The following is a 72,089-nucleotide window of genomic DNA, read 5'->3' as shown; positions in this document are numbered from 1 at the left end:
ACACCTGGAAGTTCAAGATGAGTGAAATTATGTGGTAGTTTTAGCATTCTTTGGCATTGTCTTTCTTTGGGATTGGAATGAAAACTGATCTTTTGCAGTCCTGTGGCCACTGGTGAGTTTTCCAAATTTGCTGGCATATTGAATGCAGCACTTTCACAGCATCATCTTTTAGGATTTGAAAGAGGTCAACTGGAATTCCATCAGCTCCATTAGCTTTGTTTGTAGTGATGCTTCATAAGGTCCACTTGACTTCACATTCCAGGATGTCTGGTTCTAGGTTAGTGATCACACCATCGTGGTTATCTGGGTACAGATCTTTTTTGTATAGTTCTTTTGTGTATTTTAGCCATCTCTTCTTAGTATCTTCTGCTTCTGTTAGATCCACACCATTTCTGTCCTTTATTGAGTCCGTCTTTGCATGAAATGTTCCCTTGGTATCTCTAATTTTCTTGAAGTGATCTCTAGTCTTTCACAGTCTATTGTTTTCCTCTATTTCTTTGCATTGATCGCTGAGGAATGCTTTCTTATCTCTCCTGGCTATTCTTTAGAATTCTGCATTCAAATGGGTATATCTTTCATTTTCTCCTTTGAGTTTCGCTTCTCTTCTTTTCATAGCTATTTGTAAGGCCTCCTCAGACAGCTTTTTTGCTTTTTTGCATGTTTTCCCCTTGGGGATGGTCTTGATCCCTGTCTCCTATACAATGTTACGAACCTCCGACCATCTATCACTGCAATCTATCACTGTGCCAGCCAAAATATTTAATTTAGCAGAAGCAATGGATGCAAAGCCTGGCACTGGCACTTCAGAGTTTATAAGAGATGCATTTTTTTTAATTGGGAGAAATATGCTTAAATTGGGCTTCCCATGTGGCACTGGGGCTTCCCTGGTAGTTTAGCTGGTAAAGAATCTGCCTGCAATGCAGGAGACATAAGAAACCTGATTAAATCCCTGGGTTGGGAAGATCCCCTGCAGGAAAGCACAGCAACCCGCTCCAGTATTCTTGCTTGGAGAATCCCATGGACAGAGGAACCTGTTGGGCTACAGTCCACAGGGTTGCAAACAGTCAGACATGACTGAAGCAGACATGCAAGCATGCTTATATTGATAGTTCTAGGCTGCCCTATGGAGAGAATCAGGGGATAAGTGTTCATAAGCATTTCTTACATGTATATATTTTGAGTTACATAAGCATTCTTAAAGATCTTTGTTTATAACTGTCACCATTATTTAATATTTATAATAAAAACACTAGTATTCTTTTGAAGTAGAGTCCCTCCTGTTTTATGGCATCAATTTTTGGCATAAGACATACAAATTGCTGTTTGAATATAAACAAACCTCTTCCAAAATCTAAAATGGATTGTCAAAAGTAGATTTTTTTTTCCCTAGCAGTCAAGCAAATATTATCACATCACAATGCTCATAATAAACCTAATGGTATAATTGTATGTAATATTATTCTAACCCAAGAAATGGGAGGTAACTGAATCCAGACTTTACAAAATATTTGATGTCCTCCAGTGGGAAAATAAATTATAACATAGGAGATACAGTTCCTTTGGCAGAGCATCCTATTTAGGATTTTTTTTTAATGGCATACTATTTTTCTTGGGTCTGATGGAGTTCTGATGATAGAATGTAGAAAAAGGTTAAATTCTTCACAATACTTGTCTGGTTGCTTGACGATTTCAAACACTGTGAGTATTGTAAAGTGCAGAGAATGGCATTGAGCTGAGTGTACAGTAGACTGAAATAAAATTAAGGCTCTCCTTTTATCACAAATGAGAATAATTCATGTAGCTATATTGAATGCTAAGTATGGATAAGTTTAATTTAACTTGATAAATATTCCTTTCTATAGATGAGAGAATATATACTTTGATGTGTGCTAACATAAGCTAGAGTAGGTTTTTAGACAGCTATTATTACTATTATTTCTTTTTTCAAACTCATATGTCATTCAAAGCAAAAGACTTAACATTTTCATTTCTCAGATTCTCCAGGCAAAAAAGTATTTTTCCTTTTAAAGGTATGTATTTGGATTGTCTTCTATAATCAGTTTACCTGTCTTTCTCCTTTCCCTCAATTAATTCTTGTCCCTTTAGAGGAAAAATAAAAGACAGCAAAAACAAGGCTTGGGCCTTTATTTAGCTTGTTGGCAGGTACTTATTGATCATAAAGTTTAAAGCAGTTTTTTAGCAGTTGTACTTTTAATTAGAATACTACGTGTTTGGTCTTAGTATAAATTGGGGGCAATTCTCCCCAGTTATTGAGAAAGTAGTTTTTTCTTATATATAAGAATGTGTTAGGGACTTGAGGTAAAGAAGATATGTGTGTGTGTGTGTGTGTGTGTGTATATATATATATATATATATATATATATGAATATATAGCATGAATATATTATATATGTGAATAATACTATATGTGACTATTATATATGAATATATATATATATATAAAGAATGATCATTAAGTCATAATTTGATTTCTGGGAAAAATATTTATGAAAATACAATACAAAGGATATAATATCTTAGCAATAAGGAAAAAAGTGATGAAATGATTTGACAGAATTTTGTTAAAGAAACTTTTAGACTAATATATATTATCTCTCTGAAAAGTGAAAGTTGCTTACTCTTATCTACCTCTTTGTGACCCCATGGAATATACAATCCATGGAATTCTCCAGGCCAGAATACTGGAGTGGGTAACCTTTCCCTTCTCCAGGAAATCTTCCCAACCCAGGGATCAAATCCAGTTCCCCTGCATTGCAGGCAGATTCTTCACCAGCTGAGGGAAGTCCATATATCTCCTTGCTGCTAAGTCGCTTCACTTGTGTCCGACTCTGTGCGACCCCATAGACAGCAGCCCACTAGGCTCCTCTGTCCCTGGGATTCTCCAGGCAAGAATACTGGAGTAGGTTGCCAATTCCTCCTCCAATGCATGAAAGTGAAAAGTGAAAGTGAATCGTTCAGTCGTGCCCAATTCTTAGTGACCCCATGGACTGGAGCCTACCAGGCTCCTCTGTCCATGGAATTTTCCAGGCAAGAGTAGTGGAGTGGGGTGCCATTGCCTTCTCCAATATATCTCCTTAGTGACTACAAAATGGAATCCAGCCTCAAAATATGTTAATATGTCTTTTACTTATTAAAAGTAAAATTAGAGTGCATTTATATTTCTAACACATGGCTTTATTTTTCTTAATTTTTTAAAATTAATTAATTAATTTATTTTACTTTACAATATTGTATCAGTTTTGCCATACATTGACTTGAATCCTCCATGAGTGTATATGTGTTTCCCATCCTTAACCTCTCCCCCCCACCTCCCGCCACATCCCATCCCTCTGGGTCATTCAGTGCACCAGCCCCGGGCACCCTGTATCATGCATCAAACCTGCACTGGTGATTCATTTCACATATGATATTTTACATGTTTCAGTGCTATTCTCCCATATTATCCCACCCTCACCCTCTCCCACAGAGCCCAAAAGACTGTTCAATACATCTGTGTCTCTTTTTCTGTCTCTCATACAGGGTTATAGTTACCTTTTTCTAAATTCCATATATATGCGTTGGTATACTGTATTGGTGTTTTTCTTTCTGGCTTACTTCACTCTGTATAAAAGGCTCCAGTTTCATCCACCTCATTAGAACTGATTCAATTGTATTCTTTTTAATCACTGAGTAAAGGCAATGCAAAAGAATGTTCAAACTACCGCACATTTGCACTCATCTCACATGCTAATAAAGTAATGCTCAAAGTTCTCCAAGCCACACTTCAGCAATACGTGAACCATGAACTTCCAGATGTTCAAGCTGGTTTTAGAAAAGGCAGAGGAACCAGAGATCAACTTGCCAACATCTGCTGGATCATCAAAAAAGCAAGAGAGTTCCAGAAAAACATCTATTTCTTCTTCATTGATTATGCCAAAGCCTTTGACCGTGTGGATCACAATAAACTGTGGAGCGTTCTGAAAGAGATGGGACCAGACCACCTGACCTGCCTCTTGAGAAACCTATATGCAGGTCAGGAAGCAACAGTTAGAACTGGACATGGAACACCAGACTGGTTCCAAATAGGAAAAGGAGTACATCAAGGCTGTATATTGTCACCCTGCTTATGTAACTTCTATGCAGAGTACATCATGAGAAATGCTGGGCTGGAAGAAGCACAAGCTGGAATCAAGATAGCTGGGAGAAATATCAATAACTTCAGAGATGCAGATGACACCACCCTTATGGCAGAAAGTGAAGAGGAACTCAAAAGCCTCTTGATGAAAGTGAAAGAAGTGAGTGAAAAAGTTGGCTTAGCTCAACATTCAGAAACTAAGATCATGGCATCTTGTCCCATCACTTCATGGGAAATAGATAGGTAAACAGTGGAAACAGTGTCAGACTTTATTTTTGGGGGCTCCAAAATCACTGCAGATGGTGACTTCAGTCATGAAATTAAAAGATGCTTACTGCTTGAAAGAAAGTTATGACCAACCTAGATAGCATATTGAAAAGCAGAGACATTACTTTGCCAACAAAGGTCCATTTAGTCAAGGCTATGGTTTTTCCTGTGGTCATGTATGGATGTGAGAGTTGGGCTGTGAAGAAAGCTGAGCACTGAAGAATTGATGCTTTTGAACTGTGGTGTTGGAGAAGACTCTCGAGAGTCCCTTGGACTGCAAGGAGATCCAACCAGTCCATTCTGAAGGAGATCAGCCCTGGGATTGCTTTGGAAGGAATGATGCTAAAGCTGAAACTCCAGTACTTTGGCCACCTCATGCGAATAGTTGACTCATTGGAAAAGACTCTGATGCTGGGAGGGATTGGGGGCAGGAGGAGAAGGGGACGACAGAGGATGAGATGGCTGGATGGCATCACTGACTCGATGGACATGAGTCTGAGTGAACTCCGGGAGTTGCTGATGGACAGGGAGGCCTGGCATGGAGTGATTCATAGGGTCGCGAAGAGTCAGACACGACTGAGCGACTGAACTGAACTGAATATTCCATTATGTATATGTACCACAGATTTCTTATCCATTCATCTGCTGATGGACATCTAGGTTGCTTCCGTGTCCTGGCTATTATAAACAGTGCTACGATGAACATTGGGGTACATGTGTCTCTTTCAATTCTGGTTTGTGTGTATGCCCAGCAGTTGGATTGCTGAGTCATAAGGCAGTTCTATTTCCAGTTTTTTAAAGAATCTCCACACTGTTCTCCATAGAGGCTATACTAGTTTGCATTCCCACCAAAGTGTAAGAGGGTTCCCTTTTCTCCACACCCTCTTAAGCATTTATTGCTTGTAGACTTTTGGATAGCAGCCATTCTGAGGCGTGAAATGGTACCTCATTGTGGTTTTGATTTGCATTTCTCTGATAATGACACCAACTCCGGGAGTTGGTGATGGACAGGGAGGCCTGGCATGCTGTGATTCATGGGGTCGCAAAGAGTTGGACATGACTGAGCGATTGATCTGATCTGATCTGATCTGATAATGAGAGATGCTGAGCATCTTTTCAAGTGTTTGTTAGCCATCTGTATGTCTTCTTTGGAGAAATGTCTGTTTAATTCTTTGGCCCACTTTTTGATTGGGTCTTTTATTTTTCTGGAGTTGAGCTGCAGGAGTTACTTATATATTTCTGAGATTAATTATTTGTCCATTGCTTCATTTGCTATTATTTTCTCCCATTCTGAAGGCTGTCTTTTCACCTTGCTTTTAGTTTCCTTTGTTGTGAGAAGCTTTTAATTTTAATTAGGTCCCATTTGTTTATTTTTGCTTTTATTTCCAATATTCTGGGAGGTGGGTCATAGAGGATCCTGCTGTGGTTTATGTTGGAGAGTGTTTTGCCTATGTTTTCCTCTAGGAGCTTAATAGTTTCTGGTCTTACATTTAGATCTTTAATCCATTTTGAGTTTATTTTTGTGTATGATGTTAGACAGTGTTCTAGTTTCATCCTTTACAAGTGGTTGACCAGTTTTCCCAGCAACACTTGTTAAAGAGATTGTCTTTTCTCCATTGTATATTCTTGCCTCCTTTGTCAAAGATAAGGTGTCCATAGGTGTGTGGGTTTATCTCTGGGCTTTCTATTTTGTTCCATTGATCTATATTTCTGTCTTTGTGTCAGTACCATACTGTCTTGATGATTATGGCTTTGTAATAGAGACTGCGGTCAGGCAGGTTGACTCTTCCACTTTCATTCTTCTTTCTCAAGATTTCTTTGGCTATTCAAGGTTTTTTGTATTTCCATACAAATTGTGAAATTATTTGTTCTAGTTCTCTGAAAAATATCATTGGTAGCTTGATAGGGATTGTATTGAATTTATAGATTGCTTTGGGTAGTATACTCATTTTCACTATATTGATTCTTCCGATCCATGAACATGATATATTTCTCCATTTGTGTCCTCTTTGATTTCTTTCACCAGTGTTTTATAGTTTTCTATATATAGGTCTTTTGTTTCTTTGGGCTTTAAATCACTTAAAAATAATTTGGGCGAATGGCATTGAAACATGTGTATTATCATATGTGAAATGAATCACCAGTCCAGGTTCAACGCATGATACAGGATGCTCGGGGTTGGTGCACTGGGATGACCCAGAGCGATGGTATAGGGAGGGAGGTGGGAGGGGAGCATGTGTACACCTGTGGCAGATTCATGTTGATGTATGGCAAAACCAATACAATATTGTAAAGTAAAAATAAATAAATAAATAAAAATAATAAATCACTTAAAAATAAAATCCAATTTCTTCACAAATTACCAAAGGCCAGTAAATATCTGTCTTACCTCCAGACATTTCCCTTGGACATATCATGTAATCTAGACAAACTGGACTATCTGCCTTTTCCTGGTGGTGGCCCAGACTGACTCTTTGCGACCCCATGGACTGTAGTCTACCAGGCTCCTCTCTACATGGAATTCTCCAGGCAAGAATACTGGAGTGGATAACCATTCCCTTCTGCAGGGGATCTTCCTAACCCAGGGGTTGAACCCATATCTCCTGTACTGCAGTCAGATTCTTTATTGCCTGAACCAACAGGGAAGCCTGAATAAATATATGAAAATCTCTAGAAATTTTCCTTGGACATATCCTGTCATTTAGACAAATTGGACTATCTGCTATTTCCTGCTATTTCCAGACTTTCACTACACTATTTCTTGACCAGTTTTCTCACCTTTAATAGGAATACTCCTTCTCTAACTTCTCCCATCAAAATTTAGTAAATTCAAGAACTTCTTCAGCATTTGGATCAAATATTACATCTTCTATAATACCTTTTTAAGTTCTTTCTATTAGAACTAATCTCTCCTCTCTGGAATCTCACAGCACTTTTATGTATATGTGTGTGTGTGTGTGTGTGTGTATTATATATATATATATATATATATATATTTATATAATTACATATATAAATATATATATGTAATATATATAATTATACCAGTAATACCAGGCATGGCCTATATAGGGGAGATATGAAAAGTCTGAACAAACTCAGGATGCTCTTAGGCAAAAGCTATGTGATATAAGGCTGGCTGCTGCTGCTGCTGCTAAGTCGCTTCAGTCATGTCCGACTCTGTGCGACCCCATAGATGGCAGCCTATGAAGCTCCTCTGTCCCTGGGATTCTCCAGCAAGAATACCAGAGTGGGTTGCCGTTTCCTTCTCCCAAAATAAGGCTGGAAAGGATGCCAAAAATGGCTATATAACCTAATTAAGCAATAGTCCTTTGAGAAACTTCTCAATAAGCAGTAGGATACTGCTTGTAGCTTCAGAATATACATTGCAACAACAGAAAAATGACATTAGCTTATTATATTAAACTGATGCTTTCTTTTTTCCAGTTCAATGGCAATATGTACTTGTTACTTGCCTCAGAATTTTTTGGTCACCTGTGAGAATATTTGTGTCCATATGATTTTTTGTAAGTGTTCATTTGTGCTTTTTAATTCAAGCATTACTGATGATTCCCATGATTCTTTATTCTCTTCCTGGAATACCAAGAAGAAGGGTAAACACTATAGATACTTAGGTGACTCTTAGAAAATAAAAGAAAATAGGATTTCCTTTGGCCCAATGACTGAGAGAAGTGTACATTTTAATGGAAAAATTATAGCCAGAAAATTCTCTAATCAATTGTGAACTTGAATTCTGAGCAGAGTAGGAAAATCACACTTATATAGTTAAATATAACTGAAACATAAAGAGAAAATCAATTAAATAAACATAACCTTTAAAATCATACAGATACTAATATTTTATTTTGATCTTTTAATTTAAAAACTAATCAATATTTTGCCTATCACATTTCTTTGTTGTTAAATTAAAGCAATATATATTCATTATGATCTCTTAAAATGTAAATTTAAGAGATTTTATTCTTATGCCCTTTTCTTTGCTTGATAAGATATTGAACAAAGAGTAACAACAGAATCAGATCAGATCAGATCAGATCAGTCGCTCAGTTGTGTCTGACTCTTTACGACCCCATGAATTGCAGCACGCCAGGCCTCCCTGTCCATTACCAACTCCCAGAGTTCACTCAGACTCACGTCCATCGAGTCAGTGATGCCATCCAGCCATCTCATCCTCTGTCGTCCCCTTCTCCTCCTGCCCCCAATCCCTCCCAGCATCAGAGTCTTTTCCAATGAGTCAACTCTTCACATGAGGTGGCCAAAGTACTGGAGTTTCAGCTTTAGCATCATTCCTTCCAAAGCAATCCCAGGGCTGATCTCCTTCAGAATGGACTGGTTGAATCTCCTTGCAGTCCAAGGGACTCTCAAGAGTCTTCTCCAACACCACAGTTCAAAAGCATCAATTCTGAATACATATATATTATTTGCATGCTATTAAATGATATGTTTGAAGAAGATTAATTTAGTTCTATGTTTTAGTTATAGCATTCCTTCAGGTGGCATTTGCAGAATTAGTGCTAAAACAGTAAGAAAAACAATAAGGACAGTTAGCTCTATGTTCATAAAACAAGTACCTCATCTGGAAAAGAATACGTGCCTAAAGATAAAACTGTGGGCAAAGAATCAAGACAAAATGAAATAACTGGAGAATTTCATTGACTTAAGCATTTAAATAAATTATCTTAATGCTCATGTAAATGAAGTGATTATCATAAATGAATGCTTGATAATATATAAAAATCCACAAAATGTACCATAAAAGAACTATGCACTTAAGACTGATGAATTATGCTTGATAACTTACTGTATAGCCTTCAAATTCAGCCTCCAAACAAGTTAGAATTTACTTGCTCTAATGTGGTCCACTGGAGAAGGGAATGGCAAACCACTTCAGTATTCTTGCCTTGAGAAACCCATGAACAGCATGAAAAGGCAAAATGATAGGATACTGAAAGAGGAACTCCCCAGGTCAGTAGGTGCCCAATGTGTTACTGGAGATCAGTGGAGAAATAACTCCAGAAAGAATGAAGGGATGGAGCCAAAGCAAAAAGGATACCCAGCTGTGGATGTGACTGGTGATAGAAGCAAGGTCTGATGCTGTAAAGAGCAATATTGCATAGGAACCTGGAATGTCAGGTCCATGAATCACGGCAAATTGGAAGTGGTCAAACAAGAGATGGCAAGAGTGAATGTCGACATTCCAGGAATCAACCAACTAAAATGGACTGGAATGGGTGAATTTAACTCAGATGACCATTGTATCTACTACTTTGGGCAGGTATCCCTCAGAAGAAATGGAGTAGCCATCATGGTCAACAAAAGAGTTCGAAATGCAGTACTTGGATGCAATCTCAAAACGACAGAATGATCTCTGTTCATTTCCAAGGCAAACCATTCAATATCACAGCAATCCAAGTCTATGCCCAAACCAGTAATGCTGAAGAAGCTGAAGTTGAATGGTTCTATGAAGACCTACAAGACCTTTTAAAACTAACACCCAAAAAAGATGTCCTTTTCATTATAGGGGACTGCAATGAAAAAGTAGGAAGTGAAGAAACACCTGGAGTAACAGGCAAATTTGGCCTTGGAATATGGAATGAGGCAGGGCAAAGACTAATAGAGTTTTGCCAAGAAAATGCACTGGTCATAACAAACACCCTCTTCCAAAAACACAAGAGAAGACTCTACACATGAACATCACCAGATGGTCAACACCAAAATCAGACTGATTATATTCTTTGCAGCCAAAGATGGAGAAGCTCTATACAGTCAGCAAAAACAAGACTAGGAGCTGACTGCGGCTCAGATCATGAACACCTTATTGCCAAATTCATACTGAAATTGAACAAAGTAGGAAAAACCACTAGACCATTCAGGTATGACCTAAATCAAATCCCTTATGATTATACAGTGGAAGTGAGAAATAGATTTAAGGGCCTAGATCTGATAGATAGAGTGCCTGATGAACTATGGACTGAGGTTCATGACATTGTACAGGAGACAGAGATCAAGACCATCTCCATGGAAAAGAAATGCAAAAAAAGCAAAATGGCTGCCTGGGGAAGCCTTACATATAGCTGTGAAAAGAAGAGAAGCAAAAAGTAAAGGAGAAAAGGAAAGATAAAAGCATCTGAATGCAGAGTTCCAAAGAATAGCAAGAAGAGATAAGAAAGACTTCCTCAGCGATCAATGCAAAGAAATAGAGGAAACAACAGAATGGGAAAGACTAGAGATCTCTTCAGGAAAATTAGAGATACCAAGGGAACATTTCATGCAAAGATGGGCTCGATAAAGGATAGAAATGGTATGGACCTAACAGACGCAGAAGATATTAAGAAGAAGTGGCAAGAATACACAGAAGAACTGTACAACAAAGATCTTCATGACCCAGATAATCACGATGGTGTGATCACTCACCTAGAGCCAGACATCCTGGAATGTGAAGTCAAGTGGGCCTTAGAAAGCATCACTATGAACAAAGCTAGTGAAGGTGATGGAATTCCATTTGAGCTATTTCAAATCCTGAAAGATGATGCTGTGAAAGTGCTGCACTTAATATGCCAGCAAATTTGGAAAACTCAGCAGTGGCCACAGGACTGGAAAAGGTCAGTTTTCATTCCTATCCCAAAGAAAGACAATGCCAAAGAATGCTCAAACTACTGCAAATTGCCCTCATCTCACATGCTAGTAAAGGAATGCTCAAAATTCTCCAAGCCATGCTTCAGCAATATGTGAACCGTGAACTTCTTGATGTTCAAGCTAGTTTTAGAAAAGGCAGAGGAACCAGAGATCAAATTGCCAACATCCGCTGGATCATGGAAAAAGCAATAGAGTTCCAGAAAAACATCTATTTCTGCTTTATTGAAAAGGCCAAAGCCTTTGACTGTGTGGACCACAATAAACTGTGGAAAATTCTGAAAGAGATGGGAATACCAGACCACCTGCCCTGCCTCTTGAGAAATTTGTATGCAGGTCAGGAAGCAAGAGTTAGAACTGGACATGGAACAACTGACTGGTTCCAAATAGGAAAAGGAGTACATCAAGGCTGGATATTGTCACCCTGCTTGTTTAACTTATATGCAGAGTACATTATGAGAAACGCTGCACTGGAGGAAACACAAGCTGGAATCAAGATTGCTGGGAGAAATATCAATAACCTCAGATATGCAGATGACATCACCCTTATGGCAGAAAGTGAAAAGGAACTAAAAAGCCTCTCGGTGAAAGTGAAAGTGGAGAGTGAAAAAGTTGGCTTAAAGCTCAACATTCAAAAAACGAAGATCATGGCATCCAGTCCCTTCACTTCATGGGAAATAGATGGGGAAACAGAGGAAACATTGTCAGACTTTATTTTTCTGGGCTCCAAAATCACTGCAGATGGTGACTGCAGCCATGAAATTAAAAGACACTTACTCCTTGGAAGGAAAGTTATAACCAACCTAGATAGCATATTCAAAAGCAGAGACATTACTTTGCCAACAAAGGTCCGTCTAGTCAAGGCTATGGTTTTTCCAGTGGTCATGTACGGATGTGAGAGTTGAACTGTGAAGAAGGCTGAGTGCTGAAGAACTGATGCTTTTGAACTGTGGTATTGGAGAAGACTCTTGAGAGTCCCTTGGACTGCAAGGGAATCCAACCAGTCCATTCTGAAGGAGATCAGCCCTGGGATTTCTTTGGAAGGAATGATGCTAAAGCTGAAACTCCAGTACTTTGGCCATCTCATGCAAAGAGTTGACTCATTGGAAAAGACTCTGATGCTGGGAGGGATTGGGGGCAGGAGAAGAAGGGGACGACAGAGGATGAGATGGCTGGATGGCATCACTGACCTGACGGATTGAGTCAGGGTGAACTCTGGGAGTTGGTGTTGGACAGGGAGGCCTGGCGTGCTGCGATTCATGGGTTGCAGAGAGTCGGACACAACTGAGCGACTGAACTGACTGACTGAACTGATTCCTCAATCTTCATGAAGAACTAAAAATCTATTATTAGTCAATTAATGAATCTTATTCTGATGACATTTAGTTCTCATGCACATCAATAACATCTCATATTTGTTTTTCAGTTGCTCAGTCATGTTCGACTCTTTGTGACTCCATGGACTGCAGCATGCCAGGCTCCCCAGTCCTTCACCATCTCCCAGAGCTTACTCAAACGCTGTCTGTAACTGGCACCTAGTAATTTTAGTTTTATAAACAATGTTTCACTCTGTTTTATATATATATATATATATACATACACACATATATCAGATCAGATCAGTTGCTCAGTCATGTCGGACTCTTTGCGACCCCATTAATCGCAACCAGACCACCTGATCTGCCTCTTGAGAAATTTGTATGCAGGTCAGGAAGTGAGAGTTAGAACTGGACATGGAACAACAGACTGGTTCCAAATAGACAAAGGAGTATGTCAAGGCTGTATATTGTCACCCTGCTTATTAAACTTATATGCAGAGTACATCATGAGAAACGCTGGACTGGAAGAAGCACACGCTGCAATCAAGATTGCTGGGAGAAATATCAATAAACTCAGATATGCAGATGACATCACCCTTATGGCAGAAAGTGAAGAGGAACTAAAAAGCCTCTGGATGAAGGTGAAAGTGGAGAGTGAAAAAGTTGGCTTAAAGCTCAACATTCAGAAAATGAAGATCATGGGATCTGGTCCCATCACTTCATGGGAAATAGATGGGGAAACAGTGTAAACAGTGTCAGACTTTATTTTTCTGGGCTCCAAAAATCACTGCAGATGGTGACTGCAGCCATGAAATTAAAAGATACATATATATATTTAATTATATATATATATATAGATAGATAATTTGATCAGTATAGCTAAGTATATATTACAGGTTTGCTGCTGCTGCTGCTAAGTCGCTTCAGTTGTGTCCGACTCTGTGCGACCCCACAGACGGCAGCCCACCAGGCCCCGCCATCCCTGGGATTCTCCAGGCAAGAATACTGGAGTGGGTTGCCATTTCCTCCTCCAGTGCATGAAAGTGAAAAGTGAAAGAGAAGTAGCTCAGTCATTTCCGACTCTTAGCGACCCCATGGACTGCCGCCTACCAAGCTCCTCCATCCATGGGATTTTCCAGGCAAGAGTACTGGAGTGGGTTGCCATTGCCTTCTCTGATTACAGGGTTACTTTTTTCATTTTTTCTTTTTTCTGACTCTAATGCTATTGAGAGCAATTTGAATAGCAATACTAGGAAATCAACTTGAATAACAATTGAAATATGAAATATGAAATTTAAAACACATCAATAGATTGTTTAGAGGAAATAACTCCTGATGATCCTACTGGTGATGATTCAAATTTTTTTTAAATTACATCGTGAAGAATGAGTAATATATCACCACCCCAAAGTAGTTTATTGATGAATATAGTTTCATATATTTTAATAAATATTCCTTATTTATGCTTCTATATTCAGCTAGCTGATGAGAATGCTTTTTTTTCCCCTAGGCTTAATATGATGAGGTCTATTTCATATTTCCTATGTTATCAATCAAGTCTAGAGAGAGAAAGAACTCATTAGGCATCCTAGGAGAAATCCTCTATATATAAATATTATAACCATAAAACTGGCATTAAATGATGGTATTAAGATTTTTTGATCCTCTCAATTTAGATATATAAACAATTGAGTTTCAAAGAAAAAATCAGATGAGCAAGAGACTTTGAGAATGAAAATCATGAAGCATTACAGTGACTACAGCTCAAACAAAAAGCATTATTCAGCTCAATTATTTCTTCATACATTGTACTGTGCTCACCCTGAAAAAAAGAGGTTGAAGTAGGTTGCATTCAAAGACAGAAAGTAAAGTTTAAAGTCCAGAAACAAAATGAAGAAACAGGAGAGATAAGTTTTGCCTCAATATTTACGCCCTGACTTAAAAGATCCTTATAAATTCAAACTTTTAGGTGAAATACAATCCTAAATTCAGTGTCTCTAATGCTTCACAGCATACTCATTCCTCTGTCCATTATAATCTACCTTCACTCTACTACTACACTGAATCTGCCCTTTCTGGGGTTATCTAATGCTTCCTTGTTGGAAATCCAGGAGCATTCTTCAGTATACACATACTTGACTTCCTTTTAACATCCCATGCCCCTCAGATATAAGCATCCCTTTACCTTTCAAATTAGGTTTTTTTCCCTTGCTGGATTTTCCTTTTCCTTTTATAGCAGTACTGGTCAAAGACAGCATGCTTTTCTCTGCTCTGGAAGCTAAGCACATGACTTTTATATAAAGGGAATGAAAAGATTATACCAATTTTGTTCTTATAAACGAGCCACCTAGCTTGTTAGACAATATATGAAGCAAGAAACATCTAAAGCAAGAAAAGTTCACACTTATTGCTAAATTACATTGGTACCTGCTTTGCAGTGAGATTGGCTGAGACATTGAAGTATGGTCATCAGGTTCAACTCTGAGATGAAGAAAGACATTGAATCAAGCACTGAAGAAAAGAATGTGGTGGATAGTTACAGGGGATGTCTGTACTTGTGCCCAGGTTGGGGAAAGTCTAAAAATCAAATTTCTGCCAAGCTACTTGAGAAAAAAAAAGTATGCTATACGATAATGTGAAGTGCATAGGCACTAAAATTATGTTTAGTAGGTCCCAGCATTGTTGGCTGTTTAACCACATGTAAAGCAATGATGGCAGAAACCCTAAATTAATAGAGAGACATTTTGAAGATTTATTCTCACTGATTTATTTTAAAAGTTCTAGGAAGCTCTCCCACCTGACTTGGAATAGTGATGTTTATGTCCCTAGTTTCTCTTAAGGCTTCACCAAACCCAGTGCAGAAGAGAATAAAGAGACTTGTGCCAAGTACCTTTTTCTGCACAGAGAGAATGATTTTTAACATTTAAGGCTTTTTCTCGGGTTTGAGGGTTTACAAAGCAAGATGACTGCACACATGGGGTGATCCCTGGTATCGTAAAGGGGACCTCTGTATCTTCTTGGTATGGTCCTTCTGGGGTGAGGAGAAGTTGAGGACTCTCAGAGGTCAACATTTGTACAGATAACTACTTTAAACGTGAATGGTATGAAAACACAAACGAAAGACAGAGACTAGCAGAGAAGATAAAACAACAAAATCCAAATATAAGTTGATGATAAGTAGCCCACTTTAAATGCATAAGGACACAGGCATGTTACCAATAAAGGAGAAAGTATATACCATGCTAACACTCATCAGAAGACAGCTAGTATCATATTAATTTCAGACAAAGCCAACATCGAACAAAGACATTTATCAAGCTAAATAGGCTAAGCAGGGTCATTTTCTAAAGTTTTATCTCTGTCCTACATCAGTAACAACTGTCATAAATCATTTTGATAAATATGGATGCTTGATATGATGTTATGAACATGACACTACAACCTTGTTATCCTCCTCCCCAAAACATATAACCTCAGTCTAATACTGGACACATTTCAATAGAGGGGCTCTATGATATACATGATTAGAACCCCCTCTCCTAAAGCTATCAAGGTCATCAAAAACAAGGAAAGATTGAGAACCTGTCACAGTTAAAAGGAGCCTAAGAACACAAGAATGTTAAATACAATGTGGTATCTTTATCATAGGGCTTCCCTGGTGGCTCAGCAGTAAAGAATCTGCTTGTAATGCAGAAGATGCCAGTCTGCAAGCTCAATCCCAGTGTCAGTAAGATGCCCTGGAAAAAGAAATGGCAACCCACTCCATTTTACTGCCTGGCAAATCCCATGAATAGAGGCGCCTGGCTAGTTGGTTGTAATCCTGGAACAGAAAAGGGAAATTTGGAAAAGCTAAGGCAATTTGAATAAAATATGGACCTTAGTTTAAAAATAATGGTTCCTTAGTGTAACATGTTCTGTACTAATGTAAGATGTTAGTAACAGAGGAAATTGGGTACAGGTGATATATAGGTACCTCTCTGTAGTATCTGCTTAATTCTTTTGTAAATCTAAAATTATCCTAAAATATAAAGTCTGTTAATAAAAATATTAAATGTCAATAATAAAACAATATGTCCTTGAAATGTGTTCATTGAGTTACCATATTAGTCAGGAATCACGTATGGATTGCTCATGGTTCAGTTCTCAGGAATAAACTCAAGACTTTTATAATAATTGGGGCCAAATCTTTTAAACACACATGGAGGAAGAGAAAATGGGCTCCCTTTTGAACACGTGGCATCTGAAGAAAATCTAAGGAAAACAATTAAAGAAGAAGATTAAATATTTAACTTGTTGTCAAGAGAAGCTGTGGAGTCTCTACATTTGCAGGTGTTTATAAATAGAATTATTTTAGATGTAATCTAATCAGAAGACAGATTGATGGATGAGATGACTTCTTAGATTTGCCTTTTCTAATAAATTTAATATTACAGTAGCAAATTACCATCCCAAAGAAAATAACTGAACACTGGAAAATGATGAATAGTAGGAAGGGATGACATAGATAAAATGGAGGCTTACACTGTCCTTGAAGTGATTAACACGATGAAAAGCCTGCATTGTGGTTCTGGACAGATACTTGTGTCCATTTCACAAAGTCAAAATCCCGTTCCTCAATGATCCATTTTCTGCTCAACAAATATTAAGTGGCTATAAGTAATATACTTTGATGGGTGATGGATGTTAGTTAAATTTTACAAAAAAAGATTTTCATGTGAGAGAATGGAATTAAACAAACAAAAAACCAATTAGGATTTCTTAATTTTATTTTATAAAATCAGGTAACAGTTTATTCAAAAATTTTTGTCTTCATTAGGTAAAATATATGAACAAAGGAAGGAAAATTTTATATTGTGAATGCTTTACTTACGTATTGCTACTCTCTCAGTTTTAACTGATTCTGCAACATGGCTAAACAACCCTGTGTCTTTCAGATCAGTTTTTTCTTATTCTTAATCATTTTTTGTTCTTAATCTCCTATCATTTCTTTTTTTTTTTTGTAAGGTGTAACCCATTTCCTCAAGACTACCATCCAAGACTAAGCTTCTTACTTTTAAGAGATGACTAAGATTTTCATTGAAATCCAAGAAATTGAGGCTTCTAGGTATGGCCAGTCTTAACTTCCTGGCTACACCCCTCATCTTTACATATTCACTGGAACTTGATCTAAAATATTAATACTTCATATTCTGTAGTTTCAAGGGCTGACAGCTTGTTCCATTTAGTTAAGAAGGGATTAAAAAGCACTGTCTCTGTGCCAAACATTGTGAGACACATAGTTTAAAGATTGATTGCTTTTCCCCCAGCCTTCTTCAGAATTATTTCTCTCCTTTTTTTGCTAGTTTATTCACATCCATCTGTAAGTAAGCCTATTTATTGTCTGTGATTTAAAATAATGAAGATGTGAACTTTGCCTACGATAGTCTTAAAATATCGGACTGTTTGTTAACATTTAATTTTCATAAAATCAAAATCATTTTCTCAAAGTAAAGCAATCCCCAGTACACACACACACACACACACACACACACACACACACATACGTACAACTGAGAAACTGTATACCAGGAACACCAAAAAGTATCTTGTTGCCAGAATTAACAAACATATTTTTTAAGCTTCCTACTGGGCTTCTAAGCTACTTTCATAACTATAACAGGTATTGCTATGTGGACTCTCTCTACACCCATAAGTAAGTGATGTTATTCACTCACAGTTCTCTGTCCTAGCCTGTCTTCTCATTCTAAGATTCCTGGTTTGTGTTCCCTTTAAAATGTATGTTTCACTATAATCACTTTTTTTAGGGTAACACTGATTTATAAATTTCATGTGTACAACATTGTGTTTCTACTTCTGTATACCCTACTATGTTTTATTTTTATAATTTTTTAAATTGAAGCCTTCAAAATCTTGTCCTCCCCTCTGAACTTCACATTTAACATCACACTTTCTTACAGCAAGGGATGGGGAATAATCAATAATCAATACAGATAATCTTACTTATGGAATATTTCTATTTTCTCTTAATTACTGATTCCTACTTCCATTTCTATATTTAATACCATTATTATATATATTCAGAGATATTGGAATGATTTCCTACTTGTTCAGCTTATCTTTAATATCATCCCCTTTTTATTAATATATATTCCTTACTTAACTTGTAGGTAATTCTGTCTAAAAGAAGTTTGGCCTATCCTAAACTTTTATAAAACAATTCAATGATTCAACTATGCTTTCAGGAAAACATATATATGATCTTTATGACATAATTCAAAGACTTCCGAGACTTAATCTCCACCTATTTCTTCAGACTCATATTCTGAAAGAACTTTTTTACAGATTCTGCAAAATTATCTTTTTCTCATGTAAGCAAACTTTTTACTGGATTATTTGTTTTCTACTTTATTAATCTGGTGAATTTTGCTTATATTTTAAGTCTCACCTCAGGCATCATACCTTATAAGAAGTAAACCCTGAACTTCTGGTTTTAGTGGAGTAGCTTTCCTTCTCTTGAGTTCTAGACAAGTGTACATATCTGTTTCTTCTCATTTGTATCATTTAAGAAAAACATATAGAACTTTGTTCTTTCTATAGTAGAAAATAATTTCCTTGAGGTCTAAACTTTCCTTGTATAGCACAATATAGGGCACATTTGTTATTGTTGTTTAACTGATAATTCGTGTCCGACTCTGTGATCCCATGGGCTGTAGCCCACCAGGCTCCTCTGTCCATAGGATTTCCCAGCCAAGAATACTGGAGTGGGTTGCCATTCCCTTCTCCAGGGGACCTTCTGGGCTCAGGGATCAAACCCACATCTTTTGCATTGCAAGCAGATTCTTTACCACTGTGCCACCTGGGAAGCCCTGAACTACCTGGGAAGTCCACAGGGCACCTAAGAGATGTTAAATTATAAGCTTATGACACTGGCTTCCAAGAAGATGGAGTAGATGTACTCTTCCATTTGTATCCTCTGTGTACACTGAAAGCTTGACTCATTATATATAAGATAACCGTAAGAAGAAGCTGAAATGCAAAGGAGAGAAGACCTATAGGATAATGACCCAAGGAATGACACGGTGGTAAGTATCACAGGTTTTCTTTGTGCCTCATATATCTCAGATTTGGGTCTGAATAAGGTAGCAACTCTAAAATGCCAATGAGCACAGACAAAAATTAAAAATCATGGTAACAAATACTTGTATATCTGTTTTCTATAGCCATGAGACCAGGAAGGAAGCTTAGCAAGACAGAAAACTTTTAAACAATAACTTCTTTATTCTAGCCAAACACCACAGAAATAAAACGTGTCTCCCCACAGATTTGTTAGGAAAGACTGAGCAGAGAGCCTAGTTACTTTCCTCTGTTAGGTTGTAATAACATTGCCCAAACCTGCACTGGTGTCAGGGGAGGACTACTGGGGAGCAGGGACTTCCTCCTGACTGGACAGTAAGACCCCTCCCTTCTATAATGTAGGGAGAGAACTTGAGGAGCCTGCACTTTCATGCTCATCAATTTCTTTCAAAATCTCAGCAAGATTTTTTTTTTTTTAGTTATAGTAAAATGTTTCTAAAATTTGTATGTAAAGGCAAAGGAACAATTTTGAAGCAATTTCAAAAAGAAGGATAATGTGAGATGACTCACTCTATCTGAATTCAGGACACATGATATAGTTGTAGTAATTGAGACTCTCTGTTCTTGGTAGAGAGATATATACAGAGATCATGGACCAGAATTAGAACTCAGAAATAGCCCCAGAAATAGGGCCAAGTGATTTTTATCAAAGATGCAAATATAAATAATTCAATGGACTAAAGATAGCCTTTTAAATAAATGGTGTTGGAGCAACTGGAAATCTATAAGCAAGTAAGTGAACCTCACCCTGAACCTTGCCCCTTTTATACAAATAAACTCAAAATGGATCACAGACTTAAACGTAAAATGTAAAACTTTTCAAAGAAAGGAGGAAAATTCTTCAGAGAGCAAAGGTTGGACAAAGAGTTCTTAGACTTGATACAAAGAGCATGATCCACAAAATAAAAAAAGAAGTATATATATGTAATTTGAACTTCATCAAAATTAACATTTCTGTTCTGTGAAAAACCTTAATGAGAAAAATGGAAAGACAAGGTAGAAATTTGCAGAAAATATTTGCAAACTGCATCTCTGATAAAGGAACGATATCTGGAATATATAAAGAACTCTGTAAATTCACCAGTTAAAACCAAACAATAGAACAGTCTTATGGACTCTGTGGGAGAGGGAGAGGGTGGGAAGATTTGGGAGAATGGCATTGAAACATGTAAAATATCATGTATGAAATGAGTTGCCAGTCCAGGTTCGATGCACGATACTGGATGCTTGGGGCTGGTGCACTGGGACGACCCAGAGGGATGGAATGGGGAGGGAGGAGGGAGGAGGGTTCAGGATGGGGAACACATGTATACCTGTGGCGGATTCATTTTGATATTTGGCAAAACTAATACAGTTATGTAAAGTTTAAAAATAAAATAAAATTTAAAAAACAAACAAACAAACAATCCAATTGGAAATAGGCAAAGACAAAGGGTTGTTTCACTGCAGATGACATAAAAATGGCAATAAGCACATGCACAGGTATTGACATAACTAGCCTGCTGCTGCTGCTGCTAAGTTGCTTCAGTTGTGTCCAACTCTGTGCGACACCATAGACGGCAGCCCACCAGGCCCGACCGTCCCTGGGATTCTCCAGGCAAGAACACTGGAGTGAGTTGCCATTTCCTCCTCCAATGCATGAAAGTGAAAAGTGAAAGTTAAGGCGCTCAGTCGTGTCCGACTCTTAGCGACTCCATGGACTGCAGCCTACCAGGCTCCTCCGTCCATGGGATTTTCCTAGCGAAATGCAAATCACAACTATGATAGATTATCTGGTAGAACAAGTAATTTTTTTTTTAAGTGACAATACCAATTACTAGTGAAGATACAGAAAAGTTGGACCACTCATATACTGCTGCTGTGAATGTAAAGTATCACAGAAACTATGGAAAATAACTTGGCAGTTTCTTAAAAAAAGAACAAAAAACTAAACATGTATTTATTCTATGACGCAGATATTGTACTTCTGAACCTAGAGAAATGAAAACTATATCCACACAAAAACCTGTGTGTGAATGTTTGTAGCAGCAAATAAGCAAAACCAGCAAACAGTTAATATTTCCCTTCATAGGTAAATGATTAAACTATAGTATAGTTGACCCATGGATAACATATACACTGGAGTGCTGACACCTCCCAAGGCAGTCAAAAACCTGTGTATAAGTTTATAATATACCCTACAAAGCCACAGTTCTGAATGCTCTCATTTAACCAACCATGGATCTGTGTAGTGCTTACTGAAAAAAAAAAATTCACATGTAAGTGTACCAGCCCAGTTCAAATCTGTTGTTCAAAAGTCAGCTATACTACCATACCATGAAATACTACTTGGTAGTAAAAAGCACAAACACAACAATTGATTGCGTCTCCAGGACACTATGTCAAGTAAACAAACAAACAAAACAACGATGTCTAAACTACTGCATCCTGTCTGGTTCAATTTACATAATATTATTTTTGTTTGTTTGTTTTAATTGAAGGATAATGGCTTTACAACGTTGTTAGTTTCTGCTGTGCTGAAAACCTGGATCAGCTGTATGTATACGTATACTCTCTCCTTCTTGAGCTGCCCTCCCATCTCCCATCCCACCCCTCTAGGTCCTCGCAGCACTGGGCCGGGCTCCCCGCCTTATACAGCAGCTTCCCACTAACTAATTTACATACAATAGTGTGCATACGTCAGTATACCTAATCCTTAAAGTTACAAACTTATACAAAGGGAAAGCATTTTAGTGACTGCCGTTGATTCGGGTTATTAGGGGAGCGATGAGTGTGACTGTAAAGGGTTATGAAGGAGTTCTTTGTGGTGATGAAATAGTTCTGTATCCTGACTGAATTGGTGATGATACAAACGCACACATAGGGCAGATGGCACAGAGCTAGACACCCACTTCCCACCAATGCCAGATTCCTGGTTTTGACTTTGGACCGGATTTCCGTCAGAGGTTATCTTTTGGGCAAACTCAGGGAAGGGTTAGAGTCGTCTCTGTGTTACCTTTGGAACTTGCTGCCAATCTAGGTAGAGTGTGAGCGCCTGACAGGGCATTTTTAATTGTGAGTGACGGACATTCAGTTTCTCAGAGAAAACGATTCAAAAAAAACCCTTGCCAGCCACACGGCGGGATAAACGGCCAGGTTGCCTCATGTCGCCTCAGCCCTGAAGTTTGCTTTGGTTTAGCGGTCGCGAACTTAGCTAACTGACCATTCTGCAGCTTGTTTTCTGCTGCCTGGGCATTATTTCGGGGTTTTAGATTTGAAGTTCACCAATAAAGAGGGACCCCTGAACCCACACAGGTCCGTCCCTCTGGCCCGGAATCGGAGCAGCACCCCAGGCCCACCTGCACGATCTCCGTCTACCTGTGACCTCGCCCAGCTGGCCGGTGGAGTGAAATCCTTCAGGCTTGTGAGTAATACAGCTTGTTGTTGTTGTTGTTTTTCCAAGTTCCCTGACCATTGTTGCTGAGGTGCATTCTGTAATCTCAAGGAGACCCACAAGGGCTGCTCCAGCCACAGGGTTGGCTCTGAGAGGAAATGTCTATGGGGACCTCACCCACGGCGTGGGAGCGGGCCCCCAGGCTTTTCCCGGATAACCTATAGCCCTACAGATAGCCGTGCCAGCAATAGGCTGAGACCTGTGCGAAACACTAGGGCCGTTTCAAAACGAAAAGCTGAAACGTGTGCATGGCTTAACCCGAAATATGTCAGAAAACAAAAAAACAATATTTTGTGAACTCACTTACATGTGGACTGTAAAAAACTTAAAGAAACAGAAGATTGATGCTTGCCAGTGGAGGGATGGAGGAAGACAGGAAAATGGGGGGAAGGTTGTCAAAGGGGTACACACTTCCAGTTATGACTGTTGTTAATACTGTACTGTATGTTAGTAAGTCGTCAAGAGAGTAAGTGACTTAGTTTAAGAGAGTAAGTCTTAAAAGGTCTCACCACACACACGCACAAGTTGGTAATACATTCACATAAATATATGAAATTTTAAAGTTGTACACTTTAAATTGACGGTGTTTTATGTCAGTGGTATCTCCATAACGCTGGAGAAAAACCTTGTTGCATTGACAGTCCATTGTGGGTAAATGCAGCTATTAATGGGATGATGTGAAGGACATCGAAAGGGCTCAAGACTGTTTACTTCCTTGTTTGAAAACTACGCAGATCTTCATGCAGAATTTGGTGGAAATGAGACTATATATGCATAGAAACTCAAGTATAAGATGGGGAAATGAAAGGCAAAGATGGCTGTTGAGATGTCCTACAAATGCTGAATTACAGTAAGGGCATCTTGGAGGGGATTGTGAATGTGTGTGTGTATGTGTGTGTGTGTGTGTGTGTGTGTGTGTCTATACAACAGTCGGGGTGGCTGCTCACTGCCAACTGCTGTTGAGAGTAGTTCATTAAGTCCTCAGCCAACTGGGCAGATGCCTGGTATGAATCTACAAGATGATAGGCGATCACTGGAATACATTTAAAATATGAAGAAAGTTAATAGAGTTTCTCATAGGCACATATTAACATATCTGGCAGAAAGTAAATTCTTTCTGCTCCAATTAAAGTAGCAATTTAAAACTTGGTGAGACTGGTATTTTGGGGATCAGTCTTTTCAAGTTGCATATAATAACTAAGGACCACATTACTAACTCAGAAATAAGCCTGATTGTAGTATTATCTTGGCAGTTACAGCTAGCTGAATATCTGAAATTGAATTTAAAATGCATGGCATAATATTATTTATGGTGAATGAGTGACTTATTTTATAAAAATCTTAATTTTTACATATTAATATTCCTCTAAAAATATTGCCGAATGCAGCAAGCTACAACGGAAAAACAGAAGAAACTACCTGAGTATTTTTTGAGTGTATTTTGTCAAATTGAAAATCTGAAAAATATGTTTTAAACATATTTAATCCCAAATGTATACCAGAGCAAAAATAGTTATACCTCTGAATGTTTTTCTATCATATTCTGCAAATAAAATAAAAAGCAGTTGAACGTTAATTGAAAATGTTATATTTTTACTAGTTTCACAGGGCATCAAAGAGGAAAAATGCAGTTCATAAATTACAATTTACAATAAATTACTTAAATGTTTTTCATAGGGTGCCCGTAATTGTTAATGTGTTAGGAAATGTGTCCATTCTTTCACACTTTTACCAAATTCTCCGTGTTTCCACAATATATATGTGTATATATACAAAGATACATTTGGATTTTAACTTTTTGTTTTTACATCAATATAATCATACTAAATGAACAAATATAAAGCTTACTTAACAAAATAGCAACAGCAACTTAATGTATAATGGATATGCCTACAAGTTAATGGATACAAATCTGATTTTACCCTTTCTTCTGCCTGCTTTGTCATACATATATTCACAATCCATGACACAATGCATTATATTGTATATATACACACAGAGAGAAACATATATAATTATCCTCCTTGCTCTTGAAAAGCTATATTGCATTTTTAGACAGGAAATCTTATCCCCCTATTTTTCTGCTAAAAGCATGTTCACCAATTATTTTGTCACGAGACTTTCATATCAGAGAATATTAGGTGGCACCTGTTTTCTTTCAAATGCCTTAAACAAGTGGTGGAGATAAAAAATGTATAGCATCTTCACAAACACTTCAGCCCCTGTGTAGTAGGTTCTTTGAAACCCCTTCGTATTTATTTTTATGTTGCCATAAAGCTGTTTTTCTGAGCTGTAACTATTTTTAAATGCAATTAAATTTCAAAATGGGTTTCCCTGGTGTCTCAGTGGTAAAGAATCCAGTTGCCAATGCAAGAGGCACAGGTTCTGATCTGGAAAGATCCCTTGGAGAAGGAAATGGCAACCCACTCCAGTATTCTTGGCTGAAAAATCCCATGCACAGAGGGAGGCTGGTGGGTTACAGTCCATGGGATTGCAAAGGTTTGGACATGACGTAACGGCTGAACAACAACAAAAGTGCAAAATGACAATGGATTCACAAAATGTTCAAAATTGGTGGAAAAATCTTATTATATTTATGCTTAATAAGTATTCCTGAAATTGAATAAACACACAAAAGAGAAAATACAGTCATAGGCTGAAACTAAACAGATAATTCCATCACAACAAAACTCAGGATCTAGTATAGAATAGTTTATGAGGGGATAATATGTTGCAAATGTCTCATCTATTGGTGGAAAAAAGAATAGGAAATAAAAATCCTGGGTTTCTTGGAGTTTTTTGTTGTTAATATTTGTTTTTCTATTGATGAAGGAAGGTATAGATCAGTTTGTGGAGACAATAATTTGTGTCTTGTTTTTCTGCAAAGTAGAGACACAGATGTGTAAGCAAGAGGATGATACCATTAACACAATGGGAATGTGGAGTTGAAAGTTTTATTGCCAAAGCATTGGAAATGCATACCACTTTAGCATTACAAAACCACCTGGAATCTTAGGTACCAGGAGGCTTCTCAGATGAAAGTCAGGATGATTACTCAATTTTAGTAAAGTAGGTCTACCTGTGAGAGTATTGGAATAGGAAATGGCAGCCCACTCCAATATTCTTGCCTGGAAAATTCCATGGACAGAGGAACCTGGCGAGCTGTAGTCTATGGGGTCACAAAGAGTTGGACACCGCTGAGTGACTGAGCACAGCACAACACTTGGAAGTACTGGAAAATAAAACAAACACACAAGCAAAACAGCTGTCTTCATCCACTAAAATATAAGCCACGTGAAGGCAGAGATTGTATATGTGTGTGTGTTTTCACTTAGGAATCCCAGTGCCTAGAATTTGCTGTGCCTGGTAGGCCCGCAGATGTACTTAAATAATCAATAAAGTATTCTTATTCTTTTTACATTATTGATTGTCTGCTTTTATTTTTGTGTTGTTCTGTCAAAGCTGAGCCCTCATAGATTTTATATTTTTATTCTTTGGAATGTCTTAAGTACATCTCACAGAAGTTTTTATTTTGGTACTCAGAATAAATACAACATTTTTTGGGTTACTGGACTTACCTGATAGATCAGTTGGTAAAGAATTCACCTACAATGCAGGAGACCCCAGTTCGATTCCTGGGTTGGGAAGATCTGCTGGAGAAGGGATAGGCTACCCAATCCAGTATTCTTGGGCTTCCCTTGTGGCTCAGCTGGTGAAGAATCCACCTGCAATGCAGGAGACCTGGGTTCAATCCCTGGATTGGGAAGATCCCCTGGAGAAGGAAAAGCTACCCTTTCCAGTATTGTGGCCTGAAGAATTCCATGGACTCTATAGTCCATGGGGTCACAAAGAGGCAGACACAACTAAGTGACTTTCACTTTTCACTTGCAACTATAAATGACAACATGACTCAAGTTCTACCAATAAGATGTAACTGGATATGTATCAACCTAAGAAATCCTTTTGTACTGAGTTGGGATTTTTGGCCCAAAACTAGTGATATCTGACTTCATTTATATGACAGAGAAACTTTGTATTGTTTGAGACACGTGAGATTTTGTTTTCTGAGAATTTAGATAAATCTGGTGAATCTAATCCTAACAAATGTACCACCCCTTCTCCAGGTTTTGTGTCTTAGTAATCATACATGATAAATGCTACCCACCTGTGAGTAACGGACACATGAAATTTGAAAGATAATTCAAAAATATTTAAATATGATATAATATTCATTTTTGGTAATATAGTATGTCTTTCAAATATCAGGAAGTTTATCATTTCTATCAATAGAGAAAATAGTTTGTTTCCATTCCTACTCAATGTATGTAAATCAAAAGTACTTTTCAAATAGATTAGAAGTATACCAAGAGATTGTCTTATAATGTGCTTATATGTTTTTGTCTGATATGTACATTCTTATATTGAGGTGAAGAAGTAGGTGACAATAAACTATCCCCATGATATGACTGTAATATAATTGCATTTTGAGGTGAGGAGGGATATGAAACATATATATATATATCATATATATATATGTTTAGGGTCTGAGCTGCTTCTGCTCAGAACATATATATGTGTGTGTGTGTGTGACAGATATATATATATGTATATACACACACACACATGTGTGTGTGTTGAGGGGTGTATATATGTAATACACACATGTGGAGGGATGTATATATGTAATACAAAGACACATAAAGATTCTATAGGGGAGTGCAAAACCTGAATCAGCCCCTAAGAATTTATTTCCCCTTGTCTCCACTAAAAAGAGATGAAATCTCCTAAACCAGAGGACAAATTAGCAACAGTTGCGGAATTTAGGTTTTGCAGATATTATCAGATACTGATATCGATGGAAACAGATCCTTGATGCAGAACAGAGGCCCAACCTTCTGGAACCAAGATTAAAGTTTTCCATCATCTTAATTGGTCCTTGATACAGTCTATATTTGACATCCAGCTGCTAAGAGTTAGGGACACGGGGAAAAAGATGTATATTTTCAGTTTTGCCTGTATTTAAGACAAGTCTTCTATGTTCCACAACTGCTAATTTACAAGAAGATATCAAGTTGACATGTGACCTGAAAACTGGTCCATATTAACCAGTATAAGATTTTCCTAAACCTAGATTTGTGAAACTGTAGCAGGCCAACAAATTTTTGTTTCCATGTGCAAGATAGTACATTTTAGTTTGCAACTTACTGTTATGATTGGCAGCCACATAAAAAACAACTGCTTTGTATGAGAGATCCCCACAGGCTGACACTAGAGAACTTAGGGTAGGGTAGAGATGTGGTGCCCACTGGTATAGTTCATAGATCAATCAGATATCACAAAAAGATTGATGTATTTTTATTTCTTGATTATTGTATTCCATAGTTGTGAACCTGCTACAATTATAAAAGTGTGTTATGAACCAAGTAATGCAAAATATTTCAGAAATTTGTGTCAAAGTATCTTCAATCAACTTATCCTGAATCAAATACCAAGACAAATTTCATAGAGTTCTGCCTTTATATATGTCATGGACTGTTTATAAAATATGTTACTTTGTGATATTTCATTGTTGAATAATAACAAAATAAATCTGGTGATGAAAGTTGGAATAACATTTTAGACATTTATTGGGTCAGGAATGTTAATATTGGAATTAGTGCAATCTGCTGAAGCTATATAAGTAATAAATAATAAACATAAATTGATTTTTTTGCTATAGGGGGAATAAACTCCCTACTTCTATTAGAGAATCTGAAAGGACTAGTTGTATATTTAAATAGATATTTTATGGATATTAACTAGAGTTATTGTAGTAGTAATTTTGTAATATTTTACAAATGTCAGATCACTATATTCTATACTTGAGACTCATGTTATATGTCACTTATAATTCAATGAAATATGTTGATTATATTATTAACACTATTAATTGATTATTAGATTATTGGATGTTAATTAGATTATCTAAGATTTTGAGTATTTATTTGTATTTATTGTTCTTAATGCTTAATAAATACTTATTTATAAGTATTTATTGTCTTAATAATAAGCATGGAAAATGGAATTTCTGAGAAATAAATTAGTTCATACAGATTCTAGAGCCTGATTAAATATCAAGGGAGTTTAGGACCCTCAGATATTTTAGAGCTTATCATGTTGTGTGTGTTATGTATGCCCAGCCTGTGTGTTTTCCTCATAGCACCACCTACCCGTTCTTTGACAAGTGTGCTATCCAGTCACCTGAATGCCTCAGAGGGAGAAAGTGAGATAAGCAAGTATCAATATAAGGTTGCATATCCTTCTTCAGCATTTTTTAAGGTTATATTTACCACTGTTCATTTTGTTAAAGGCTTCCCAGGTGGCACTAGTGGTAAAGAACCCACCTGCCAATGCGGCAGATATAAAAGATGCAGTTTCGATTCCTGGGTCAGGAAGATCCCCTGGAGGAGGATATGGCAACCCACTCCAGTACTCTTGCCTGGAGAATCCTATGGATGGAGGAGCCTGATGGGCTACAGCCCGTGGGAGCTCAAAGAGTTGGACATGACTGAAATGACTTGGCACAGCACAGCACAATTTGTTAAGAGCTTCCCTTGTGTCTCAGTCAGTAAAGAATCCACCTGTAGTGCAGACCGCCTGCACAGCAGGAGATACAAGTTCAATCCCTGAATTGGGAATATCCCCTGGAGAAGGAAATGGCAACACACTCCAGGATTCTTCTCTGGGAAACCCCATAGACAGAGGAGTCTGGTGGGCTACAGTCCATAGAATCACAAAAGAATTGGACGTGGCTTAGAGACTAAACCACCGCCACTATTTTTTTTAAGTCTATCATATAACATAAATAGATGAATAGTAGTCTTAAAATTTGACCATATTTTAACATAGGTAATGTTAAATATACAAATCTAACAAAAGAAAATGCACAGGATACTCTAAAGTAACCTTCTGTTAATGTATCAGAAAATGATGTGTGCTGTGGGCTGTGTTTCTGTGCAGACCCTCTGGAAACACATGTCTAATTAAACTCACATCCTCTTCTAAGCTTCCATCATCTCAATCAAAAATAAAATTCTAGGTGTTCTGTGGAAAGTATGGAAAAGTATAGCAGTGTTGCTCTCTATCCCCAAATTACTATTTTTCCCCTAAAATGTGTTGATAGGTTGAACTTTTATGACTTGGAACACATAAATAATGCTATTCATGGTGGTTTGGTTTCAGGCCAGTTTTCAAATACACTTAACCCAAAATGTAATTTAAAAATTGATTCTAATCTCCATATGTAACTACATCTTTATGGGAAAATAAATCAGGGTGTCTTTCTCACTGAACGACTAATGCCAGCCTAGTTACTATTTTACTTCTTTAAACTTTCAATTTTGGAAAAGGGTTTACAAGAACTCTCCTGGTGTGGTAGATTATTTTTCAGCAAATACTCAACCACTTAGCTCCTAGATACCATCCCCTCCATAGGAAGAGTATACTTCGTCACCTCTTGACTTTGAGCTTGGCCGTGTAGCTTCCTTTAGCCAGTGGACGCAATCCAAACAGAGCTTGACCATGCGCTTGTGCTGTTTATTTCCCTTTCTGTCCTGCGTGTTTGCCATTGTCACAGGAAACCATGCCTTGGACAGCCTCTGTGCTTCCATCCTTGGACCTAGAACAAACAAGTGGAGCACTGGTTCTGCAGTCGACCCTTAGATGTGGGAGTGGGAAATACATGATCATTTCCCACTTGTATTTTGTGGCAGTTTGTTATGGAGAATGACTGAGACAATAGTTAACATGTACAACCACCTACAAGTCCACAGAGAGTGTCTCAAGGGGAATCAAAGCTTGAAAAAGAATACTGTAAATTCCCTTTGAAAGTTAAGCCAAGGGTTTAAAATTTTGTACTCTAAACATTGCCATTTAAATTGATTCTCACTCTTAATAAATAATATATTAAAAATTGAGGCATGAATGCATTTTTGGAAAATATTGCCTTCATCTACACTCACTTGCTGTCACTTGTTCAGCTCAAATGATCCAGAGTAAGATGGATAATGATAGAAAATTATTGATGGACATTATAAAACATTGACCAATAATAATAAAATCAGTGAAGGGAAGGGCATAACATTGGCAACATAATATTTGAAAAACAAATAGAAAATCAGAGGCTCTGAAAACAACATCAAAATATTAAAAATCGATTTGATACTAAAAGAATAAGTTTTTTTTGATGATTGGAAGTCTGAATAGGTATTAGGAATAAGGAGAATTAGGGAAGTATTCTAAAATATATTAACATGTTAGCAAGTATGTTAATAGTGCTGGGAAAGCAAGGAAAACATTACAACTCGATGCGTCATGCCAGCTGAGTCTAAGAAAGATCTACACCCTGATGAGTAAGTTTAAGAATGGTTCATCATCGTCAGAAATAAACATTCTTAGTCCACAAGAGGATGTTTTTATAATATGGATAGAATGTAATATGGAGAAGATATATGGGAGTGGCCCTGATACCATGTAAGGGATGCACAGAGAAACAAAGTATTTAGCTCTTGGACTACTGCTTTCTGTCCAAATTTTTTCCCCTCAGAGTGGTTCTGTTCCAAACCACACTCTGACTCCTGAGACAGAGTTGACACTTGCTTTCCCTGAGCAAGTCATGGGTTTCCATGATTACTAGGGAGACAACAACAGTAATAGGCACCAGCATTTAGCACCTTTAGAGGCACACTGATGAACTAAGCATACTTATTTTAAAGCTTGATATGGATGTTTATTCAGATGTTACACCACTGAAAACCAAAGGACTATGAAATAGAATACCCCTAAGAGATCTGTGGGAAAAGGTGATAGTCTCTAGTCATATTAATTTTGCCATGATGTATCACAAATATCCCCAGGTAACTTGTATAAATCTTTGTTTTTGCCAGGAGATGAAACATGGCTTATTATTTATCAGACAATATTTTCTCAAGAGGAATCATACTAAAAAACAAATTCCATTCTAATTTTGCTTTCTACCACAAACTAAAATCTGCTTCAAGATTCAAGCATTCTTTCAAATACAAATACACACCTGAGACATTCTTTAGTTCTTCCCAAAATGTGTATTTCTAGACTTGGATTGAGGAAATCAGAAAATAAATCTTAACTTATACAGCTATATACATGGAAAGTTGCAAAGTATTGTAAGTTTTCTACATGGAATAAATTGTTGGCAAACAGGTATAAGTAAATACTCATTTTATAACTTTCCAAAAGGTATGTTAAGCATCTTGTTTTTAATCAAGCTGGATATAGGAATTAAATATTTATTTAGTAAATATTAATTATGATTATGATGACATCAAGGATAGATGTAAAGGCTGAAGATTTGTAGTTATGTCTCTTAATTTCTCAGATGTCTTTGTAGTTTCCTAAATTATTTTCCTACCTATATGTTAAAGCCTAGATATCTTAGTATTTGTAATCCATTAATTGAGGATTTTCTATTGTTGTTTTGTCATGTCAGTTGCATGGATGTTTTAAAAGTGTCAGTGAAGCATAACTGACACAAAATACACTGCTGCTGCTGCTGCTAAGTCTCTTCAGTCGTGTCCAACTCTGTGCGACCCCACAGACGGCAGCCCACCAGGCTCCCCCGTCCCTGGGATTCTCCAGGCAAGAACACTGGAGTGGGTTGCCATTTCCTTCTCCAGTGCATGAAAGTGAAAAGTGAAAGTGAAGTCACGCAGTTGTGTCCAACTCTTCACAACCCCATGGACTGCAGCCTAGCATATTTAAAATGTGCAGGTTGATAAGTATTCACATATGTATACATTCATGTGCTCATCACCAAATGTAGATAATAAACGTATGCAAAACCTCCAAAATCTATTTTATCACTTTTAACCCAATTTCTCTCCCCAACACTACCCTTTCCTCAGACAAAATATTGCTTTGTTTCCAGTCACTACAGTTTGATTTGCATTTTCTATAATATTATATTAATAAAATACTAATTTATGAATTCCTTTTATCTGGCTTCTTTTCACTTAGTATGATTACTTTGAGGAACATTTGTTGTATGTCAATAAATTCTTTTTATTGGTAACTATTATTCCACGTATGGATAGATAATGATTTGTATATTGATTCACATTTAATGGACATATGAATATGTGCTTTCATTTCTCTTAGGTAACTAAGAGTCTCATTTCTGGATCTTATGACAGGAGTGTGTTTTACTGTTCACCTCTTTTTCAAAAAAAACTGTTCACCTCTTTTCCAAAGTGGTTGTACCTTTTGACATCACCACTAGAAGTGTTTGAAGGAAAATATTTGTGACCTTGCATGAAGTGAAGATTTGTTAGTATAATACCAAAGGCATTAGCCCTTTTAAAGAAAATGATAAATTAAACACAATTTTGAAACTCTCAACTTTGATAAGCGAAGTTAACAGAATGGACATAGACTAGAGAAAATATTTGAAAATAATAGATAAAGAATTTGTATCTAAGCTACATAATGAATTCTGAAAACTCAAAAATGACAAAAACAAATCAAATTTTTTAAAAATAGAGAAAAATGCTAAGAAAATACTTAACCAAAATATAAGGAGATAAAAAGATGTTTATTTTTAGTTATTTTGGGATTCAAAATTAAATACATAAATGAGATACCATTTTATACCTATTAAAATGGCTGTGTTAAAGAACAAAGAAGCAACCTGAGAATGTCTGGTGCTAACATAGACATGCGGCAATTAAAAGTCACACATTGTCTATATGTGAAATGGTACATCCACTCGGAAGAAGTGTTGTGGTTTCTTATAAAGTGAAGCATCACTTATTGTATGACCCAGTTATCTCACACAAAGATATTTACTAAAGAGAAATGAGGCTTCCCTGATAGCTCATTGGTAAACAATTTGCCTGCAACACAGGAGACCCCAATTCAATTCCTAGGTCTGGAAGATCCGCTGGAGAAGGGATATGCTACCCACTCCAGTATACTTGGGCTTCCCTGGTGTCTTAGCTGGTAAAGAATCTACCTGCAATGCAGGAGACCCAAAGAGAAATGAAAACTGATATTTACATGTAAACCTGTATGTGAATGTTTGTAATAGCCCCAAACCTGGAAACAACCCAGATGCTCTTTCAATGGTGTTTGGATAAAGAAATTGTACTAAATCCCTACAATGGGATTTATTTATTAAGCAACAGAAAGCAACAAACTGTTGATTCATGGAACAATGTGTCTGAATTGTAAATGTGGTAAGTGTAAGAAGCAAAAGTCTAAAGTCTTCACATTGGATGATTCTATTTCTATGACATTCTGGAAAAGGTTATATGAACAAATATTATTGATAGTCAGGGTATGCTGCTGCTGCTGCTAAGTCGCTTCAGTTGTGTCCGACTCTGTGCGACCCCATAGACGGCAGCCCACCAGGCTCCCCCGTCCCTGGGATTCTCCAAGCAAGAACACGGGAGTGGGTTGCCAATTCCTCCTCCAATGCATGAAAGTGAAAAGTGAAAGTAAAGTCGCTCAGTTGTGTCCGACTCTTAGCGACCCCACGGACTGCAGCCCACCAGGGTCCTCCATCCATGGGATTTTCCAGGCAAGAGTACTGGAGTGGGGTGCCATTGCCTTCTCCAAGTCAGGGTGTAGAGGAGAGGAAAGGGTCTGGCTACCAGGGACTATAAGGGGATATATCTTAGAGCTGATCTAACTTCTCTATCTCAGTTGTGGTGTTTTGTTTATAAGTCTTTATCACTTGTAAATACTCCTGGAACTATGTCTCAAAAAGAGTAAATTTTACCATATATAAATTAAAAATACATTTGAGAAATCTCTGTGACTCATGGAATTTTTAAACATTAATATGGTGATATTTATTTTCCTTTATTTTTTTAAATTTTATTTTATTTTTAAACTTTACAATATTGTATTGGTTCTGCCATATATCGAAATGAATCCACCACAGGCATACACATGTTCCCCATCCTGAACCCTCCGCCCTCCTCCCTCCCCATACCATCCCTCTGGGTCGTCCCAGTGCACCAGCCCCAAGCATCCAGTATTTTTGCGTTTTGTTTCTATCCAAATGCATTTTTATCCCAAGGTCATAAACAAAGTTAGCATTTCAAAAATCTTTTTAACTTTAATTTAAAAAAATTGATATGAAAAAGGACAATCTGTTCAGAGAGTGATACATGCTTAGAATATGTAGTAGAATGTTTTCTTCTGGGCTTCCCTGGTGGCTCAGATGGTAAACAATCTGCTTGCAGTGCAGGAGACCCAGGTTCAGTTCCTGGGTGGGGAAGATGCTCTGGAGAAGGGAATGGCTACCCACTCCAGTAGTCTTACCTGGAGAATTCCATGGACAGAGGAGCCTGGTGGGCTACAGTCCAAGGGATCACAAAGGGTTGAACATGACTGAGTGACTAACACTAGCACTCTTTTCTTCTACTGTTTAAATACTTTGATAAATTCAGTTTATGCTTGAATTTTCTTATTAAGTGATAGCTTTCCTTCTTAGGTTATTTATATGTTTTTCTATTGTATTTTTAATTTGTTGTCACTATTATATAGGAAAATAAAGGTACATGCACACATTTGTTCACATATATTTGCAGTGTTGAGACCCTATGGAGGATGTTAGTAGCTAAATTGAAGATAGTTGTTCTCTAATAAGATCTTTACTTGAAATATCATTTTTTTTAGCTAAGATTGGCATATAACATTATATTAGTTTCAGGCTTGTAATATAATGATTTGATATGTGTATATACTGCAAAATAATCATGACACTTTAAGTCTAGTTAGCATCTGTCACCATGCTTACATAGCTAGGGAAATTTTTTTCTTGTAATGAGAACTTTTAAGGTCTACTTTCTTTTAGCAACTTTCAAATATGTAATACAGTATTGTTAACAACAGTCACCATGATGTATATTACATCCCTATGGTTTATTTATTTTCTAATTGGAAGTTTGTACAGTTTTAATTCCTTCACATGTTTGGTCCCTCCTCACTGCTCACCTCTGTCAACCACCTGTCTGTTCTCTGTAAGCTTGTGTTTTCCTTCTATTGTCTTAGATTCCCCATGTAAGTGAGATCATACAGTATTTGCCTTTTCTGTCTAATGTATTTTACTTACCATAATGCCCTGAAAGTCTATCCATGTTATTTTAAATGGCAAGATTTTATTCTTTTTCATGGCATCGTTGCATTCTGGGTAACAGATACACACATACACAGATGCACACACACTTCACATCTTTATTCATTCATCCCTCGATGAACACTTAGATTGTTTCTGTATTCTGGATATTGCTAATTATGCTGCAGTGAACATGGGGGTTCATGATCTTCTTGAGTTAGTGGTTTTGTATTCTTCAGGTAAAGACCCCAAATTGAAATTGCTATATCATATGGTAGTTCAGTTTGTAAGTGTTGAGGGTCTTTCATTTAGTTTTCCATTGTGACTATACCAATTTACATTCCCATCAACACTTCACAAAGGTTCTCTTTTCTCTACATCCTCGCCAGCACTCGTTTTTCATAATAGCTGTTTTAACACGTGTGAGATGATTATCTGTGTGGTTTTGATTTGTATTTCCTTGTTGATTAGTGATGCTGAGCATTTTTCCATACACCTGTTGGCCATGTGTATCTCGTCTTTGGAGAAATATGTATTAAGATGCTCTGCTTTTTTAAAAATCAAATTGACTGTTCTCACTATTGAGTTGTATGTTATTTATATAATTTGGATATTAACTCCTTATAAGATATATTATTTGCAGATATTTTCTTAAATTCAGTAGGTTGCCTTTTTCCTTTGTTGATGGTTTTCTTTGCTATACAGAGGTTTTTTTTACTTTGATGTAGTCCCATTTGTTTACTTTTGCTTTTGTTGCCTTTGCTTTTGATGTCAAGTCCAAAAAAATCCAAAAAATAGCCAAGACTGATGTCAAAGAGCTTACCACTTATGTTTTCTTCTTATGGTTTCAGTTCTTACACTCAAGTCATTGATACATTTTAAGTTAAATTTTGTATATGGTGTAGTATGTTGTTGTTGTTGCTTAGTTGCTAAGTTGTGTATGATTCTTTGCAACCCCATGGACTATAGCCTTCCAGGCTCCTCTGACCATGGAATTTCTCAGGCAAGAATACCGGAGCAGGTTGCCGTCTCCTCCTCCAGGGAATCTTCCTTACCCAGGGATTAAACCTGTGTCTCCTGCATTGGCAGGCAAACTCTTTACCACCTGAACCACCAGGGGAGCCTCTGAAATAAGATAGTGGTTGAATTTTCTTCTTTTGCATGTGGCTGTCTAGTTTTCCTAACACTTGAAGAGATTGCCTCTTCCCCATTGTGTATTTTAGCTCCTTTTTTGTGAATTGAAATATTTGTGTGGATTTATTTCTGGGCTCTCCTCTGTTCTGTTGATCTACGTGTCTGTTTTTATGCCAATACTGTACTGTTTTAGTTAACGTACCTATGTAATATCATTTGAAATTAGGGAGCACAATGCCTCCAGCTTTGCTCTTTCTCAAGCTTTCTTTGGCTATTTCCAGTCTTTTGTGATTCCATACAAATTTTAGGACTGTTTGTTCTATTTCTGTAAAAAAATGCCACTGGAATTTTGATAAGGTCTGCATTGAAACTGTAGATTGCTTTGAGTAATATAGACATTTCAGCAATATTAATTCTTTTAGTCTATGAACATGGAATTTCTTTCTAGTTATTTGTTTCTTTTTCAATTCCTTTCATGAATGTCTTAAAGTTTTCACTGTACAGCCCCTTCACCTCCTTAGTTAATTTATTCCCAGGTGTTTGCTGCTTTTTGATCAATTGTAAATAGGATTATTTTCTTTATTTTTATTAGTTATTGATTTATAGAAATGAAATACATTTCTGCATATTGCTAATGTGTCCTGAAACTTTACTAAATTCATTTATTGTTCTTATATTTTTTATATAGTCTTTGGGTTTTCTATATATAATATGTCATCCATAAATAGTGACAGTTTTACTCTTTCCTTTCCAATTCAGATACCTTTTATTTATTTTCCTAGCCTAATTGCTCAAGCTAGGGCTTCCAGTATTATTGGAATAAAAGTGAATAGTTAGCATCCTTGTGTTATTCCTGAGCTTAGAATAAATGCTTTTAGGTTTTCACCACTGAGTATGATGTTAGCTGTGGGCCTTACTATTATATTAATCTTAAGTGAGGACTTGCAAAAATATATTATTTCCTCCTGTTCTACAGGTCAGAACACTGGTGCCCACTGAAACTAAATAACTTTAAGAAAGACTTATTATATAAATGATGCTACTCGATCAGAACCTAGGACTATCTGCTTTACAGTACCCTATCCTAATAGTAGTGTTGCTGTTTCTACTTCCTATTACTGATTGTAGATGCTTTTCTTTGAGTTTTTAAACATTTTCCAAGTTTTAAGAATATGAAATGAATTTGTACTTATTATCTTTATTGAGATATAATTGACATGAAATATTATATGTTTAATGTGTATAATATATTGCTTTGACGTACTTACATATATTAATTTAAAGGGTACAAACTTTCAATTAGAAGATAAATATGTTCTGGGGATCTAATGAACAGCATTGTGGTTACAATGAACAGAATTATGCTGTGAACTTGAAAACTGCTGAGAGTAGAACTGAAATGTTCTCATCTCAAAAAAAGAAAAAAGAAATGGTAATTATGTGTTGTGATGGAGGTGTTAGCTATTTTTGTATTTTATACTTTATTAAACACACTTATTTTTCCTTTCATGCAATGTTGCATTACTAGACCTTTCAAAAATATGCTCGTAATGGTACAAGCAAACGTCTTTATCTGTTACAGACACCAGTAGATTATGTCTCTCCAGTGCTCTTTGCCCACAAAGGCTTTTCTCATCTTTTTTTACAATAAAATCTAACCTTTTTACTTTGAATGTTTAAAGAAACTGTACCACATTGATAGATATCGTAGACTCAAGTAATAGGGAGGACAAACTATCAATTCACATAATACATCTGAATTTCACATGTTTTTCTAAATGAAAGAAGCCAGATCTGGCTCCTACATACCTATTTTCTGTCATCTCTCTCATCCTTTCCATGTGTCCACTAAGGTGAATGATTATTGTCCACTTCAAGTTACTTACATACAACATACTTTTAATGTCACGGACTTTTGCAGTTTGTCCATCCTCAAAAAGCCTATCTGTTGTTTTGGGCATATCTCATTTCTTTTGTCTTTGTCAACCTTAATTTAATGTTACATCCTTAGAGTAGTCCTCAGAAATAAGGAAAATAGCTACATTGAGCACTGCAACAGATAGAATGCCATATACACTATTTATCTTGAGCAAAATGAGTCTAAGCCTGTAGCATAAGACTTTCATGGGCATGGTTACAATATATAAAATAGTGACTATTTTATACACACAATAGCAGCATCATCACAGCCCAAAACACTGATTGTTGGACTCTTGTCCCAGAGATTCTGATGCACTAGGTCTGATGCAGAGCTTGATGTTTTGCTCTTATACCCTGTGCCCTAGTTAATGCCATTGATCTATGGATCACATGTGGAGAATCACTGTAATATAGAGGAAATCTGGGGCATGGAGGAAGGGGAAGGTGGAGAAAGAAGTGAGGGGTTCTGGCTTGAGGTAGAAAGAAGAGAAAGTCAATAACTGGCAACTAAGGAGGCAACTGGAGAAGAGTAATCCAAGTTCCAAGATTTATTTTTGACTCAAAGTTTTTATTTAGGAACATTTTAAAGCAATGACTGAATGAACTAATAAAATTGCCATTTGTGAAAATATATCATCTGAGACATAGTCAAGGAACTATAATATACCATGTAACAAAGTGCTTCCTAACCAATATTAGATTTAATCAATTTATAACACATTTCAAAAATTATGTAATCATTAACATCTGTCTTCATGTGTGAAATACTCTAAAGAACCCTATCAAAATTTAATTTGAATCCAACATTTAGGCAAATCTGGTTTAAATAATTTTTCTGTGAATAAGGGACAACTTCCTTTTCACTTTTGTATGTGTCATTATTTAAAAGCTTAATCTCTGTCCCTGGGAAGGTCGAACAGAAAGTGCATGAAACTGAAGCTGAAATAAATGAACTCTACTTTTCTCACAGGGATTTTTTTTGAAGGTTAACGAGATTTTCACTTGTTGCATGTCTGATGTCTTTTGATGAGAGAAACTATATAAACATCAAATATTATTCTAGGCAAAAAGGTTCATTAGTGCTTTATTTTCCATTAATATTTGCCAAAACCAAATTGGCACTAAGTGTAATTCTACAGAATGTTTGGCAACCACTTGTTTTCTTTCAAAGCCATGTCAATATACAGATGGATTCCATTTTCACAGTGACCCAAATAAAGTGATATTCAAGATTAAAATTTGGGATGAAATAACTATTAACGTGTGAAATGCCTTGAGGAATTTATGCTGTAATGCAGAACTGTGATGAAATGCAATAAAAGCTAACTAAATTATAAAATTACTCAGGAAAATTGATGAAGTTGGATATGTTATTATGATGACCGTTGGCAATTTTTGTAATCACACTGTAGCAACAGCAAAGGAAATATTTTTAACTTGCACATTGTGTAATTTTTAGAATGAGTGAATCTTACTAGAAATAACTCCTAATGTTTACATAAAGAAATTACATCTCCCTTGGGAAAAGTGGTGTTTGTTACTATTAAGGCACATTGTAAAACTCCAATGATACATTGTAAACAATTTTATCTGCATGAGATAGTCTGCATAGGGGTGAAACTCTTCCAAGTCACGAAGGAGATCCTCTGAAACTGAGCTAACATGACAACGTGACGTACGGGAACACTGATCTTTCACAGGGTTGACTGTTAATTAACCTTATGAGCTTTAACATTATCTGAGATTAATGGATTTAATCACATTTAATAAAAGAAACTTAATGGGGAGTCTGTGCAAACTTATGCAAACTGTCCTTACTTTATTGTTTCAGTGGCCCTTTATTGATGGTAAACCATGTAGGTGGTAGTTTAGGCATTGAAGTTATAGCAATAAATTAAACCATGTTTGTGTTCCTATAGAATTTAGTGGCACTTAATTTATAGTTCATTAGGAGAGGCATCTAATTAAAAATACATATATATTATATGCTGCTAAGTCACTTCAGTCGTGTCCGACTCTGCGCAACCCCATAGACGGCAGCCCACCAGGCTCCCCCATCCCTGGGATTCTCCAGGCAAGAACACTGGAGTGGGTTGCCATTTCCTTCTCCAATGCATGAAAGTGAAGAGTGAAAGTGAAGTCGCTCAGTCATGTCTGACTCTTAGCGACCCCATGGACTGCAGCCTACCAGGCCCCTCCGTCCATGGGATTTTCAAGGCAAGAGTACTGGAGTGGGGTGCCATTACCTTCTCTGATATATTATATAGCTATATAATATAATAGAACTATATGATATTCATATAAATATATAGTGTTCATATAAGTATATTTACAATACATATAAAATGTTGTAAGGATCATAGTTTTATTGGAAATAAAATTGAAGTCTCTCAGTCATGTCTGACTCTTTGCGATCCCATGGACTGTAGCCTATCAGGCTCCTCCATCCATGGGATTTTCCAGGCAAGAGCACGGGAGTGGGTTGCCATTTCCTTCTCCAATGGGAAAAAAAAAGGAGCAGTTTAGATAATAGAAACTGGGAAGGTGCCATTTTAAGAGCATGATCAGGCAGGAGTCTCTGAGGGAGTGGAATTTGAGCAGACATCTGAAAGTAGATTAATAATCTAAGGATAGAGATTTCCAGTTCAAAAAAATAGGAGTATATGAGTGGAAATATTTTTCAAAGACCAGCAATAAAACTGGAATGAGCAGAGACATGCATGGAAGGAAACAGAGCTGCTCTGGAGCAGATCATGGAGGTGTGCAGTGGATTATGTTGGGCATGATAAAATATAGATTTTACTCTGAAATGAATATAAACCAAGTAGAGGGTTTTAAGCAGGCAAAGGCCATGAGCTGACTTATTTATAGGTGAGAAAATCTATCTGAATGTGGAAAGTTATAGATTTAAGTAACTTTGCTTGAATACAGGTACATACTTTGAGTCTACTAAGGTGATACTATTATCCTGATGAAATATTCATTTAAAATAGTATTTAATGGGATTTTACCCAGAGGGAATGATAATTTACCCTATGCTAGGAAGGTTCTATTGGAGAAGGCAATGGCACCCCACTCCAGTACTCTTGCCTGGAAAACCCCATGGACAGAAGAGCCTGGTAGGCTGCAGTCCATGAGGTCGCTGAGTCGGACACGACTGAGCGACTTCACTTTCACTCTTCACTTTCATGCATTGGAGAAGGAAATGGCAACCCACTCCAGTGTTCTTGCCTGGAGAATCCCAGGGACAGGGGAGCCTGGTGGGCTGCCGTCTATGGGGTCGCACAGAGTTGGAGACAACTGAAGCAACTTAGCAGCAGCAGCAGCAGGAAGGTTCTATAAATACTTTATTCTTCCTGTGAAATATATGTATCACATCTATGTACGATTTTTTAAGTAGTGATAAAGTGAACATGTATAATCTCTACCCAGATTATATTAAAGCCCCACATGCCCCTTTCTAGAGGTCTTTCAAAAAGTTTTATATTTATAAGAATTTTTTCTATCTCTGATTATTAAAATATAATTTCCAGTATTGTGATGCCAGCATATAAACATGGATTATTATGTTTAGCTTCTATGTGTCCTATGATCTTGCTAAATTTATTTATTAATTTGATAGTTTCCTTAAGATTGTCTATACAAAGACTCTTGTTATCTGCAAATAGAGAAAGTTTTATTTTTTGCCTTATAATCTTCATTTTATTCTTATTTTCTTCTTATAGTTATTACCTCCAGAAAAGTGGTAAGAAGAAGATTTCTTTCCAGGTTTCCTGATTTTAGGGGGAACTTGTCCATTTTTACCATCAAATATGTCATCAGTGAGGTTTGGTAGATGCCCTTTATCAGTTTCCTTCTGTTTTATTTTTCAGACTTTTTATTATGAATAAACCATCTAATCATGATTTTCTTCATCACATGAAGGCCATCTTAATGTAGTCATCTCTTATTGTCTTTTCCCTTAAAGGTAGATCAAAGTTTCTTGGTTTGTGTATTCCAAGTAATTTTGGATTGTATTCTGTATACTCTGAATGTTAGGAATACTCTAAATTCTGTTTTGTTTTACGTATTTTTTCTTCTGAAGAGTGTTGATCTTGGTTTGTTTGTCTCAGCAGGCAATAATTTGGCCCTAACCAAACTGAAAGCTCTCTTAGGTGGAAACCTAAAGCTTAATTCATTCTCAGCAAGAGTTTGTTTGGTACATTTGTAGTTTAGAGGTCACCCAGATGTTTGGGAAGACTTTGTACATAACATTTGAGGTGCCCAATCAAGGTTTCTCTCTTTTTAAAAATTAAAACCTCATTTTTCTAGCAACTATGAATGCCTTACATTCTTTCTCTGATTCTTTAGGGCAGAAAGACTGTTTTCTTTGCTTTTGTTTTAGGATTTTATCCTTTATACAATGCACTGACTTTAGGCAGCCCTCCGGCTAACACTGGAAAAATGTGGAATGACTTCCAAATATTGACTTGCCTTCAGAATCTTGCTGCCTTTTGGATAGTTTTTATAAGCTTTCTGTGTGCATGTTACTTTAAGTTTATATTTGCTATCTGTGGCATAGCTGGATTTGGTAGGAACTGCCTAACCAGAGGATAAGCAAAAGTCTTTATTCTTTTATTTGTAATTTTAATTTTAAAAAATTTAAATTAAAATTTTTTGATTTTTAAAATTTATCTGAGATTTAAAATTTTAAGTAAATTTTTGTGTGGGCAGCTCTTAAAGGTCTGTAACTGTGTTTTCTTCAAGCTCTTACTTGACAGTTTAGCAGGATATTATATCTCTTTGATAGTTACTTCTCCAACTGAAATTTGAAAATATCACCAGACTATCAACTGGCCTATCTTGATTTGCAGATGATATTATCCTATGTATAGAAAAATCCCAAAGAATCTACCAAAAACTTGTAGGGATTAATAAATGAAGTCAACAAAGTTACAGGGTACATACAAATACACAAAAATAGTGTTTCTGTATAGCAGAAATGATCAATAAAAAAAAGGAAGTTAAGGAAGAAATCCTATTTACAAGAGCATAGAAAAGAATAAAATATCTAGAAATAAATTTAATTAAATATATGAGAAACTTATACATTGAAAACTATAAAACAATGCTGAAGGAAACTAAAGACAGAAATAAAGTGGGAAAAAAGAGATCTGTGTTCATGGATTTGATGACAAAATATTGTTGAGTTGCCAAAATTCCCTGAAGTTATCTACAGATTAATGAAATCCCTACCAAAATTCACAATGGCCTATTTTGCAGATATGGAAAAAGTAGATCCTGAAATTCATATGGAATTACAAGGTACCTAAATTTATCAAAATAATACTGAAAAAGAACAACAAAGATGGAAGGTTCACAATTCCAGATTTCAAAACTTGCTACAAAGCAAGCAATATAGAACAATATGATATTAGCACAATGATGCAAATTTAACCCAAGGGGTTAACCCAAGGTGTTAACCCAAGGGGTAGAATTGAGAATCCTGAAATAAACTCATAAATTTGTGGCCCTATACTGTTGAATAAGTTGCTGAGAACATTCAATGAGCTAAAAGTTAATCTCTTCAATAAATTATAATCAATTGACTGGATATAAATAGACAGTAGTATGAGGTTGAACTCCTACTTCATGTAAAAGTCAACTCAAAATATATCAGTGACCTAAATAGAAGAGCTAAAAGTATGAAAATCTTAGGGAAAAAATGGTATAAATTTTCATGATTTTTGGCTATGAATCCATGGTAGTGGATTCCTAGAAATGACACTGAAAGAATGAGCAGCAAAAGAATATATATATATATATAGGCTTCATCAAAATTAAATACTCTGAGTATCAAAGCACATTATCAACTCAAAGGAGAGTCAGTCTTGACAAAAGCAGAAACTATTTTCAAGTCATATATCTGATAAGGGTTTCCCATCTAAAGTATATAAAGAATGCTTACAACTCCACAACAAACAGATAAATGAAACAAATCAAAAGAGGGTGTGTCAGGAGCTTTGTCTCTGGAGGAGAATGATCCTCTTAAGGGTAAGAGAATAAACATCCAAGAACCTTAAAAAGAAGATGGACAACTGACTTGAACAGTTATTTTGCAAAGAAGATATACAAATGTTCAATAAACAAACACATGAGAAGATGCTCAACATCATTGATCATTATGGAAATATAAATCAGAACCAAAATAACATACTACTTCACACTCAGTACGTTGGCTTTGATGAGGAGGATACAAATGAGAATTAAAAAAAAGAAAAAAGAAATTAGAAGGAGAAGGAAAATGAAAAGGAGAAGGAGAAAAATAACAAGCATTGGTGAGGATGTGAAATAGTTGGAGTCCTTACGCATTTCTGGTGGGGATATGAAAGTGTAAAGCACTGGCAAGGAGTTAACAGTTCCTCAAAAAGTTAAACAGGATTTCTGCATGACCTCATGACTCCACTCCTGGGTACAGATCCAGAATAATTTAAAAAATACTGAAACAAACACCTGTACCAGAATTTTCTAGTAGCACTATCCACAACAGTCAAAAGATGGAAACAACCCAACTATTCATCAGTAGATGAATGGAGAAAAAATAATGTGGTATATATGTTCTATTTAGTCGTTAAAAAAGAATGAGGTACTGACACATACTACAATTCTGAATAAATCTTGAAATCTATGTGAAAAAAGCCAAACACAAAATGTCACATATTATATAATTCCATATATGTGAAATTCCATATATGTGAAAATGTCACATATTATATAATTCCATATAGGCAAATCCCTAGAGACAGAAAGCAGATTGGTGGTTGTCAGGGGAGTGAGTGGGGTTTGGGAATAAAAGAGTGAATAAAGAGTGACTGCTAGATAAGTACAGAGTTTTCCTTTTGGGGTGATAAAAATATCTTGAAACTAGATAGAGGTGATGGTAGCACAATAGTATAAATGTACTAAATACCACAAAACTGTGCACTTTCAATGGTTAATTTTTGTTCTGTGAATTTCCCCTAAGAAAAATTACACTGAGTTAATTTTTTTTTGAAAAAAACCTGCTACTGGGAAAGATTGAAGGCAGGAGGAGCAGGGGACAACAGAGGATGAGATGGTTGGATGGCATCTGCGACTCAATGGACATGAGTTTGGGTAAACTCTGGGAGTTGGTGATGGACAGGGAGTCCTGGCATGCTGCAGTGCATGGGGTCGCAAATAGACACAACTGAGCAAATGAACTGGATTGAACTGAACTGAACTGAACCTTTTTTTACATACCAGATTGGCAGAAATTCAAGTTTTACAGTGTATTCTGTTGGGAAGGCTGTGGGGAAATATGTGCTTTCATGCATTGCTGATGGGAATGTAAAATATCAATAGTATAGATGCCATCAAGGGTAATTTGGCAATAGATAGCATTTACTGTTTGACTCAGCAATTCACTTCTAAGAATAGTTCCCATAGTTGCAGTAGTAAAAAGACCAAATGATGTATGCACAAGGCTATTCAGTGGAACTCTAATATAACAGCATAAGAGGAGAGACAAGATACATCTGTATCAGTAGGAAATGGTTGAGTTAAGTCATGGTTGAGCCATACCACTGGTGTGTGTAGAAACATTGTAGAAAGATTGTTTGTAGAAAGATTGACACACTCTGTGGAGAAATCACTTAAGTGGGTTGTTCCATGAAAAACACAAGGTAAATGTCAAGAATAGGCAAATCTCTAGAGACATAAAGGAGATTGGTCTGTGGCTAGGAAGGGGCTTTCCTGGTGGTTCAGTGGTAAAGACTGCCTGCCAGTCTAGGTTTGATCCCTGGATCAGGAAAATCCCTGGGAGAAAGAAATGACAACCCACTCCAGTATTCTTGCCTGGGAAATCCCATGGACCTGGGAGCCTGGTGTACTCCATGTGGTCACAAAAGAACCAGTTATGACTCAGTGACTGAACAACAAACAACAAAGTCTGGGAGGAGGGCGACTAGGAGATGCGGAGATTAGGGGTCTGGGTATTTGAAAGTAATCTAAAATTTAATAGTAATAAATGAACAGGTCTAAATTTTAAAAAAAAAATTGACATGTATACTTAAATGGGTGAGTTTTATAGTATGTGAATTATATCTTAGTAAAGTTGTTATAGAAAAAGAGAATAAGGGATCAATTTGGTATATGAACTCTGTTCTCTGTCATATTGTATAGAATCAGTCATTGATTTACAGTAAATAATCTAGAGGAAATGGTTCATATTAAGAGAGATTTTCATAAAATATTGCTATTTGGGGAGACCTCCACAGTGGGGGTGGGGGTGAGAAGAAGTGATTTCAAGTCTACAGTAAATTAAAAAGTCAGGGAAATAATTTTTTAAATAAAGCAGGAAGTGCTCCCTCATCTGGAAGGCCAGGAACCAAACTATTGGAAGCAAAGTGAAATGGATTCAGAATTACTTGGTACCTCTTTCTTACCTGATTAAAAAAATATTTCAGGTTGGCTCATGAAGGGACAGAAAAGCCAATGAAAACATAGGAACTAAGAGTATCAGTAAGTTGATCTGATATCTAATCTTGCCAGGATTGGCTGTAGATGATTTATAAGAAAAAGTCTAGAAGGTTCCACAGGAGGATATTATAAATAGAATTAGAAAAGGTGCCTAGGAAAGAGCTAGGTTGTTGGTCTTCATTTCAATAACAAAAGTTATTTGTGTATTTTCACAGTCAACAAATTGGAGGAAAATGATAAAACTGAGGTGAAAACCAGGGGCCCAGAAAGTGATGGTAAAAGAAGAGTAAGGCAAATTCTTGGAGGCTGCAAGATGTCAGATGATAATATAAGTAGACAAAAAGTAGTCGATTATAAATTAACCAACAGGAATAATTTTGCAGGGATTTAAAGCAATTAAAAAGTCATATCATCATGTTAAAATCACTTTAATATTCAAATTATGTCACCTGTCAAAACAAGGTTTTAAAAAGAATAGTTTTCATGTGAAACATTCCATAGTAAATTTAAGGACATTCAATCCCTTATTACATTTTTATGAGTGAAGGGTACATGAAATTAGTCCTATAGATAATTTGACTGATTGCCGGGAGCCGGCAAGAGACATTCCACTCGTGACAAAGGTCATGAGGAAGGGGGCTCGGCATACGCAAAGGCGGGATCGAGCCTCGGGAGTGCCCCCGGATATTCTCGAGCATCTACCCCCCAAAAAACCAGAGTCTGCCTACTTTATTGCTTTGTGCTCTCACCTCTGACTTTACTGGGGGCTGTCCCCCACCACCATCTCACTCTCTCTGTCAAAGAGTTAACTTACAGCTCCAATTAATAAAGTTCCTGGGCAATTAGGAGTGTTTAAATCCAAACCCCTCAGATGGCTCTCTAACTCGCCTGACAAGTTTACCCGGACACCTACAGCTATGCATACGATTGTTTACAGTCTCCCAGCCTCCAGAGGCACGGGAAGCTTAAGATATTCAAATAGCTTAGAGCCTCTCAGAGAATTAGAAACTGTCAGAATAAAGCTAGTAAAAGATTTCATTGATGAGCCAATGTTTGTTGCCAAGTTTTCACATCCCCTGAATTGTATCCTTGAATGTGCATTAATTAATATAGTTGGTATGTAGAAAAAATAAGTAGTGGCCTGGTGTTAGTAACTTTAGACCCTTAAGGTAGTAAATTCTTTCCTTTGTAAACCCATTACACATCCACCCTATAGGAACGTAATCTTATCTTCGGAAGATGGCGCCAAACCTTAAAATAATTACTCTTAGAGAAAATAAGTCTTTGTTGATAAGTGCTTGTCAAGAGTCATAAAATGTTAATAGGCCTCTGGCCAGAAGATGATGTAAATCACCTAAACCATTTGTATACGATAAATCTGCAGGAAAGAAACCCTGGCTTTTGATAAGCATCAAAGACTGCTGATTTTGCATCCCCTATTGTCCTCTATGTGTAACTTAGGGTATAAAAGCCCCTGTTGAAAATAAAGCTATGGGCCTTGCTCACCAACGCTTGGTCTCCCCACGTCATTCTTCCCTTTAACTTCCAGCTGAGTGTCCATCTGGAGCGTGGATGTCCTCTGTGACCATTTATTTGCCTGGGCTTCTAAGACCCACTCGAGAAGGTGTCTAAGGTGGGGCACCTTCCGCTATTCGAGAGGGCGCCTGCGGCCTCCGTGGTCAGAGCTAACCTGGTGTCACGGGTTATATTGATTTTCCGCGTAAACCAAGCCACTCAGCTTCTTTTCTCCACTGAATTTTCCTACTGAGCTATCCTCATTCTATTCCTCTTTATTATCTCTAATTAACATTTGAATAGGTCGCCTAGCCGTCTCTCCTTCGAATACCCTGGATCAGCCGGGGCTGGACCCCGGCAACTGATCTATATATAGTAGGTACTGATGATTGAATATTTGAGGGGTTAATTTTATGATTGTTGCTGCTAAGTCGCTTCAGTTATGTCCGACTCTGTGTGACCCCATAGACGGCAGCCCACCAGGCTCCCCTGTCCCTGGGATTCTCCAGGCAAGAAATTTACTTAATACACTTTAATGTTTTATAAGATGGATAATATATGCACAGAGAAAGGACTCACCTTTAATCTGACAAATTAGTTTTCCTGATTTTAAGAAATCTATATCAGAGGCTTAGCCCCCAATACTGATAGGGGACCTGATATGCAAAGAATGAAACCCCCCTCCTTTTCTTAGAACTCTGAGCAGTATCCAATTCAGTCCATTTAAAAACAAAGGGGAAATCTTGTTTGAATGATAAACATTTTATAGGAAAGTTTTTTATTGCAAATTATAGGAAATATGAGTTTTCTCATTTCCTCACCTTACTTCCTCCTCAAAATATTCTGGATGCTTCCCAAGTGTTATTTCATATACTGAAATCCAAGATGTAATAGGTTATTATATTTCCTTGTAGATTTTAACTCTAAAATATGGATTCAGGATTAAACTCTACTGCTAGTTTAGTTTCTTTTGTCATGTTATCTTCTTTTCAAATGTTATCCAAACGGAACAGAAATGTTCTCTCACAATTCACAGGAGTAAAAAATATTTTTGATGGTTTGGTTAATCTTTTAAAATTTGTTCCCATCTTTACTACTGTATAGAAACAATCTAAAAGCAGTATTTTAAATCTGAGGAGAGAAATCCTACATGGCAGAGACCAAGAGATTTGTTTATTTAGTTTGTGATGTTTGAAAATTATGATATGGAGGTCATTATCTGGCAATTACTTTTTTTTTTAATTTTATTTTTTTTTTAGACTTTACATAACTGTATTAGTTTTGCCAAATATCAAAATGAATCCGCCACAGGTATACATTACTTTTATAAACAGTATATTATAGTATTGTTGTTATTGTTTTTACATTATTGTGGTTTATGAAAAGTATCTCAGCAATTTCCTTTTTTTCAGATAAAATATTGTCTTCTTGGTAGGTTTGTCTGTACCAAGCCATAAGCTTCTTAAAGTTTATATTTCACTTTATACACAGTCATTTTGTTAGTATTGTTTTTGAAGAGCTTTTACACATAGTCGACTTTAACATTAATCACCAGTATGCAATTTATATCTGAAATCTGCAATCTAAATATCTCACAATTAACATTGTGCCCCATTGTTTTATTTTTTCTCTTAATGAGAAATGTATCTCTCATTAACTGTATTATTCTTCAGCATAGTTTTTCAAAACTAAATTGTGTTAAAATATAATACATTTATACTAGGGCTTTAAGTGCTGGCATTTTTTTTTATATTTTTATTTTCTAAATGTTTATTGTGCATTTACTGTGTATTTACTAAGCACTGAAAATGATGGTTAGCCAAAGGAAAGCTGTGTGAGCACCTATGGTGACTATAAATTATGTTGCATAATGATTTATAGAAATGTAACTTCAAGTTAGAAAAATAGATGTTGCTTTAAAATTTGAAAAGGGGAGCTGATCTATCATGGATGTAATGATATCAGTAAATGTTCTGAATATGTACAGTTTTAGTTGACCTCTAAAAGAAGATTGAAAAGAGTAGGAGTTAATAAAGTAAATATATAAAGGGATCACAAATTCTAGAAATGTGGAAAATTCCAAGGGAAAGTGAGAAAATACTGGCTAAAAATCACTAAAAGAAAGTTGCTATCAGACCCATTTTGACTTTTTCTGATAGTATCTTATAGTGACTTTATCAATATCTCACTACTGACCAGATGGAAGTATTATTGATGGGAATGTAAACTGGTACAGCCACTATGGGAAGCAGTATGGAAGTTCCTCAAAAAACTGAAAATAGAGCTACCCAGCAATTGCACTCCTGGGTATACATCTGGAAAAAATGAAAACACTAATTTGGAAAAGATGCATGTACCCCAGTGTTTGTAGCTGCAGCATTTACAATAGCCAAGGTATGTAAGCAAACCAAATGTCTATTAATAGATGAATGATTAAAGTGGCAAATATATATATAATGGAATATTACTCAGTCATAAATAAGAATGAGATACTGCTGTTTGCAACAACATGGATGGACCTGGAAAGTGGATGGACCTGAAAAATGTGCTTAGTCGAAATAAGTCAGACAGTGAAAGACAAGTACTGTACTGATATCAATTAGGTGTGAAACCTAAAATATAACACACCTATATATAGCAAAACAGCAACAGACAGATTATAGAAAATAAAATTAGTGGTCACCAGTGGGGAGAGGGAAGTTGAGGGCATGTTAGGGTTATGAGATCTAAAGATACAAGCTACTATATAAAAACAAGAGTATAAACTAAAAATACTGAATTGCTACGCTGTACACCTAAAGTTAATATAATATTGTAAATCAATTATCGTTCAATAAACAGCAGCAGACTTGGTCTGTCAAGTGCTAAATCTCCTGATAGTGTGAAAAGTGAAAGTGAAAGTTGCTCAGTCCTGTCTGACTCTTTGCGACCCCATAGACTATACAGTCCATGGAATTCTCCAGGCCAGAATACTGGAGTGGGTAGTCTTTCCCTTGTCCAGGGGATCTTCCCAACCCAGGGATTGAACCCAGGTCTTCCACATACCAGCTGAGCCACCAGGGAAGCCTTCCTGATTGTATAGATAAATCCAAAGCCTTAATCACAATATGGATGAAGTGTCATGATCTGGCCCCAGCCTACCTTTCAATCTGATTTTCTGTTCCATCGCATTATGTAATCTACATTAGACAAACAATATGGTAAAATCTCAGAGGTCATAAACCAAATCTTATTTATCTTTATGTCTCCCTCAGGGCCTGGCAAAATGTCTTGCTCTAGTAGTAACTCAATAAATATTTATTAAATTTTCATTAAAATGTAGTTTCAAATGTAAAAAAACAAAATAGATACCATTTATCAGATAGAAAAGCAGAAAATCTCTTGTGTTAATTATTAATTTGTTTTAAGAATAAAAATCCACTTAGCCAAATGATATAATAAATATTCTTTGATAGTTGTTGCCTAACCCAGAGTGTTTAGTTTTCAGTAAAGTTTTAATTAATCCCTTAGCAAAATAAGTATGGTTTCAAATATGTAAACCTTTTTGAAATATTTTGTTTTTGTTTTCATAAACACATAATTTATTTCATTTGCTTTGTTTTACATAGTTTATAAGAAGGCTTGAATGTTAAATCTATTTGAAACTTGGTGGTCTATTAATAAACATAACAATGATTAAGGTTTCTTTACCTGAGAAACTCATTACTGCTGTCTGAAATTCTGTCATTTTTTAATGTAGTCAATTATAATGGGGACTTGTCATATAAATTAGTAAACTGATAAGTTCACTTTTCAGTTATACTAACAAATTATATTGCTAACTAAAAAATAGATTCTCTCATTATGAAATGTAGTTGAGATATTATTTGAGATTTATTCTTTAGTAAAGTTTCTAATGAAATTCTAAAGCCAGACGGTTGGTATTTTTGTCATTACGAGATGACTTGCATTCTTGGTGTTCTGTGGTTTTGTTTTATAATTCTGTGTTGTGCTTGTCGGTGAATTTATGCCTTCTAACCAGTTATCTAACTCTAAGCTCAGGTCACTTAGGGAGAAATCTGTGGCAAAGCTTCAGACAACATTTTTGACTTTATGCCTCACCGTGATGAGGAAAGAGTTTTATTACTTCTCTGCTGGCTTAGGGTATAGGGTGGGGGAACTTCAATGATGTTGTGCTAAGTACATTAAGTGAATTCCTTACTTAAATCCCACAACAATCTTTTCAGGAAGGAATTCTTTCTGTTCCTATTTAATATGAAGAAAGTGGCTTTCCCCTGGTCACACAGCAGTAAAACATACTCGATTTTTTTTTCTCCTGTAATTGTCAGGTCCATGTGGTTGGAATCTTCTGAGGTAGCCATTAAGCTCTGCTGCTTCTAAGGGAGGTAGATCCAGTAGTTGTGTTTTTAGGTTGAGCAAGCTGAAAGGCGTGCTCACACTTCCATCTTCTATTTATGTGGCCTTGAGAGATTGATGTAACCTCTCAGCTTCAGTCTCTAAAGAATGAGGATAGTAATAGCACTTTTCTTTTGAGGTTATTGAGATAAATAGCATAAAGTTGTGTAAACCATATTGCCCAGTGCCTGGCACTGAATCACTTTTACTGTTATTATTCTTAACTAGTAACCTAATCAGGACTTGAGGCTTTTCCCCAACAGCCTGGTTTAGGTGAGTTGTCTCTAACTAGATTTTTATGTAACTAGAATAAATTTACTATCTCTAAGGATTTTTATGAAGATTTTAAACTGATAGTGTATATAATGCTCCTAGGATAGTGTCTGACATATTGTTAGCCTTAACATGTTTGATTTCTTACTCTGTGTGAATTACCTTGGCTACAATTTTAATGTATGGGGAATGGAACTGTGGAAGATGGAGGGACCACCGACTGAGTTTAAAACTCTTTATGAGTTTTAAGTTTATATAGAACACTGTTTGGGTACCAGTATTTGGATTGGGAAAGATATTCGAAGGTGCCAAGTTGCAAGCGTATGATTTATGTGGCTTTTCAAATTAATATGTTATAAAGGAACTTGGCCACTGACATGCCAATTCTGCTCTTAAAAGTTTAACAGCATTACATAATGAAATAAGAACCTGTGTTTTTAATGTCTAATAATGCAAATTTCACCACCTTTTTAAATACAGCTTTTTAAATTAACTTTAGCCTGAGAAAATACCTTAAAATATGTAGACAAGTAATTCTTTAACTGTGTTAAACAACTATCTATTAAACTGGCCTCAATGAAAATATACTAAACAAATTTAATACTGAATACGATTTTTTTTTTTTTGTCTCTGTGAAAAGACCCTAGTAATTACTGAGTAAGATCTGTGAAAATACCACATACAAGTAATATTTGATGTGATCTGGCTCGGTAAAATCAATTTTGGTGGTCAATTGTAAAAATTTGATGATAAGGATTAAACATTATATAATTTTGTAGAAAGTTTTAAGTCATTGTATAAAATGGATTACTAAACCCTTTATGTCATTTAAAGATTATCATTCAACAGAAATTTATATTATTTTAACTTTATTAAGTTTTACATTAATCCTTTGAATCATATTCAGAGATCTGAGTCATTTCTACAGTTTCTAGGACATAATCCAAGTGTCTTATATTATGAATATTACATGTCTGAGCTGTGGGTTACATGATTTTTAACTAAAGTCAACTGTATATGATCACTTACATAAATCTATATTTTTAAACTCTTAGAATTTGCATGTATATTATGCTAAATATAAGTCAATTTATATATTATTCACTTACATAGCATATCACTCTACAGGCTTGGTTTTATAATTTGTCTCATTAATGAAATTATAAAGAGAAATTTTTACTGTATGTGCCACACATATTTGTTTTAGAACCTAACTTTTAAGTAAAATAAGACTACCTCTGAATTGGAATTCAAGATTTTTGTAAAACAACATAATTTTGTTCAACATTTTGCTACTGTCCTACATTACAGAACAATTTAAAAATTTCCAGTAATATAAGAAAATGCATCAATCGTGCTTTAGGTATTTGAACTTTTTTTTTGTTATTTTATAGTTTTGCTTTTAAGAATACCAAACCTGAAGCCTTTTAGACATTTTTAAAATAATAGCAAGTTGATTTAATATTATAACTTCCTCATTGATATAATTAAATTTCTTTGTCTGTAAATTCAAACACTGTGGAAGCAGCAAAAATAAATATTCATAAACTCTAAAGTCAAATATAAAATTTTCAATAAGACATAAAGAACTTGTATTCCCATTACAGTTCAGAATATTTCTGTTGACTATAAATAATCAATTCGAGTAGTCAACACAAATGAGAAATGTATACCAACACTTTTCTAGGCAAAGGCACTACAGCAATGAACAAAACAAAGAATTATTGCCCATAGTAGCCTTTATTTAGTGGGAAAATTAGGCCAAAAGCGAGGAATAGTTAACATAATTGTATGGAAAATTGTGATGTATACTAAAAAGAAAAATAAAATGGGCTTTAGAAGGTGGTTAAGGAGCTGCATAAAAGAAAATGTTGGTTTTGCAAAATTAAATAGAATAGTCAGAGAAGATTTCATTGAAAATTGACATTTTATAAAGATTTGAGGCCTGGCATGCTGCAGTCCATGGGGTCGCAAAGAGTTGGACATGACTGAGAGACTGAACTGAACTGAAAGATTTGAATGTAGAAAGGGAGTTTGGTCATGCAAATATGTGAAGGAAGAACATGTTAGGTGGAGAAAACAAAAGTGTAAATATCCTGAGGTATACAACAGTTAAGAGGTCAGAGTCAGCAGAGAGGATGGTAGTAGATGTTGAAAATAAGACAACAGGGCCAAAAATGGAGTTGCTCTTGGTAAGCCCTGTGTCACTGTCTTTGAGTGATCTACATAAAAAGCAAAGATTTTGTAACTTACCCAATAATTTAATGTGCTTCATATTATCTCTGTGTGACAACAAAAATTAAATTGTCTTTTGCTGAGATGGTGAAAAAAATAGATTTGCATTGGGAAATAGGGGAGTAGATTAATTGGGAGTTCAGTTGTCAGTATATCGGTTTAATAATTCTATTAGATATTCAGGTGAAAATGTAAAGTGGGTTGGTTACATAAGCTAGATGTGGAGAGAGAGCTATGAGCATTTGATAATAATCTAGGTGTTTTCAGCATAGTTAAAGCAATTCATGAGTTCACCAAATATTTCATAGAAACTAGAATGTATGACCTGGAGAAGGCAATGGCAACCCACTCCAGTACTCTTCCCTGGCAAATCCCATGGATGGAGGAGCCTGGTAGGCTGCAGTCCACGGGGTCACTAGGAGTCGGACATGACTAAACGACTTCACTTTCACTTTTCACTTTCATGCATTGGAGAAGGAAAAGGCTACCCACTCCAGTGTTCTTGCCTGGAGAATCCCAGGGATGGGGGAGCCTGGTGGGCTGCCATCTCTGGGGTTGCACCAAGTCGGACACGACTGAAGCAACTTAGCAGCAGCAGCAGCAGCAGAATGCATGACCAACCTAGACAGCATATGAAAAAGCAGAGACGTTACTTTACCAACAAAGGTCCATCTAGTCAAAGCTATGGTTTTTCCAGTAGTCATGTATGGATGTGAAAGTTGGACTATAAAGAAAGCTGAGTGCCGAAGAATGGATGTTTTTGAACTGTAGTGTTGGAGAAGACTCCTGAGAGTCCCTTGGACTGTAAGGAGATCCAACCAGTTCATCCTAAAGAAAATCAGTCCTGAATATTCATTGGAAGGACTGATGTTGAATCTGAAACTCCAATATTTTGGCCACCTTATGTGAAGAACTGACTCATTGGAAAAGACCTGATTCTGGGAAAGATTGAAGGCGGGAGGAGAAGGGGATGACAGAGGATAAGATGGTTGGATGGGATCATCAATGCAATGGACAAGAGTTTGAGTAGTCTCTGGGAGTTGGTGATGGACAGGGAAGCCTGGTGTGCTGCAATCCATGGGGTCGCAATGAGTCAGACATGACTGAGCAACTGAACTGAACTGAGAATGTAGATAAAAAATAAATCTGAAGTGATAAACACTGGGCCCAACAACTTTTAGGGTTTGGGAATAAACTAAAGATTGAGAAGTAGACCTTAAAGTCATAGAAGGAAGGCCATGAGAACATGGGCTACAGGAAACTGCATGTAAACAGGAGGTGGGAACTGGTGATCACCTCTCACTTAATGGGGCAGAAATAATGGGAATGGAGAACTGGTTTTATTCTAAACTTTTAGTTCAGAATTGTCAAATTCAAGAGAATATTGTTATTCAACAAAATAAACAGTTTACAAATTAGAAAGGAAGGATAATATTTAATCATATTTTCCTATACAGGCCAAATAACCAGTTCTTGGTCTGTGTATGCTCAGTCACTTCATCTGTGTCTGAATCTTGGTGACCACATGGAGGAGCTACCCCACATCCAAGGAGTGGCAGCTGCATGGGTGCAGGAGGGCCGAGAGGAGCTACGCCACGTTCAAGGTCAGGAGGGGCGACCTCCTCCAAGGTAAGTTGCAGTGGCTGAGCTTTGCTGGAGCAGCTGTGAAGAGATACCCCAAGTCCAAGGTAAGAGAAACCCAAGTAAGATGGTAGGTGTTGAGAGAGGGCATCAGAGGGCAGACACACTGAAACCATAATCACAGAAAACTAACCAATCTGATCACATGGAACACAGCCTTGTCTGACTCAATGAAACTAAGCTATGCCATGTGGGGCCACCCATGACAGACAGGCCATGGTGGAGAGGTCTGACAGAATTGGTCCACTAGAGAAAGGAATGGCAAACCACTTCAGTATTCTTGCCTTGAGAACCCCATGAACAGCATGAAAATGAAAAATGATAGGATACTGAAAGGGGAACTCCCCAGGTAAGTAGGTGCCCAATATGATACTGGAGATCAGTGGAGAAATAACTCCAGAAAGAATGAAGGGATGGAGCCAAAGTAAAACAATATCCAGTTGTGGATGTGACTGATGACAGAAGCAAGGTCCAATGCTATAAAGAGCAATATTGCATAGGAACCTGGAAAGTTAGGTCCATGAATAAAGGCAAATTGGAAGTGGTCAAACAGGAGATGGCAAGAGTGAACATCGACATTCTAGGAATCAGCGAACTAAAATGGACTGGAATGGATGAATTTAACTCAGATGGCCATTATATCTACTACTGTGGGCAGAAATCCCTTAGAAGAAATGGAGTAGCCATCATGGTCAACAAAAGAGTCCAAAATGCAGTACTTGGATGAAATCTCAAAAATGACAAAATGATCTCTGTTCGTTTTCAAGGCAAACCATTCAATATCACGGTGATCCAAGCCTATGCCCCAACCAGTAACACTGAAGAAGCTGAAGTTGAATGGTTCTGTGAAGACCTAAAAGACATTTTAGAACTAACACCCAAAGAAGATGTCATTTTCATTATAGGGGACTGGAATACAAACGTAGGGAGTCAAGAAACACCTGGAGTAACAGTCAAATTTGGCCTTGGAATACAGAATGAAGCAGGATAAAGGCTAATAGAGTTTTGCCAAGAGAACGCACTGGTCATAGCAAACACCCTCTTCCAATAACACAAGAGAAGACTCTATGCATGGATATCACCAGATGGTCAACACCAAAATCAGATTGACTATGTTCTTTGCAGCCAAAGATGGAGAAGCTCTATACAGTCAGCAAAAACAAGACTGGGAGCTGACTGTGGCTCAGATCATGAACTCCTTATTGATAAATTCAGACTGAAATTGAAGAAAGTGGAGAAAACCACTAGACCATTCAGGTATGACCTAAATCAAACCCCTTATGATTCTACAGTGGAAGTGAGAAATAGATTTAAGGGACTATATCTGATAGAGTACCTGATGAACTATGGACATAGGTTCATGACATTGTACAGGAGACAGGGATCAAGACCATCCCCATGGAAAAGAAATGCAAAAAAACAAAATGGCTGTCCGGGGAGGCCTTACAAATAGCTGTGAAAAGAAGAGAAGCAAAAAGCAAAGGAGAAAAGGGAAGATAAAAGCATCTGAATGCAGAGTTCCAAAGAAAAGCAAGAAGAGATAAGAAAACCTTCTTCAGCGATCAATGCAAAGAAATAGAGGAAAACAACAGAATGGGACAGACTAGAGACCTCTTCAGGAAAATTAGAGATACCAAAGGAACATTTCATGCAAAAATGGGCTCAGTAAAGGACAGAAATGGTATGGACCTAATAGAAGCAGAAGATATTAAGAAGAGATGGCAAGAATACACAGAACTGTACAACAAAGATCTTCATGACCCAGATAATCAGGATGGTGTGATCACTCACCTAGAACCAGACATCCTGGAATATGAAGTCAAGTGGGCCTTAGAAAGCATCACTATGAACAAAATTAATGGAGGTGATGGAATTCCAGTTGAGCTCTCTCAAATCCTGAAAGATGATGCTGTGAAAGTGCTGCACTCAATATGCCAGCAAATTTGGAAAACTCAGCAGTGACCACAGGACTGGAAAAGGTCAGTTTTCATTCCAATCCAAAAGGCAATGCCAAAGAATGCTCAAACTACTGCACAATTGCACTCATCTCACATGCTAGTAAAGTAATGTCAAAATTCTCCAAGCCAGGCTTCAGCAATATGTGAACTGTGAAATTCCTGATGTTCAAGCTGGTTTTAGAAAAGGCAGAGGAATGAGAGATCAAATTGACAACATCTGCTGGATCATGGAAAAAGCAAGAGAGTTCCAGAAAATCATTTACTTCTGCTTTATTGACTATGCCAAACCCTTTGACGGTGTGGACCACAGTAAACTGCAGAAAATTCTGAAAGAGATGGGAATACCAGACCACTTGATCTGCCTCTTGAGAAATGTGTATGCAGGTCAGGAAGCAACAGTTAGAACTGGACATGGAACAACAGACTGGTTCCAAATAGGAAAAGCAGTACGTCAAGGCTGTATATTGTCACCCTGCTTATTTAACTTATATGAAGAGTACATCATGAGAAATGCTGGACTGGAAGAAACACAAGCTGGAATCAAGATTGTCAGGAGAAATATCAATAACCTCAGATATGCAGATGACACAACCCATATGGCAAAAAGCAAAGAGTAACTAAAAAGCCTCTTAATGAAAGTAAAAGTGGAAAGGGAGAAAGATGGCTTAAAGCTCAACATTCAGAAAAATAAGATCATGGCATCCGGTTTCATCACTTCATGGGAAATAGATGGGGAAACAGTGGAAACAGTGTCAGACTTTATTTTTTTTGGGCTCCAAAATCACTGCAGCTGGTGACTGCAGCCATGAAATTAAAAGACGCTTAATATTTGGAAGGAAAGTTATGACCAACATAGATAGCATATTCAAAAGCAGAGACATTACTTTGCCAACAAAGGTCCGTCTAGTCAAGGCTATGGTTTTTCCTGTGGTCATGTATGGATGTGAGAGTTGGACTGTGAAGAAGGCTGAGTGCTGAAGAATTGATGCTTTTGAACTCTAGTTTTGGAGAAGACTCCTGAGAGTCCCTTGGACTGCAAGGAGATCCACCCAGTCCATTCTGAAGGAGATCAGCCCTGGGATTTCTTTGGAAGGAATGATGCTAAAGCTGGAACGCCAGTACTTTGGCCACCTCATGCGAAGAGCTGACTCACTGGAAAAGACTCTGATGCTGGGAGGGATTGGGGGCAGGAGGAGAAGGGGATGACAGAGGATGAGATGGCTGGATGGCGTCACCGACTCGGTGGACGTGAGTCTGAGTGAACTCTGGGAGTTGGTGATGGACAGGGAGGCCTGGCGTGCTGTGATTCATGGGGTCACAAAGAGTCGGACACGACTGAGTGACTGAACTGAACTGAACTGAGAGATCTCTCGAGAAAATTAGAGATACCAAGGGAACATTTCATGTAAAGATGGGCTTGATAAAGGACAGAAATGGTATTAACCTAACAGAAGCAGAAAATATTAAGAAGAGGTGGCAAGAATACACAGAAGAACTGTATATAAAAGATCTTCATGACCCAGATAATCACGATGGTGTGATCACTCACCTAGAGCCAGACACTATGGAATGTGAAGTCAAGTAAACATTAGAAAGCATCACTACCAACAAAGTTAGTGGAGATGATGGAATTCCAGTTGAGCTATTTCAAATCCTGAAAGATGATGCTGTGAAAGTGCTGCACTCAATATGCCAGCAAATTTGGAAATCTCACCAGTGGCCACATGACTGGAAAATGTCAGTTTTCATTCCAATCCCAAAGAAAGGCAATGCCAAAGAATGCTCAAACTACCACACAATTGCACCCATCTCATTCACTAGTAAAGTAATGCTCAAAATTCTCCAAGCCAGGCTTCAAAAGTACATGAACCGTGACATTCCAGATGTTCAAGCTGGTTTTAGTAAACGCAGAGGAACTAGAGATCAAATTGACAACATCCATTGGAATATCGGAAAGGATGGGGGGAGTTCCAGAAAAACATCTACTTTGGCTTTATTGACTATGCTAAAGCGTTTGACAGTGTGGAGTACAATAAGCTGTGGAAAATTCTGAAAGAGATGGGAATACCAGACCACCTGACCTGCCTCTTTAGAAACCAACATGTAGGTCAGAAAGCAACAGTTAGAACTGGACATGGAACAACAGACTGGTTCCAAATAGGAAAAGGAATACATCAAGGCTGTATATTGTCACCCTGCTTATTTAACTTCTATGCAGAGTACATCATGAGAAATGCTGGGCTGGAAGCAGAAGCTGGAATCCAGATTGCTAGGAGAAATATCAGTAACCTCAGATATGCAGATGACACCACCCTTATGGCAGAAAGCAAAGAGGAACTAAAAAGCCTCTTGATAAAAGTGCAAGAGGAGAGTGAAAAAGTTGGCTTAACTCAACATTCAGAAAACTAAGATCATGGCATATGGCCCCATCACTTCATGAAAAATAGATGGGGAAACAGTGGAAACAGTGTCCGACTTTATTTTTTTGGGCCCCAAAATCACTGCAGATGGTGACTGCAGTCATGAAATTAAAAGATGCTTGCTGCTTGGAAGAAAAGTTATGACCAACCTAGATAGCATATTCAAAAGCAGATACATTGCTTTGGCAACAAAGGTCCATCTAGTCAAGCCTATGGTTTTTCCAGTGGTCACGTATGCATGTGAGAGTTGGACTGTGAAGAAAGCTGAGCTCAGAAGAGTTGATGCTTTTGAACTGTGGTGTTGGAGAAGACTCTTGAGAGTCCCTTGGACTGCAAGGGCATCCAACCAGTCCATTCTAAAGGAGATCAGTCCTGGGTGTTCTTTGGAAGGACTGATGGTGAGGCTGAAACTACAGTAGTTTGGCCACCTCATGGGAAGAGTTGACTCATTAAAAAGACTCTGATGCTGGGAGGGACTGGGGGCAGTAGGAGAAGGGAATGAGAGAGGATGAGATGGCTGGATGGCATCACTGACTCGATGCACATGAGTTTGGGTGAACTCCGGGAGTTGGTGATGGACAGGGAGGCCTGGCATGCTGCGATTCATGGGGTCACAAAGAGTCCGACACGACTGAGCAGCTGAACTGAATTGAACTGGATTGTAGCCCACCAGGGTCCTCTGTCCATGGGATTATCCAGGTAAGAACCGTGGAGTGGGTTGCCATGCTCTCTGCCAGGGGATCTTCTGGTCCCAGGGATCGAACCCACATTCTTCCCACAGGGAAGTCAGTCTACTAATATGGAAATTAAATTTTCTGACACTTTGAGAAAGTGTCAGAAAGGCCTTTGAGAAAGGCCATTGTTCCTGGCCCTTGAAAAATAGCCTGGGGACAGAAGTAGTCACTTTTGACGGGAGATTTGTATTACTGTTCCTCCATACTGTGCTCATTATTTCATCTGTTCTTTTTGTTATTTTGAGTGGAGGACTGTTTTCTTTGCTTGATTTTGGACATTTGCATCAGACTCTTAAATTTAGAACTTGGTGTAATGAAAGCTTTTCCTTTGACCTCTTAATTAAATCTGAAGTTCAGCAGCCTCTTTTTAGTCATTTGACCCCCTTTTTTTCTCCTTGTCTCAGTTTTATTGAGCCACTCATTTTGACCGGGAGTACAGATATTCTTATGACATGATAGAATCCTTAGCCAATTGACATTCAAATCTTAGACTGTTAGGTGCTTTCCTTTATTCCTAATCTTTGACATGCTTTTTTGAAAGAAGAGAAAGTTTGTTTGTTCACATTGAGGCTTCTTCACTTATTTGGTGTCATCATTTGACTAGTTCTAATCAATGAGCTGTTAGAAGAAATGTGAAATTTTCATTGCCAATACAAGGTTGTCTAGAACTTTTCTTATTCTTGCACATCAATGGAAGTTTGAGAAAGTGGTTGCTCCATCAGTCTGGGTTCCTGAGTAACTGTGATAAGCAAAGCACACACTTCCCACCCCACTGAACTATGCTGCTGCTGCTGCTAAGTCACTTTAGTCGTGTCCGACTCTGTGTGACCCCGTGGACGGCAGCCCACCAGGCTCCCCTGTCCCTGGGATTCTCAAGGCAAGAACACTGGAGTGGGTTGCCATTTCCTTCTCCAATGCATGAAAGTGAAAAGTGAAAGTGAAGTCGCCCAGTCGTGTCTGACTCCCAGCGATCCCATGGACTTCAGCCCACCAGGCTCCTCCATCCATGGGATTTTCCAGGCAAGAGTACTGGAGTGGGGTGCCATAATGAACTATGATAGATGTACAGTAAATTATAGGTGTACAGTAAATTATAAATACTCCTTTGTTATTTTAAGCACTTAGTTTGAGATAGCATTTCAGTTTTTGTTTTATTTTTGTCTTTTAAAATATAGCATAACCCAGCTAATCCTGACTGAAATAGTCTTGTAGGAAGTCTGTCTCACAGTTTTTCAAAGGATCTAGAAGTCAGTGATCAATAATGGATCTTATTATTTATATAAATTATTGAGTATATTTTCACATTTCTAATTTTTGTTGTAAAATATAGGTTTGCTGCTGCTGCTGCTGCTAAGCCGCTTCAGTCGTGTCCAACTCTGTGCGACCCCATAGACGGCAGCCCACCAGGCTCCCCAGTCCCTGGGATTCTCCAGGCAAGAACACTGGAGTGGGTTGCCATTTCCTTCTCAAGTGCATGAAAGTGAATAGTGAAGTGTTTATTTGTAAATATATTTGAATTTTTTTTAAAAATGAAGTTAATAAATTTTAAATAAAGCTTTCATTTGTAATATCAGTGTATAGTTAACATCTTAGTAATATTTTCAATCTTTTTATTTATGTTTATTACTAAGTTATTAAAATACTACTTTAGAGTTAAAAATTGCTTATCTTTTTTAAGCATTAATTACCTTCCAAGTACTATTCAAAGAGCTTAATGAGCATTGATTTATTAAATTAATTAGCCTAGATTAGGTCCTCTCCAAATGTTTATTGAGACATTGGGTCTGCCAAAAAGTTTTTTAAATTTGGTCTTGTCCAAGGCGTCCATTAAGGTATTTGCTCCATTACGATACTGTGTGCTCAGTAGTGTCTGACTCTTTATGACCCCGTGGACTGTAGCCCACCAGGCTCCTCTGTCCATGGAATTTTCCAGGCAAGAATACTGGAACGGGTTGCTTCCACCTCCAGGGGATCTTCCCAATCCAGTGATCAAACCTGCATGTCCTGCGTCTCCTGCATTGGCAGGTGGATTCTTTCCTGTTGCACCACTGATATTTGGTCTATGCCAAAAGTCCTTGAAATGCGGTCCTATCCAAAACATACATGAACATATTTGGCCCACAACAAATGGGTCCTTAATATTTGGGTCTGTTAAAAATGTTCATGCTCAGAAAACATCCCTGGATTCTAATAGCCCCCAATATTTACTTATACTTTGTGTTGACAGGATTAATACATAAATAAAGACCCTGATGCTGGGAAAGATTGAGGGCAAGAGGAGAGGGTGGCAACAGAGGATGAGATGGTTGGATGGTATCACTAGATGTAAGTTTGAGCAAACTCAGGGAGATAGCAAAGGACAGGGAACCCTGCTGCAGTTCATGGGGTCCCAAAGACTCGCACACAACTTAGTCACTGAACAACAATAACAATTATGTTTTATTGGCCCAATAATTGTGCTGTGGTTGTATTGCCAATAATAATCTTTCTTACCTTGGTAGACAGGTAATGAGACATAGGGTTAAGTAGATGGGTCAGGGTTTGAATGTTGCAGAAGAGTGGAACTTATACATATATAACTACTTGTATATATACTAGTTATAACTACACATATATATTTAGTTTGAAAACTACATAGGACAGGATCTCATAATACATGATTTATTAGTATGCTACTGGGCATTTGTTTGGATGTGGCTTGATCATTCAGTAAGTGTAGAGTTTAAAAGGAGGAAATTGGTCAAGTTTCTGTGTAAAATGGCCTATGAACACACTGAGGTGATTCTTCACCTTAGAGTTTCACTCATTTTGGAGGAGTGAGGATGGGTAAGGCTCTGCTTCTCTTTAACAGTTGAGTGTAATGGATACCTTGAGGGTGATATGAGCATATAATTAACCTTCTACAGTCATTCCATTATGAGGTTAATGGACAATATTTCCCTTGAATCGATGTCTTATAAAGGTATGATAGTAGTAGACCACAATAAGTGCTGCTTTTCAGAGGTTTTAGAGGGTGTAAGTCCCACACAAAGCTGCAATTCATGTAGACCACCATCAGATTGATACCTACTTATTAGCTGATTCAACGTGAATGACCTTGGAGTTGAATACATAAGACATCAGTAAGGTTTTCTGTACCTAAGGAATCCATCCATTCATTCATCCATACATATATACATAGATAACCATTTTCTGTTACCTGTCAATATGACATCTTTATTTTAAAATTCTTAGTGAAATATGGCAGAAATAGCATACTTACAAAAAGCAAAGCTAGTGCTACCTTATAATGGCTCTTGTTACCATTTCCCTTCCTTTAATAGAGATAGGAATAAAAGGTACAAGTGTTGTGAAGAGAGGGTAACTTTCAGCGTCCAGTGTTCAACTAGTCAGTATTTGGATAATGTTATAATCATTCTATCAATAGATGAGAAAGGAAAACATAGGTATGAATTTGATGATGAAGAGGAAGTAAGGAACATGGTGAATATGTTAAAATGACATGTGGAAGAACCAAATGCAGTACTTTCACTAGAGGTACTTGAACTCTCCATGATATTCATGATGAAGAGTAGAAAGAAACTCATTAAAGAAGCAAGTAAATTGAATTTAAAACAGATATCGGCCTCCAAATCCAACTTTATTGCATGGAATTGGAATTCCAGAGAAGTATAAAGTGACCAGAAGTAGAGCAGGTTTTTATGCATAATTCCAGTGTTTAAGATGATGAAAGAATTATTTATACAGCTTATGATGATATTTGATATTTAAGGGTCACTACCACATTATTATACCTCATGAGAAGAGCTGACTCATTGGAAAAGACTCTGATGCTGGGAGGGATTGGGGGCAGGAGGAGAAGGGGACGACAGAGGATGAGATGGCTGGATGGCATCACTGACTCGATGGACGTGAGTCTGAGTGAACTCTGGGAGTCAGTGATGGACAGGGAGGCCTGGCGTGCTGCGATTCATGGGGTTGCAAAGAGTTGGACACGACTGAGAGACTGAACTGAACTGAACTGAACCGAACCACATTATTCAGTGATGGCACCTTCACAATGGCACTGACATGGTTCACTGAGTTATGTATGTGCACTGTGTAGTATTGTGTTATAGTATACCATTGATTTATGCACTAACAATAATAACACCAAAAGACACTGAGATATATATATATATATATATATATATATATATATATATATAGAGAGAGAGAGAGAGAGAGAGAGAGTACTTGTGTTTGCATAAGAAATAAATATCAGAATTAACCCTTCATTGTGCATGATGCAGTTTGAGATTGCAAATATGAATGCATTTGACTACTCCTAATAAATGTACTCATAAAGAGTTCATCGTTTCACTCTTCACAATCACTGTGGTGAAAATATCTTACGTAGGTCTAACATGGGAGTATATAAAAAATGGAAAATACTGCATGTAAGTATACCTCCATGTTGTTGGGACTTCTTCCATATGTGGATTTAGAAGATGTAAATGCAATCTTGAATACATTGCAGAGAAAGCAAAAGAAAGTTCAGATGACCTGTTGTATTATGTTGAGAGAGTGAAAGTCCATATAAGATATGGTAGAGATAGAAGAAAACCAGAAGATCCAAGATTTCCACCAGAAACATGGAATGACTATGCACCCATCAGTTCAGTTCAGTTCAGTTCAGTCGCTCAGTTGTGTACGACTCTTTGTGACCCCATGAATCACAGCACGCCAGGCCTCCCTGTCCATCACCAACTCCTGGAGTTCACTCAGACTCACGTCCATCGAGTCAGTGATGCCATCCAGCCATCTCATCCTCTGTCATCCCCTCTTCCTCCTGCCCCCAATCCCTCCCAGCATCAGTCTTTTCCAATGAGTCAACTCTTCGCATGAGGTGGCCAAAGTACTGGAGTTTCAGCTTTAGCATCATTACTTCCAAAGAAATCCCAGGGCTGATCTCCTTCAGAATGGACTGGTTGGATCTCCTTGCAGTCCAAGGGACTCTCAAGAGTCTTCTCCAACACCACAGTTCAAAAGCATCAATTCTTTGGTGCTCAGCTTTCTTCACAGTCCAACTCTCACATCCATACATGACCACTGGAAAAACCATAGCCTTGACTAGACGGACCTTTGTTGGCAAAGTAATGTCTCTGCTTTTGAATATGCTATCTAGGTTGGTCATAACTTTTCTTCCAAGGAGTAAGTGTCTTTTAATTTCATGGCTGCAGTCATCATCTGCAGTGATTTTGGAGCCCCCCAAAAATAAAGTCTGAAACTGTTTCCACTGTTTCCCCATCTATTTCCCATGAAGTGATGGAACCAGATGCCATGATCTTTGTTTTCTGAATGTTGAGCTTTAAGCCAACTTTTTCACTCTCCTCTTTCATCAAGAGGCTTTTTAGTTCCTCTTCACTTCCTGCCATAAGGGTTGTGTCATCTGCATATCTGAGGTTATTGATATTTCTCCCGGCAATCTTGATTCCAGCTTGTGTTTCTTCCAGTCCAGCATTTCTCATGATGTACTCTGCATATAGGGTAAATAAGCAGGGTGGCAATATACACAGTAAGCAGGGTGGCAATTCAGCCTTGACGTATTGCTGAAGTCTGGCTTGGAGAATTTTGAGCATTACTTTACCAGCGTGTGAGATGAGTGCAATTGTGCAGTAGTTGAGCATTCTTTGGCATTGCCTTTCTTTGGGATTGGAATGAAAACTGACCTTTTCCAGTCCTGTGGCCACTGCTGAGTTTTCCAAATTTGTTGGTATATTAAATGCACCACTTTCACAGCATCATCTTTCAGGATTTGAAATAGCTCAACTGGAATTCCATCACCTCCACTAGCTTTGTTCATAGTGATGCTTTCTAAGGTCCACTTGACTTCATATTCCAGGATGTCTGGCTCTAGGTCAGTGATCACACCATCTTGATTATCTTGGTCGTGAAGATCTTTTTTGTACATTTCTTCTCTGTATTTTTGCCATCTCTTCTTAATATCTTCTGCTTCTGTTAGGTCCATACCATTTCTGTCCTTTATCGAGCCCGTCTTTGCATGAAATGTTCCCTTGGTATCTCTGATTTTCTCGAAGAGATCTCTAGACTTTCCCATTCTGTTGTTTTGCTCTATTTCTTTGCATTGATCGCTGAGGAAGGCTTTCTTATGTCTTCTTGCTAGTCTTTGGAACTCTGCATTCAGATGCTTATATCTCTCCTTTTCTCCTTTGCTTTTTGCTTCTCTTCTTTTGACAGCTATTTCTAAAGCCTCAGACAGCCATTTTGCTTTTTTGCATTTTTTTCCATGGGGATTGTCTTGATCCCTGTCTCCTGTACAATGTCATGAACCTCCGTCCATAGTTCATCAGGCACTCTATCTATCAGATACACCCATAGTGAACAGCAATCATAGAATGATCAGTGCAACGGAAGACGGGCATAGCAAATTTCAAAAGCTTATGGTTGTGCATCACCTTCAATTTGGATATTTATTTAAGTGTTACAAGACAAACATAAAAGCAGTGACAGGACAAAATCTCAAGGATATTTTGGCAAAGTTAAATATTTCAATTGTTTAACAAATCATGGACCAAATGTCACAATGGATGTGTTGGACAGGATGAAATGTCCTCAAGGATTAAGTGTTCACAAAAACCTGTGAGGTAGTTATTATCTCTGTTTAATGGCTGAGAAAAAGAGGCAAAGAAAGAATAACTTTTCCCAAGCATACTCAATTAGAGTTTCTGGAAGATATTTTGTCAGAGCAGGTTGTAGAAGAACCCAGAAAGTCTAATGAGACCTGTACTCTTAACCACGAGAGTAGACTCCTCTGTGATTAGATATTCCTTACACACATTATTTTAGATGTTTTATAATGTACCCGACATTTAGCTAATGTTGGACATTAATATTCTTTCCAATATTTTATCTGAATCATTTTGAAATAAGTGTTGGATAAGATTTCCTCCTTGTAATTCAGAATATTTTTGTGACTTAGGTGCCTAGAAGTGTCTATTCTGATTTAAGGAGCATAACATTTTTAGCATGTTGAATAAAAAGTTCCATATTGATATTTTTCTAAATTATTTTATTAGTTTAAACAACTGCCAGCAGTCTGAAAGAATTCCCATTGAATGGATGTGGATCTAAATTCAGCCTGGAATCATGGGTAAATATAGTGTAGGATGGACTATGGCTATTTCACCATTGAGACCAGAAGTATGTGAAGGACAGTATTAAATTATACAGTTTCTTTATTCTGCATTGGCTTCCCTGGTGGCTCAGATGGTAGAGTCTGCCTGCAGTGCGGGAGACTAGGGTTCAATCCCTGGGTTGGGAAGATTCCCTGGAGAAGTAAATAGCAGCCCAAACCAGTATCCTTGCTTGGAAAATCCCATGGACAAGGGGCCTGGTAGACTACAGTCCATGGGGTCACAAAGAGTCAGACACAACTGAGCAACTTCATTTTCACTTTTATTCTGCATACTTTATGACTTTTTCAAAGGATACTTTCTGTATACCTACTTATAAAGTATTCATGTTCTGGATTCACAATGACTTGATCATATGTAAAAGAGCAGTGTCCAATACTAGGAAGTAAGCAAAATAACTGAAAAAAGTCCAGTGCAACACTCTATCATATCTAAAGAGAATGTCACACTGTTCAATTTTAAATTAAGAGGACAAAATAAACTCATGATACAGTAGATAAGAGCAGGAGCATGAAGAAAATGTTTACCAGATTGAAATGACAACGGAGAACAGAGCTGAATAACAGCATTACTCTGCTTCTTTTGTTAAGCATTAATTTTTCATAAGCTTTAAAAGGATTTGACATATTTCTTGTGGTTAAGAATATACACAATTCATTCCCCATGACACTCATAATTATGCATAAAGAACCTGGTGTGTTAGCAATGAAGTGAACCAGAGAACAGTGCTGGGAGAATCGTCTGCACTCTTCATTTGTATTGTGCGTAGAGTCAGAGGTTTGCTAGAAAAAGGACTATTCTACATTATTTTCTGCTTTTTCCAACTCTACTAGAATAGTTCTTATCTTCAAAGTTATATCATTGTTTAGCCAATACCGCTTTGACTGCTGTTACCCACTCTGTGCTGTTAGTCATTCAGTCGTATCCAACTCTTTGCAATCCCATGGACGGTAGCTGCCAAGCTCCTCTCTCTGTCCATGGGGATTCTCCAGGCAAGAATACTGGAGTGGGTTGCCATCCCATCCTCCAGGGGATCTTCCCAACCCAGAGGTTGAACCCAGGTCTCTTGCATTGCAGGCGGATTCTTTACCCTCTGAGCCACCAGGGAAGCCCATTATTCTAAAACGGTGGAAAAAGAGAAAGAAAAATAGTTGCGCGATCTTAAGAGTGTTTTGTCACTTTTATTTCTGAGAGGAGAATGTGTTCCACTAGGTGTCTATAATAAATTATATAACGAACTATATAATTCTTGATTGTTTAATTGTGACAGATTATTTTAATTTTCTGATTTGAAGTTACTTATTTTAAAAATTTAGTAGTATTAGTAGCTGTTCCATTGAAAATATTGTTGTGAAGTTGTGAGCTTTAAATAAGCAAGTGTACCTGGAGATTTGTAAACCAAAACAATTATGTAAGATCCCCTCAAAAATTTAGTGCCATGGGAAATGCAATATCTAATAGTTGTTTTTTAAGTCTCCTCCCCAGTACTGTATCTGCTATATAATTAGAGCTTTTAAATTCCATTTATAGCATGATCTAAATGGTTTTTCAGTCCTATAGGACTCATTCCTTTTGTTCATCTCTGAAAGGGACCACTGATATTTTTGAAAATGGGAGAAAAAAATAGATATCCTCTAGTGAGGATCAAAGGTGCCATTATAAAAATAGGTTCTTAGAAGAAGTAACAATAGATATACACCTCTTTTTTCTAAATGTTGATCACCTAGTATTTTCATGTATATAGAATGTATTTTACTTATAAAATATAAAATCTAATGTCTAGTTAAATAGTTTTACTAGAAATTATTTGGGTCCAGATTTAAGAACTTCTCCGAAAGGCTGCTGGAGGTTAGATGGGAGGGGGTGTCACTCCCATCACTCCCGTAGGTAAATAACACCAACCTACGCACTGGCCTCTTCTCTAGAGTCCATCTTGGCTAAGAGATGCCCGCACACATGAGAGGATCCAGAGATAAAGCAAATATGGACTCGGAACCAGGCAAAGCAAGAGGATTGGCTAAAGGAGACCCTGAAGAAATGCCCCATATAAGTGATTCAAACTACCACGAGGGCATGATTCTCTTTAGGCTCACGTGAGTGTCTAGCCACA

General features: G+C 37.2%; 1 long non-coding RNA gene across 1 annotated transcript; it reads left to right on the top strand.

The window, feature by feature from the left end:
• The first annotated feature begins 22,790 nt into the window (after positions 1 to 22,790).
• LOC129641773 (uncharacterized) lies at positions 22,791 to 64,238 on the top strand. The gene is made up of 3 exons (XR_008709429.1): positions 22,791 to 22,912; positions 57,488 to 57,659; positions 64,114 to 64,238. It is a non-coding gene; the product is annotated as an uncharacterized LOC129641773 (long non-coding RNA).
• The last annotated feature ends 7,851 nt before the right edge of the window (positions 64,239 to 72,089 follow it).

This window comes from Bubalus kerabau, chromosome 1, assembly GCF_029407905.1.
Source record: "Bubalus kerabau isolate K-KA32 ecotype Philippines breed swamp buffalo chromosome 1, PCC_UOA_SB_1v2, whole genome shotgun sequence".
NCBI classification, from domain to species: domain Eukaryota; kingdom Metazoa; phylum Chordata; class Mammalia; order Artiodactyla; family Bovidae; genus Bubalus; species Bubalus kerabau.
Note: the sequence above shows the minus strand (reverse complement) of the source record. Positions and strands in the feature narration are given on the sequence as shown.